At 44.7% G+C, this 72,089-nt stretch overlaps 3 protein-coding genes and 1 non-coding gene across 4 annotated transcripts; 2 read left to right on the plus strand and 2 right to left on the minus strand.

Moving 5' to 3' along the window:
• Positions 1–19,259: 19,259 nt before the first annotated feature.
• LOC119302583 (7-deoxyloganetin glucosyltransferase-like) lies at positions 19,260–21,262 on the minus strand. The gene is made up of 2 exons (XM_037579618.1): positions 20,526–21,262; positions 19,260–20,423 (listed from the first exon to the last, which is right to left on the minus strand). Exons 1-2 carry the CDS (start codon positions 21,034–21,036, stop codon positions 19,477–19,479), a joined length of 1,458 nt encoding a protein of 485 aa, XP_037435515.1. The 5' UTR covers positions 21,037–21,262; the 3' UTR covers positions 19,260–19,476.
• A 2,449-nt stretch (positions 21,263–23,711) lies between these two features.
• LOC119302584 (dolichol-phosphate mannosyltransferase subunit 1-like) lies at positions 23,712–26,819 on the plus strand. The gene is made up of 8 exons (XM_037579619.1): positions 23,712–24,063; positions 24,831–24,930; positions 25,037–25,070; positions 25,150–25,226; positions 25,333–25,358; positions 26,034–26,198; positions 26,274–26,388; positions 26,474–26,819. The coding sequence occupies exons 1-8, from the start codon at positions 23,948–23,950 to the stop codon at positions 26,576–26,578; spliced, it is 738 nt and encodes a 245-aa protein (XP_037435516.1). The 5' UTR covers positions 23,712–23,947; the 3' UTR covers positions 26,579–26,819.
• Positions 25,559–25,694, plus strand: LOC119304739. The gene has a single exon (XR_005148452.1). It is a non-coding gene; the product is annotated as a small nucleolar RNA snoR113 (small nucleolar RNA).
• Positions 26,820–28,630: 1,811 nt separating the features above from the next.
• LOC119299892 (NEDD8-activating enzyme E1 regulatory subunit AXL-like) lies at positions 28,631–36,404 on the minus strand (the record flags this gene model as incomplete). Its single annotated transcript, XM_037577016.1, has 14 exons — positions 28,631–29,020; positions 29,117–29,297; positions 29,392–29,475; positions 30,345–30,430; positions 30,948–31,110; positions 31,214–31,287; positions 31,843–31,931; positions 32,860–32,953; positions 33,033–33,183; positions 33,284–33,363; positions 33,618–33,728; positions 34,896–35,059; positions 35,154–35,326; positions 36,178–36,404. Coding segments are annotated over 14 exons (1,761 nt in total), but the record flags the coding sequence as incomplete, so codon positions are not given.
• Positions 36,405–72,089: the final 35,685 nt, after the last annotated feature.

A 72,089-nucleotide genomic window follows, 5' to 3' on the forward strand; every position in this document is an offset into this window, starting at 1 on the left:
TTGGATTGCTGGCTTGTCACGATGGCTCTACCTAGATTTGGTGATCTTCACCTTAAAAGGTTAGAAGAGATCAAAAGCAACGTCAGGAGTTTTATGACTTTACAATTTGAGCATAATAATTTCTTTAGGAATGAGATTAAGGAACAAAAAGGCTTTATGGGTTATATGAATAAAGATCTTGATGATATGTCTAAATAATTTTATGGTTTGAAATCTCAGATTGCTCATCTCGAAAAATTAATTGCTGAAGTTTAGGATAAGCAGGCCACCTTAGTTAATAAGATGGCCGCTAAGCCAGAATTTTTTTATGAAAATAAAGATGAAGATCTAAAAGTTATTGATGTGTCTCCTATTAAGTCTTTGTTTTGCAATATGAATCTTGATAATGATGGGACTGAAGATGAGCCACCTTTACCTAGAAGGCGTTCCAAAAATTCGGAGTTTTTAGATCTTGATGCAAAAATTGGTAAAAGTGGGATTGAAGAGGTCAAAAATTTAGATATCAATGAACCCACTATCTTTGATTTCAAGGAATTTAATTATGATAATTGCTCTTTGATAGATTGTATTTCCTTGTTGCAATCCGTGCTAAATTCTCCTCATGCTTATAGTCAAAATAAAGCTTTTACTAAACATATCGTTGATGCTTTGATGCAATCTTATGAAGAAAAACATGAGTTGGAAGTTTCTATCCCTAGAAAACTTTATGATGAGTGGGAACCTACAATAAAAATTAAAATTAAAGATCATGAGTGATATGCTTTGTGTGATTTGGGTGCTAGTGTTTCCACGATTCCAAAAACTTTGTGTGATTTGATAGTTTTCCGTGATTTTGATAATTGTTCTTTAAACTTGCACCTTGCGGATTCCACTATTAAGAAACCTATGGGAAGAATTAATGATGTTCTTATTGTTGCAAATAGGAACTATGTGCCCATAGATTTCATCGTTCTTGACATAGATTGCAATCTTTCATGTCCTATTATTCTTGGTAGACCTTTCCTTAGAACGATTGGTGCAATTATTGATATGAAGGAAGGGAATATTAGATTCCAATTTCCATTAAGTAAAGGCATGGAACACTTCCCTAAAAGGAAAATTAAATTACCATATGAATCTATTATGAGAGCCACTTATGGATTGCCTACCAAAGATGGCGATACCAAGATCTATCCTTGCTTTTATGCCTAGCTAGGGGCGTTAAACGATAGCGCTTGTTGGGAGGCAACCCAATTTTATTTTTGTTCCTTGCTTTTTTATCCTATTTAGTAATAAATAATTTATCTAGCCTCTGTTTTGGTTGTGTTTTTTGTGTTTAATTAGTGTTTGTGCCAAGTAGAACCGTTGGGAAGACTTGGGGAAGTCTTTTTGATTTTGTTGTAAAAAACAGAAACTTTAGCGCTCGTGAGAATTGCTGCCATTTTTATTTGGAAAGTGATATTTAGTTAATCATATATGCAGATGATTAATATATAAATTCCTAACGTCCAGCAATTTATTTTAGAATTTTTGGGGTTCCAGAAGTTTGTGTTAGCTACAGATTACTACATACTATTCTGTTTTTGACAGATTCGGTTTTTCGTGTGTTGTTTGCTTATTTTGATGAATCTATGGCTAGTAAAAGAGTTTATAAACCTTAGAGAAGTTGGAATACAGTAAGTTTAACACCAATATACAGGTTTCAAGCCCATCTCTGCCATCCCGATGAGGACTTCAAGCCTACGTCGATCGCGGGCCAAGAAGCCACGCCTCCCTGTGCCGGAGCCGAACGAAGATGGAGTTGCGCTTCCACCTCCGACGCCTATCCCTACTCTGCAGTTGCTGGGTGAGGCGCTGCAAATCCCTCCTGAAGATCTTACGGTGGCCAAGCTTATGGCGGGCCCGGAGTTTGATGAATCGACCAAGCCTCCCAATGATGATTGATCTTGTTTATTTCGGATGGGGATGGGTTTAGAGACCTTGTTTCTTTTGGGTCGTTATTATTCTGGACTTATGTGTGTTGGGTCTATCTGTCGTTTGGGTGAACTTTGTTATGCTCTGCTACTCATTCTGTTATGCAGTTATGAGTTTACTATGCTTTTATTACTGCGTTTATGGATCATACATCTTATCGTAATTGGCGAGTGTTGTGCTGGAATGTGCGTGGCCTGAACTCTGAGGACAGGCAACGGGATGTCAGGGCTAAAATTGAAGAGAGCAAATGTTCTATCATATGTCTGCAAGAAACTAAGGTCGAGCATTTTGATCTGAGATCGATACGTGCTTTTTGTCCGCGTAGTTTCGACCGCTTTGCGTTTTCCCCTCCTGTGGGAGCCTCAGGTGGTATACTGGTTATTTGGAATTCAGCAATTTTTAGTGGCACTCTGGTTGAGGTACAATGCTTTGGCCTAGTTATATCTTTCAAGTCTGTGCATAATTCTGAAACTTGGACTTTGGTGTCTGTCTATGGCCCATGCCATGGGCCACAATGGGATGATTTTGTTCAATGGTTGTATAACCTTCCAATACCTCTGGATCAAAACTGGCTCTTACTTGAAGATTTCAATTTTATCCGTTCATTGGATAATAGGAATAGGCCTGGGGAGATGTTAATGATATTTTTTTGTTCAATGAGATCATCGGCCATCTAGGTTTGCTTGAGTTACCACTGAAAGGCGGAGCCTACACCTAGTCTAATATGCAGGAACAGCCTCTTTTGGAGCAGCTGGATTGGTTTTTTACTACTGCTGACTGAATATCTGCTTATTCGAATACAATAGTATTTCCTTTGGCTAAAACCTCCTCCGATCATGTGCCTTGTGTTGTGTCAATCGATACCACTATTCCGAAGTCGAAGATCTTCCGCTTTGAGAATTTTTGGGTGGAAATGCCAGGTTTTCTTGACTATGTTAAGACCTCTTGGGAGGAGCCCGTTGCTGTGGGCTTATCTGCACCTGCCACTTTGTCTGTTAAATTCAAGAGGTTGAGACTTGCACTCAAGAAGTGGAGCACTAATCTTTCCTCCTTAAAAAGGTTGGCCACTAAATGTTCATAGGTGGTTTTGTATTTTGATAACCTTGAGGAACTCAGACCCCTGACCAGGCCTGAGTTCAACTTCAGGAAAAGGGTCAAGCTTCAGTATGAACGCATACTGAAACCGCATCATATATATTGGAAGTAGAGGTGCACCATCAAATATATCATGGTGGGGGACGAAAACTCCAAGTTCTTTCATGCTATGGCCTCGGAGAGGCTTAGACGAAACACGATCTCCTCGTTGCAGAGAGAGGATGACTCTGTTGTCAGTGATCATGACCAAATGGCAGGAATTTTATGGAACTCCTTTAAGTCTAGAATGGGCCAAGCATAGGGTATCTCCATGGGTTTTGATCTCTCCTCTCTGATTGCCCCTGTCTTGGGCCTTGAGGAATTGGACGCTCCCTTTTCTGATGACGAGATTTCTGCGGTACTTAAAGATCTGCCTACTGATCGGGCACCTGGACCTGATGGGTTTAACGGTATGTTTGTCAAGAAATGTTGGACTATTATTGAGACAGATTTCAGAAAGTTAGTTAAGGACTTTTTTGAGGGGAGGATCAGCTTGCAGAATATCAATTCTTCCTTCATCACCCTCATCCCCAAAATGTTGGCACCAATGGGACCTAATGATTTCAGGCCTATTTCCTTAACTAATACCTGCCTCAAATTCCTCACCAAACTGTTGGCCAATCGACTGCAAAAGGTAATCCTCAAGTGCATACACAAGAACCAATATGGTTTTTTGAAACATCGGTCTATTCAGGATTGTTTGGCATGGGCGTTTCAGTACATCTATCAGTGTAAGCAATCAAAGAAACCAATCATTCTCTTAAAGTTGGATTTTGCTAAGGCTTTTGATACTATTGAGCATGAGGCCATTCTGGCTCTGCTTATGGCAAAAGGTTTTCCCCCAAATGGATTGGTTGGGTCAAGGAAATTTTGTCCTCTCGTGACTCTCAGGTCCTTCTTAATGGCATCCCCGGCAATCACTTTAAGTGTAAGCATGGGGTTAGGCAAGGGGACCCTTTTTCTCCATTGCTTTTTGTTTTGGCAGCAGACCTATTGCAGTCGGTTGTTAACAAGATGTTGCTGGATGGTACTCTCTCTCTGCCGATTGATTGCAATGACAAGGATTTTCCAATAATCCAGTATGCTGATGATACTATCATGCTACTCCCTGCGGATGAAGCCCAGCTCGTAGCCCTCAGAGCTATGTTGCAGGTTTTTGCTGAATCTACTGGTCTCAGAGTAAACTTTGCTAAATCCATGATGGTACCTATTAATATCCCTGAAGCTGAGGCTCTTCGGCTTTCTCAGGTCTTTCAATGTACTCTAGGATCACTGCCATTCACCTATCTTGGCCTCCCCTTGGGAACGACCAAGCCCACGATCCTTGATCTGATGCCTTTGGTGGATTCACTTGAGAGGCATTTGACTGCAAGTTCATCTATGTTGAACCAAGGTTGCAGACTCCAGTTGCTGAGATCGGTTCTTTCGTCCATGCTTATATACTTCCTCTGCTCCCTATCCATTCCACCTGGCATCATCAAGCAATTAGAGCGGATTATGCGCCAATGTCTTTGGAGAGGAAACTCTGATACACCGAGGCAATCCCTTGCAGCGTGGGATATGGTTTGTAGACCCAAGGAAAAAGGAGGATTGGGGGTCATCAACTTGCAGCTTCAAAACCAAGGGCTCCTCATTAAACACTTACATAAATTCTACAATAAAGCGGATATACCCTGGGTATCCTTGTTGTGGGATTCATACTATGATGGAGTTGTCCCTCATGCCACTGTTCTTTGTGGCTCCTTTTGGTGGAAGGATATTTTTAAGTTAGCTGATAATTACAAAGTTGTTGCCTCTGTTTCAGTTAACAAAGGGAACTCGGTTTTGTTCTGGTCTGATGCTTGGAATTTGGGTGGTTGAACCTGAAGGAAATATGCCCTAGAGGCAATAATAAAGTTATTATTTATTTCCTTATATCATGATAAATGTTTATTATTCATGCTAGAATTGTATTAACCGGAAACACAATACATGTGTGAATACATAGACAAACAGAGTGTCACTAGTATGCCTCTACTTGACTAGCTCGTTAATCAAAGATGGTTATGTTTCCTAACCATGGACAAAGAGTTGTTATTTGATTAATGGGGTCACATCATTAGTTGAATGATTTGATTGACTTGACCCATTCCGTTAGCTTAGCACTTGATCGTTTAAGTATGTTGCTATTGCTTTCTTCATGACTTATACATGTTCCTGTAACTATGAGATTATGCAACTCCCGTTTACCGGAGGAACACTTTGGGTGCTACCAAATGTCACAACGTAACTGGGTGATTATAAAGGAGTACTACAAGTGTCTCCAAAGGTACATGTTGGGTTGGCGTATTTCGAGATTAGGTTTTGTCACTCCGATTGTCGGAGAGGTATCTCTGGGCCCTCTCGGTAATGCACATCACTTAAGCCTTGCAAGCATTGCGACTAATGAGTTAGTTGCGGGATGATGTATTACAGAACGAGTAAAGAGACTTGCCAGTAACGAGATTGAACTAGGTATGGGATACCGACGATCGAATCTCGGGCAAGTAACATACCGATGACAAAGGGAACAACGTATGTTGTTATGCGGTCTGACCAATAAAGATCTTCGTAGAATATGTAGGAGCCAATATGGGCATCCAGGTCCCGCTATTGGTTATTGACCGGAGACGTGTCTCGGTCATGTCTACATTGTTCTCGAACCCGTAGGGTCCGCACGCTTAAGGTTTCGATGTCAGTTATATTACGAGTTTATGAGTTTTGATGTACCGAAGGAGTTCGGAGTCCCGGATGAGATCGGGGACATGACGAGGAGTCTCGAAATGGTCGAGACGTAAAGATCGATATATTGGACGACTATATTCGGACATCGGAAAGGTTCCGAGTGATTCGGGTATTTTTCGGAGTACCGGGTAGTTACGGGAGAAGCAATGGGCCTTGATGGGCTTTAGTGGGAAGAGGAGAAAGGGCCAAGGGGCTGTTGCGCCCCCCCTCCCCTCTAGTCCGAATTGGACTAGGGAAAAGGGGGCCGGCCACCTCTCCTTCTCCTCCACTTCCTTCTCCCTTCCTCCCCTCTTGGTGGACTCCTACTAGGACTTGGAGTCCTAGTAGGACTCCACATCCTGGCCGCACCAAGCCTTGGCCGGCCTCCTCCTCCTCCATCCTTTATATACTGAGGCAAGGGGCACCCCATGGACACACAAGTTGATCTTCGTGATCGTTCATTAGCCGTGTGCGATGCCCCCCTCCACCATATTCCACCTCGGTCATATTGTAGCGGTGCTTAGGCGAAGCCCTGTGACGATAGAACATCAAGATCGTCACCACGCCGTCGTGCTGACGGAACTCCTCCCGATGCTTTGCTGGATCGGAGCCCGGGGATCGTCATCGAGCTGAACGTGTGCTAGAACTCGGAGGTGCCGTAGTTTCGGTGCTTGATCGGTCGGGCCGTGGAGACGTACGACTACATCAACCAAGTTAACGCTTCCGTTGTCGATCTACAAGGGTACGTAGATCACACTCTCCCCCTCTCATTGCTATGCATCACCATGATCTTGCGTGTGCGTAGGAATTTTTTTGAAATTACTATGTTCCCCAACAGAACCATGCCTTTGAGACATAGATTGCCTCGGTTGTTCTCTTATGCTTTCGATGATAAGATTTCTGTGGCAAATTTCATTGACAGTCACGATAGGGCCTCTTTCTTTCAGTTGCCTATTTCCCAGCAGGCTGCTATTGAACTTGATTCGCTCACTGTCTGGGTGAACAATTTGGATAGGGACCCGTTGGCTAATGATGTTTGGTCTTGGGTAGGACCCACGGGAGCTTACACATCAAAGAGCTACTACACCATCATGCACTCTCATATGGTCACCATTCAGCCTTGCAAATGGTTATGGAGTAGTCGATGTATGCTGAAAATCAAGGTTTTTGCTTGGCTCCTATTCTTTGACAGACTCAACACCAAGGACCTGCTGGTGAGGAGGCACTGGCGGGCTGGGGATGCTGATAATCTTTGTGTGTTGTGCCACCAGCATATTTATGAGGATCGTCAACACCTGTTTTTTTCCTATAACTTCAGTATGAGGATCTGGACTTATTTGCAGATTGACTGGTCTGGTGGTTCTAATGTCCATCAATGCATTTCTTTGGCCAGACAAAGATTTGCTAAATGCTTTTTCTTTGAGCTGGTGTTCACAGCAGCTTGGAACATTTGGATTCTTCGGAATGGAAGGACTTTCAGAGGGGAACGACCTACGTTTAGTGCTTGGCGTTGTAAATTTGTACATGACCTAACTTTGCTTTCTCATAGAGTTAAGGCTCATGTTAGACCCCTCCTCCTAGCCTGGTTGGAAGGGTTACCTTGAGTTCTCCTTTGTATAGGTAGGTTTAGGTAAGTTTGCCTCCCTTGGCTCTCTTTTGTTTCTTTCTGTATATAGTTAACTTGTACTGGACTATTGCTCCATTTGGAATAAAAGACTATGAGGCTGTGCCATGCAGTAGTTAGTCAAAAAAATATAAATAAAGAATGAGTTCATTACATGTAACGCCCTCAATGTGGTTATATCTCCCACGTGTGGAAGCACGACTTAGAGGCATAACCGCATTGAAAGCAATGTCGCAAGTGAGGTAATCTTCACACAACCCATGTAATACATAAGGGAAAGAGATACATAGTTGGCTTACAATCGCCACTTCACACAATACATGAATAAAGCATTACATTCATGCAAATACACTCAAGGTCCGACTACGGAACCAAAATTAAAAGAAGACTACCCCAAATGCTACACAGATCCCCGATCATCCCAACTGGGCTCCACTACTGATCACTGGAAACGGAACAACATAAAGGACACGAACTTCATCGAGCTCCGCCTTGAGCTCGGTTGCGTCACCTGCATGGTTTCATCGGCACCTGCAAACTGGTTTTGGAAGTATCTGTGAGTCACGGGGACTCGGCAATCTTACACCCTTGCGGTCAAGACTATTTAAGCTTATAGGTAGGGTAAAAAGGTATGATGTGGAGCTGCAGCAAGCGACTAGCATATATGGTGGCTAACATATGCAAAAGAGAGCGAGAAGAGAAGGCAAAGCACGGTCGAGAAACTACGATCAAGAAGTGATCCTAGAACAACCTACGTCAAACATAACTCCAACACCGTGTTCACTTCCCGAACTCCGCCGGAAAGAGACCATCACGGTTACACACGCGGTTGATGTATTTTAATTAAGATCAACTTTAGGTTTTCTACAACCGGACATTAACAAATTCCCATCTGCCCATAACCACGGGCACGGCTTTCGGAAGTTCAAATCCCTGCAGGGGTGTCCCAACTTAGCCCATCACAAGCTCTCACGGTCAACGAAGGATATTCCTTCTCCCAAGACAATCCGATCAGACTCAGCATCCCGGTTACAAGACATCCTCGACAATGGTAAAACAAGTCCAGCAACACCACCCAAGTGTGCTGACAAATCCCGATAGGAGCTGCACATATCTCGTTCTCAGGGCACATCGGATAAGCAATCCGTACAACTAAAACCAACCCTCGAGTTTCCCCGAGGTGGCGCTGCAAGGGGCTCTAGTTTGGACCAACACTCAGAGGAGCACTGGCCCGGGTTTTTTAATAAAGATGACCCTTGAGTCCGCGGAACCCAAGGGAAAAAGAGGCTAGGTGGCGAATGGTAAAACCAATGTTGGGCATTGCTAGAGGAGTTTTATTCAAGGCAAACTGTCAAGGGGTTCCCATTATAACCCAACCGTGTAAGGAACGCAAAATCCGGGAACATAACACCGATATGACGGAAACTAGGGCGGCAAGAGTGGAACAAAACACCAGGCATAAGGCCGAGCCTTCCACCCTTTACCAAGTATATAGATGCATTAATATAAATAAGAGATATTGCGATATCCCAACAAAATGTCCATGTTCCAACATGGAACAAACTCCAAACTTCACCTGCAACTAAAAACGCTATAAGAGGGGCTGAGCAAAGCGGTAACATGGCCAAACAACGGTTTGCTAGGGCAAGGTGGGTTAGAGGCTTGGCTTAACAATATGGGAGGCATGATAAGCAAGTGGTAGGTATCGCAGCATAGGCATAGCAAAAGAGCGAGCATCTAGCAAGCAAAGATAGAAGTGATTTCGAGGGTATGGTCATCTTGCCTGAGATCCCGCAAGAAAGAAGAACGAGTCCATGAAGAAGACAAACAGACGCAGTCGAACGGGTCCTCACAAACGCGACGTTATCGGAACCAACCCGAAGAAGCAACACCGGAAAGAAGCATACAACATAGTAAACAACCAACACATGAACATGGCATGATATGCGGGATGCGGTATGTGATGCATATGCATGATTTGGAAAGGAATGATTGAACCTGGCCTCAACTTGGAAATCCAAGAGTGCCACTGGAAAGGGGAGTTGATTTCGGTCGAAATCGATATAAAGATCACCGGAATCGGATGCACGGTTTGGAAATGACAAGCAAAACAAATATGGCACCGGTCTGCGATGAACAGCAAGTAGCCTCCTAAATGCATCAAGATAAATAAGCTACTGCACTCAAACATGGCAACAAAATACATGGCAGGGATGCACTCATGATGCTTGACAAAAGATGAACACTGAGCTACGGCTAATTCACTCATTAACAGGTTCAAACAAGCATGGCAAAAGTGCAAAAGATAACAGGTTTCAGACTTGGTGAAATTAACAGCATGTCAGGAATTTATCATCAGGAAGCAATGTTTAGAGCATGATACCTACATGCTACAGGAACATAACATGGCAAAGCAAGGCATGGCATGAAGCTAATCAAAGCATATAACAAAAGTCCCTTACTGACCTTGAGCCAAAAGGGATCATAAAATACAATTGCAAGCATGTGAACATAGCAAAAACATAAACAGATTCAGACTAAGTGAAAAACTGGAGCATGCAAAACAGACATCAAGTAGGCATGTTTACGAGCTCGATGCACTCACTACAAAGCATGGCATGATAATCTAAGCATACACCCAGCAAGTAGACATGGCATAGAAGCTAGACATGGCGAGAACAACAACATAGCATGCATGGATCAATAACAACAAGCTCGGCAAAATCGCTAAACATGTTAACAATCTGCCAGGAACATTTTATAGCAAAAGTAGAGCTCGATTGAGTCAAGCTAGGGTGCTCCATAATTGCAAACAAAGACATGGATGGATAGGGCACAACATCATCTACAAAACATCCTTACTGATCATGCTCAAAAGAGGCACGGATCACTCGGAAACAACATGAACATATGGCATAAAAATAATGACAGGGCAAGGACTTAGTGAAATTCGAAGTCCCTGAAATCAGCATCATTGAGTAAGCTACTTTACATGCTTGTGCTAGTCACCACAAATATCACAAAAATACATGGCATACACCCCTATAAAGATGGCATGGCATACTTCAAAACACATGTAGAGCTCAGGAACATAGCATGCACACATTAATCATGGCAAAAATGGTAAAAGTGCATTTGCTGAAACAGATCTGAAACTATCATCACATAGCCCTCTTCCAACAGCATTTCGGGCATCAAGATGAGCTCAAATGAAAATGATGCAATGAGATGAAATGATGTACTCGTCGAGACGAACATTTTGATATGCTACATGCACAAATCAGAGCAACGGTGATGAAGTTATGATGCGATGAAAATGCATAAAATTACTGGGTGGAATTTCAGGAAAAAGGGTGAGCGCAGGATAGCTACGGGGCGCACTGGGCGAAGGATAGCGGGCTTGCTCACCCTGGGCTTGGCCCACGCGAAGAGGAGGTACGCGGGGCAGGCCGGCGCTGGGTCGCGGCTTGCTGGAGGAACAGTAGCGGGCTGCGGCCCATGCACGTGTCCGCGCGCGGGGACGAGCGGGACGGAGAGCGACTGGAGCTCGGCGACGGCAGGCGGAGGTACGGCGGCGCAGGGGCGGAGAATGGCCAGAGACGGGGCCGGGGTGGCCGGATTGGGGCTGGAGCGGCCGGATCTGGTCATCGGCGGGGAGGACGAGGTGCTGTGGCGGCGCTCCAGCGCGGGAGGTCAGCCGGCGGGGAGTCGCAGCGAGCTCCCGTGGCCAACCATGGCGGGGCGGCGACGTCGTCGTTCTTCGGCGAGGAGCGATGCCGGTGGAGGAAGGGAGGCGGCTCGGACGCCAGGGGCGCGCAGGCGGGAGACGCCTGGTGGCGGGGAAGCGCAGACGGGGGGCGGCGCGGTCGGGCTCGCGCGGGCCCGCTATGGGCTCGGCGGGCCGCGCGGTGGAGTAGGGTGGCGGCGACACATGGCGGCACGCGAGTGGAGGAGGGCGGCGGCGGTGCTGAGGTGGCGGCTCCGGATTGGCCGGAGTGATGTGGCGGCGGGGTGGACGCGTCCGGCGGCGGAGTGGACATGTCCGGCGGCGACGGAGGAGGAGGTTAGGGTATCATCTGCGCGAGAATTTCGGAGGGAGGCGCATATTTATAGGTAGAGGGAGCTAGGAGAGTCCAAAAGAGGTGCGATTTTCGGCCACGCGATCGTGATCGAACGACCGAGAGGATGGAGGGGGTTTAGGTGGGTTTTGGGCCACTTTGAAGGGGTGTTGGGCTGCAACACACACGAGGCATTTTTGGTCCCTCGGTTAACCGTTGGAGTATCAAACGAAGTCCAAATGGCACGAAACTTGACAGGCGGTCTACCGGTAGTAAACCAAGGCCGCATGGCAAGTCTCGGTCCAATCCGAGAACGTTTAACACCCGCACACGAAAAGAGGTAGAAGGGGACACCGGGTGACATAGGAGCGCCGGATTGCAAAACGGACAACGGGAAAATGCTCGGATGCATGAGACGAACATGTATGCAAATGCAATGCACATGATGACATGATATGAGATGCATGACATGCAAGCAAATGACAAGGCAACAACAGCGAATAACTGGAAGACACCTGGCACATCGGTCTCGGGGCGTCACATTACAGTACCTTGAAGTGGTGTTTTCTTTTCTTTTGCTAACGGAGCTCACGAGATTTTCTATTTTGAGTTTTGTGTTGTGAAGTTTTCAAGTTTTGGGTAAAGATTTGATGGATTATGGAACAAGGAGTGTCAAGAGCCTAAGCTTGGGTATGACCATGGCACCCCAAGGTAAAACTCAAGGACACCAAAAAGCCTAAGCTAGAGGATGCCCCGGAAGGCATCCCCTCTTTCGTCTTCGTCTATCGGTAACTTTACTTGGAGCTATATTTTTATTCACCACATAATATGTGTTTTTCTTGGAGCGTCTTGTATGATTTGAGTCTTTGCTTTTTAGTTTACCACAATCATCCTTGATGTACACACCTTTTGAGAGAGACTCACATGATTTGAAATTTATTAGAATACTCTATGTGCTTCACTTATATCTTTTGAGCTATATAGTTTTTGCTCTAGCGCTTCACTTATATCTTTTAGAGCATGGTGGTGGTTTTATTTTATAGAAATAATTGATCTCTCATGCTTCACTTATATTATTTTGAGAGTCCTTTAGAACAACATGGAAATTTGCTTTTGGGAATAATATAAAAACTTTCATAGAAGTGCATTGAATACTATGAGAAGTTTGATACTTGATAATTGTTTTGAGATATGGAGATGGTGATATTAGAGTCATGCTAGTTGAGTAGTTGTGAATTTGAGAAATGCTTGTGTTGAAGTTTGTGATTCCCGTAGCATGCACGTATGATGAACCGTTATGGTAAGAAGTCGGAGCATGATGTATTTATTGATTGTCCTCCTTATGAGTGGCGGTCGGGGACGAGCGATGGTCTTTTCCTACCAATATATCCCCCTAGAAGCATGCGCGTAGTAATTTGCTTCGATAACTAATAGATTTTTGCAATAAGTATGTGAGTTCTTTATGACTAATGTTGAGTCCATGGATTATACGCACTCTCACCCTTCCACCATTGCTAACCTCTCTAGTATCGCGCAACTTTCGCCGGTACCTTAAACCCACCATATACCTTCCTCAAAACAGCCACCATACCTACCTATTATGGCATTTCCATAGCCATCCTGAGATATATTGCCATGCAACTTTCCACCGTTCCATTATTATGACACGCTTCATCATTGTCATATTGCTTGCGTGATCATGTAGTTGACATCGTATTTGTGGCAAAGCCACCGTTCATAGTTTTTCATACATGCCACTCATGCATCATTGCACATCCCGGTACACCGCCGGAGGCATTCACATAGAGTCATATTTTGTTCTAAGTATCGAGTTGTAATTCTTGAGTTGTAAGTAAATTAAAGTGTGATGATCATCATTATTAGAGCATTGTCCCAAGTGAAGAAAGGATGATGGAGACTATGATTCCCCCACAAGTCAGGATGAGACTCCGGATGAAAAAAGAAGAAAAAAAAGAAGGCCCAAATAAAAAAATGAAATGAGAGAAAAAGAGAGAAGGGACAATGCTACTATCCTTTTTCCACACTTGCGCTTCAAAGTAGCACCATGATCCTCATGATAGAGAGTCTCCTATGATATCACTTTCATATACTAGTGGGAATTTTTCATTATAGAACTTGGCTTGTATATTCCAATGATGGGCTTCCTCAAAATGCCCTAGGTCTTCGTGAGCAAGCAAGTTGGATGCACACCCACTTAGTTTATTTTGTTGAGTTTTCATATACTTATAGCTCTAGTGCATCCGTTGCATGGCAATCCCTACTCACTCACATTGATATCTATTGATAGGCATCTCCATATTCCGTTGATACGCCTAGTTGATGTGAGACTATCTTATCCTTTTTGTCCTCTCCACAACCACCATTCTATTCCACATGTAGTGCTATATCCATGGCTCACGCTCATGTATTGCGTGAAGATTGAAAAAGTTTGAGAACATCAAAAGTATGAAACAATTGCTTGGCTTGTCATCGGGGTTGTGCATGATTTAAATAGTTTGTGTGGTGAAGATGGAGCATAGCCAGACTATATGATTTTGTAGGGATAACTTTCTTTGGCCATGTTATTTTGAGAAGACATAATTGCTTAGTTAGTATGCTTGAAGTATTACTATTTTTATGTCAATCTTAAACTTTTATCTTGAATCTTTCGGATCTGAACATTCATGCCACAATAAAGAAAAAATACATTGACAAATATGTTAGAAAGCATTCCACATCAAAAATTCTTTTTTATCACTTACCTACTCGAGGACGAGCAGGAATTAAGCTTGGGGATGCTTGATACGTCTCCAATGTATCTATAATTCTTGATTGCTCCATGCTATTATATTATCTATTTTGGATGTTAATGGGCTTTATTTTACACTTTTATATCATTTTTGGGACTAACTTACTAACCGGAGGCCCAGCCCAAATTGTTGTTTTTTGCCTATTTTAGAGTTTTGCCGAAAAGGAATATCAAACAGAGCCCAAACGGAATGATACCTTCGGGACATGATTTTCTCAACAAACATGATCTAGGAAACTTGGAGTGGGCGTCAAGAAACGATCGAGGAGGGCACGAGGCAGGGGGCGCGCCCTCCACCCTCATGGGCCCCTCGTTGCTCCACCGACCTACTTCTTCCTCCTATATAAGTCCACGTACCCCCCCCCAAACATCCAAGAGCACCACAAAAACCTAATTCCACCGCCGCAACCTTCTGTACCCGAGAGATCCCATCTTGGGGCCTTTTCCGGAGCTCCGCCGGTGGGGGCATCGATCATGGAGGGCCTCTACATCAACTCCATGGCCTCTCCGGTGATGTGTGAGTAGTTTACTTCAGACCTACGGGTCCATAGTTATTAGCTAGATGGCTTCTTCTCTCTCTTTGGATCTCAATACAAAGTTCTCCTCGATCTTCTTGGAGATCTATTCGATGTAATCTTCTTTTGCGGTGTGTTTGTCAAGATCCGATGAATTGTGGGTTTATGATCAAGTTTATCTATGAACAATATTTGAATCTCCTCTGAATTCTTTTATGTATGATTGGTTTATCTTTGCAAGTCTCTTAGAATTATCAGTTTGGTTTGGCCTACTAGATTGATCTTTCTTGCAATGGGAGAAGTGCTTAGCTTTGGGTTCAATCTTGCGGTGTCCTTTCCCAGTGACAGCAGAGGCAGCAAGGCATGTATTGTATTGTTGCCATCGAGGATAAAAGGATGGGGTTTATATCATATTGCATGAATTTATCCCTCTATATCATGTCATCTTGCTTAAGGCATTACTCTGTTCTTATGAACTCAATACTCTAGATGCATGCTAGATAGCGGTCGATGTGTGGAGTAATAGTAGTAGATGCAGAATCGTTTCAGTCTGCTTGTCACGGACGTGATGCCTATATACATGATCATACCTAGATATTCTCATAACTATGCTCAATTCTATCAATTGCTCGACAGTAATTTGTTTACCCACCGTAATACTTATGCTCTTGAGAGAAGCCACTAGTGAAACCTATGGCCCCCGGGTCTATCTTCCATCATATTAATCTTCCAACACTTAGTTATTTCTATTACCGTTTATTTTACTTTGCATCTTTATTTCTCTTTATCATAAAAATACCAAAAATATTATCTTATCATATCTATCGGATCTCACTCTCGTAAGTGACCGTGAAGGGATTGACAACCCCTTTATCGCGTTGGTTGCGAGGTTCTTATTTGTTTGTGTAGGTGCGTGGGACTCGAGCGTGATCTCCTACTGGATTGATACCTTGGTTCTCAAAAACTGAGGGAAATACTTACGCTACTTTACTGCATCACCCTTTGCTCTTCAAGGGAAAACCAACGCAGTGCTCAAGAGGTAGCAATTTTTATCGGTTAAACCGCATAACAACATACGTTGTTCCCTTTGTCATCGGTATGTTACTTGCCCGAGATTCGATCATCGATATCTCAATACCTAGTTCAATATCGTTACCGGCAAGTCTCTTTACTCGTTCTGTAATACATCATCCCGCAACTAACTCATTAGTGGCATTGCTTGCAAGGCTTATAGTGATGTGCATTACCGAGAGGGCCCAGAGATACCTCTCCGACAATCAGAGTTACAAATCCTAATCTCGATCTATGCCAACTCAACAAACACCATCGGAGACACCTGTAGAGCACATTTATAATCACCTAGTTACGTTGTGACGTTTGGTAGCACACAAAGTGTTCCTCCGGTATTCAGGAGTTGTATGATCTCATAGTCATAGGAACATGTATAAGTTATGGAGAAAGCAATAGCAACAAACTAAACGATCATCGAGCTAAGCTAACGGATGGGTCAAGTCAACCACATCTGTGATCCCGTTAATCAAATGACAACTCATGTCTATGGTTAGGAAACATAACCATCATTGATTCAATGAGCTAGTCAAGTAGAGGCAAACTAGTGACACTCTGTTTGTCTATGTATTCACACATGTACTAAGTTTCCGGTTAATACAATTCTAGCATGAATAATAAACATTTATCATGATATAAGGAAATATAAACAACAATTTTATTATTGCCTCTAGGGCATATTTCCTTCAGGAGCTTCAAAGGAAAAAGTTGTGCGGGCTGGCGAGACAAAGGCAGATCACAATATTTTTTGAACGAAGCACATGCAATAGTATATGATACAAGGTTATAAGATGGAGCGATCAAATATGTATTTATTAATATAATTTTTAGAATGTTCTCCTTTTCTTTCGAAAACCAAGTCAATTCTTCCGTGAGTGTCAGTAGCTTTGCTGCCCATTGATTATGGCTACCAAATATATATTTTCATCTATAAAACGTAAAGAATAATTGAGTGCAAAAGGCGGGCTATCTAATGAAGCAATTGTAGGAAAATTAGTTGTGCAGTCTATTACTATTTTCGTCTAGTTCGTTTCCCCAATCGAATGGACCAACCTTGATATCTAACCATGACTTTACGGTGGACAGATATGCATATGAGAAATTTGTATCTAACTCCATCGCTGAACTCGTTGATTACTTGTGATCTCTTGCTGACCCGCAATCTGGGTGCCCGTACAGCAAGTCGGAGGGCGAGAGCGGGGTGGAGCTGTCTACCTGCCCAACTGGCCCCTGGATGTGCGACGCTAGATCTACGTTGTCGGCCGATGCTAGGCCTAGGTACAAGTGTTGAGTGCCCCTGCTGGCTGCGGCCAGGAGAAGCTCCAGAGCTGCTACATGCTCGTGCCAGCTACATGCTCTCGCGTGGCAAGTTGGCGACTGCGAGCGAGACGCGAAGTGCTTTAGATCGACCATGTACTTAGTGGGTTGCAGATTGGTTGTGCTCCGATGCATAGGTAAAATAAAAAGTGCAAAAAACCTGGGCGGGCCATGGTCCAGTTTGGCCCCAACAGAGCTCCGCCCCTGCATGTAGGCATGTGTAACATGTTGAGGGTTTGTCTTGCAGCCCATGGCGAACCCGGCGATCTGATGTCCATAATTGGTATTGTGAAGCTAGCCATGCGAAGATCTTGCATTTTGGAGTTGCCCAACTCCTCTAGATGCACGTAGTAGTGCTCGAGCGTGCCATGCCTTGCCACAAGTGGTTGTACATCGATTTAGCTGTGTACGAACCAAAATCCTCACATGCCAGCTGAAACTGTCCACCTCCCTTGTGTTTCTAGGCACATTGGCAATGACATGCTGCGGGCGCATGAGTTGTATTTGAGCTGTGAAGGATATGTCTCCCTGATATCATGCAACCATGCATCATCCAGCAGCGCTTGTTGCACAGTCCTACAATTTTTGATGTGCGTGTCCACTTCAACCACAAGCGTTAGTGCGATATCACCAATAGCAAAGCCCTGAAGCCACCGATTGGTGCAGAAGAGCACTCTATCTTCTACAACCATAGTGACGACCACCGTGCTAGCAAAGACTGCTCTAGCCTTGCCATCAATCATAAATGTCAGCCCCTACCATGGTTGATCTTTGTCCATCCTTCTCAGCCATTCCCACCATACTCGAAGGGAGAGAGCTTGCAGTTTCAAGTTCTTCACACCCAGATCTTCAAACTGAGTTGGCCTACATATTGTGTTCCATGCAACCAAGCATTGCCCTCCATTTGTGGGCTCTTTTCCGGCCCAAAAGAAGGACCTCATCCAAGCATCTATCTCCTCAAAAACCCACTGTGGTGCATCTAACACTAGCAAGTGATGCGACGGTCTTGCCGCAATAACGCTCTTTACCAGTATCAATCTTCCCAGTCTCTATATAAGGCCACCCCGCCAGGATGGTACGAAGTTCTTAAGCAAGGGAAGGCTCCAAATTGACATTGTAGGTACTGTCCAACTCCATCTCTGTCATCTTGATCTCCCCTTATGAGTATAGCAGATGTCTTTGTGTAGTTGACTCTCAATCCCGTGGCCTCTCCAAAGACAATGAGCACACATCTGACGCATGAGAGATCGATAGCGGAGGGGGCGTACAAAAAGAGCTACATCATCGGCGTAAATGGATTGCCTCTGTGTTGTTGTTATTCCCGGGGTAAGAGGAAAGAGGACCCTCAAATGTAGCCTTGGTGATTAGTGTCGTGAGCACATCCATCGCTATGACCAAGAGCGGCCGGGAGACGGGATCTCCTAAGCCGTTGGCATGTGAGAAATTTATCCTTGTACAGCCATTAATAATCACCTTCGTGCTCGCAGTTTGTAGCAGAATTTGCACCCATCGAGTGAAATTTTGTCCAAAACCTTTGGCTCGCAATAACTCAAAGAGGAAAAGCCACGGTAGTGAGTCAAAAGTCCTTGAAATATCAATCTTCAGAAACACTCCAGGGGTTCTCCGCGCATGAATCCTTCTAGCCACATGTCTCACCAGCAAAAAGTTATCATGTAAATTTCTACCCTAAATGAATGCAGATTGGTTGGCATTCACCAGTTCTTTCATTCTTCTCTGATCTTTCATTCTTCTTCGAGCCCTTGTATCAAGTAAACCAATAGCTAATACTAGTACACATTGACGTTCCAAACAATCCCATTATCACCTCTTGTAAAACTGATCTTTATCTATCTTTTGAATAGAGGGACCACACGGCCCGGTTTTCGTTAAGAAAATGTGGTTCACTACAACAGCTACGGAAACCATTAGGCCATGTTCGGTTGACAGGGTTGTGGAGGGATTTTGACAGGGATTAAGGTAGATTAAATCCTCTACAGGTCAAATCCCCAAATTCTCTCCAATCCTCTTAGGGCAGGGTGTAACCGAACAAAGCCTTAGCGAATCCCATTTCGATACATCCATCCATCCAATTTGTTAGGAGCGTGCAAACCCGAAAATGCATAGGAGTCCCGTGCACCTTATATGAATAGTGAAATTAAAAATAGATACTAGGAAAAATAAAAAAATTCTAAAATTTTGGTGTCCCGATCATGTTTGCGCGGTCAGTGGTCGATCGAGCTGGAAAGAAAAGAGAAGCTAACCATTCTTGCCAGATAGCAACACACCATGGATGAGCGAATCAAGATAGGTCAACGATCTCGCCGTGGACCGGACAGCCGCCTCCCTCCACTCGGTCGCTCTCTTCCTCATCTCCCCGCCCTTCTCCCCGCCCACCGCCTCCTCGATCCTCCGCTGGACCACCTCCCGCCGCACGTTGTCGCCGATCTCCATCGCCACCCCCCACTCGGCGCATTTGTACCGGCAGTTGGTCTGCTGATCCGCGAAGAAGGGCCAGCACAGCATCGGCACGCCGCCGCAGAGGGCCTCCACCGTCGAGTTCCACCCGCTGTGCGTCAGGAACGCGCACACGGCGTCGTGCCGCAGCACCGCCTCCTGGTCGCACCAGCTTGCCACGAGGCCCCTGTCCCTGGTCGCCTCCAGGAACCCGGGGGGCAGCGCGGCGCCGGCGGCCTCGCTGCTCTTCACGACGTCCGGCCTGACGATCCAGAGGAACTCCTGGCCGCTGTTGGCCAGCCCCCACGCGAACTCCGCCAGCTCGTGGCTGCTCATCACGGTCACGCTCCCGAAGTTCACGTACACCACGGAGCGGGCCCTCTTGCCGTCGAGCCACTGCAGGCAGACGTCGTCCTCTTTCCAGAGGCTGGAGCTCACCGTGCGCAGCGGGTCCCCGCGGGGGACGATTTGGTCGGCGAGGGAGTTGAGCGGGCCGATGGTGTAGATGGCCGGTATGATGGCGCGCATGGCGTCCAGCGCCGGCTGCTCGAGCTCGTCCATGGTGTTGATGATGACGGCGTCGGCCGCCTCGGCGCGCTCCACTTGGTGTAGCTGGAAGGTCAGCAGGGTGTCGTCGCGGTCCGTCGTGCGGAGGAAGGTCGGGAAGTCCTTGAGCCGCATGTGCTTGCTCAGCCCGGGCGCCCAGTCCACCGCCATGTCCATGAACCCGTTGGTCAGCTGCTCTTCGTCTGTACGGTCTCCACGCAAAATCAATTCGTTGTTGAGATACTGAAGAAGATTTAGGCAAAGTCAAAATTTTGAAGGAAGAAGATGAGGAACTCATAGCTAGCCTTTGAGGGGAATGATGCCCCGGTCGATGAGAGGGCGGAAGTTGCGGTAGCCCATGTAGCCGCAGGCGCTGGCCGTCCAAAAGAGCGCGCACGGCACGCCGAGCTCCCTCGCGGCGTCCACGGCGAAGCTCATGAGGCCGTCCGCCACGACGCACGTGACCGGCGGCACCCCGGACGCGCTGCCGTTGAGGCCAGCGAGCAGGTTCTTGAAGTGGGGGAGGCAGGTGGTCATGGTGGAGTAGGAGAGCGACGCCGGGTCCTGCGTGGCGTCGGCGTCCGACGAGGGCAGGCCGTCGGGGATGGTGGCGAAGACGAAGCCGGGGAGGCCCGCGGCGGCGCTCGGGCCGCGGGAGCGGACGAGGCGGCGGTGGTTGTACTCGGTGCTGACGAAGGTGACGTGGAAGCCCCTGCAGTGGAGGACCTTGGCCAGCTTCATCATCGGCGTGATGTGCCCCTGCGCCGGGAACGGCAGGCACACGGCGTGCGGCTTCTCGCCGGCGGCGGGATCCATGTCTAGCAGTGGGGCGAGTGGTTCGTGGATGGAGCTTTCTTGATTGTCACCAGATCGAATAAGAAACCCAGCGGGCGAAGACCGGAAACCAGGAGATAGCTGATGATACAATATGCAGCGGCGCCTACCCCGTTTGACTTGGGAATTTCCATGTCCCCTGCTTTTTTTTTTAATTTGCGCGCGCGCGTGATGCGTTGCTATCTTGTACTCTGTGCGGCTGTGAATTCGTAGAGATGTGACACGAATGATGAGATGCACTGGTGATCCTATTGGCAGATCAGAATGGCATGCAGATGCAGGGCCCATGCATCCCAGGAGCAGATTGAGTGTCGGATTATGTCGGTCTCCACTTTCTGTCCTTTCTTGCACTGATGCCACTCTGTTTCTTTCTTTTTTTTCTCTCCCATTGCACCCGGGGCTCGAAGCTTCATAGCCTTAAGCGCGGCGTTGATCTCGGAATCTATGAAAAACAGAGAGAGGGTCTTGTTGTCGGCTAGGGAGACCGGGGGTTATCCTCCTTTTTGGTTTTTTTAATGGATTTAGAGCACACAAGTTTTTAGCCATTTTTTTTTCTTTGCGAAATCAGTTTTACTTATTTTTTATACGAATAATCAGTTTATAGAAAAAGTCGTTTGGAGTTGGGAAGTGTAAAACTTCCTTGTTTGGAGGATTCCATCCTACCGTCACGAACAAAGTTGTCGTTACCCCCAAATAGGTCATGGCATACACATCGGTGAATTCACCTGCAGTCACTGGGCTCATCCTCAAAATTCAGTTCGGTCACTACTCAGGAATACCCGGAGTACAGTCATGAACGTTACACTAGTGAACAGAGATGGTCATCAGTACACTTTGCCTATGTATTCCGTTGATGTGGTGTATGGTCTGACCGACTGACCGACAACATGGCAAAAGCGAGGGTGTTTTTGAAAATGTGATGTCGGCCCGCCCTTACATTTTGCACGAATTTCTCCAGCTCTATCTGTCTCTCATTTGTGCCTAATCAGTGCACTCAGGATGAGGAGAGGATGAGTCAGGAGGCGGTAGAGAAGCTGATCAACCGCCACAGGCCGTGGTGATCGGTGACATGATTTCCCGCCTGGAAGAAGGCTTGGGGAGAGGTTATTCGTGAGAGAAGGCATGTTCACGACAGATTTGGTTTGCGATGACTCATGTTCGTCGCACGGAGCATGCACCACCGCCCCAATATGGTAAGTGCTCAACAATCCTTCCTGTTATGCTCCAAATCATGTTCTATCTTAGATATTTCATGTTGCATTTCTGCCACTTTTGTAGTTTGAGCATGTACCGGGGCGAAATCTTGGCTCGATGCTATTGTTTGGATCGGGGTTTTGGGGAGGGGATAAAATTTTGAGGTTTTAATCTCCAAATCATGTTAGTTTGTTGATATTTGGTGTAGCATTGGTGTATTTTTCCTAGTTCCAACTATAACATGGCAAAAACAGGTTCTACCCTAGGGTTTAGACTGGTGGTTTCTGTATGGTTTAATTTTTGGGCCTTTTTTCTTCAGTAGATGAGAGCATGTATGTACGGATGTTGTACTGGTGGAGTCCATGTTTACTGTGCAGATTAGAAAGCCCATATTTCTCGGTTTAGATATTTCATGGGGGATTTTACATGGGCCATGCTCGAAGTTAGAAATATTATTTCGGATAGAGTATTTGGTTTGATCACATTGACAAGTTCAGTTGGTCACCTTCATCTAATGATGATATCATAGAGGAGACGAGTTATGAGAAGAAGGGAATAATGAAAGTTTGTTATTGTATGCCTGGTCTGCAAGTGAGCACCAATGGACTTGTAGAGAGATAAATGGATCCTAGGGCTAAACTTGATGGGTTTGCTAATGCACTCACTACACTAGTTGTGTCCAAAGTGTAGAATATTCTGCTTATTTCATTGATGTTCGTGATAAGATCTCTGGAACTTGTGATAAATACAAACCAAAGTATGTGAGAGTTCGCATGCAACGACCTCCATCAGCACCAACTGTAGGAAAAAAGAAAGGAGTGTAGAGTAATATATTTGGTTCTTCCTCATGTGCCCCAAACTCTTCAATAGGAGCATCAACACTTGTGCTTGCGGGTGGTAGGGAGTTAGCGGAACACCCCAACAATGACAATGTGAGCTTCAATGAAGAGGACGAGGAAGACTTTAATGAGAACACTAATGACTATGAAAGATGGGAACTAGCCAGAAGAAGAGCCCAACACATTACAAAAAAAACAAAGAACTAGAAAAACATTGCCATTCACGAAGAGGAAAAGGGAGATTTTTTCATTTTCTTTTGTAGTATTCTTATCCTTTTGTAATTTTCTTTTCTCTTGTAACCTAGAGCGTGGCTTTGTACTCTTTTTTTGTCTTTTAAAGGATTGAATGTTTTAATGAGGCAGTCACTAGTAAAGCTCAAAATTTATACCACATGACACTTTGCCTCTTTTTTATTCCTTTTTCTGCATTTTTCAGTTTTTCCTATAAAAAATCGAAGTATTTGGGCCATAATGGCCCTGAGGGCACGGGCCCGCTCACTTATAAACATGACTAGGCGGGCCGTGCCGTGCCTGCCATGTTTACGCGTGTGCCAGGCCGTGCCGGCCCAATTGGTCAGGTTTGGGTGTGCTGTTTCGCTAGCCCGCTCGACTGCTCCTCTGCCGACCCCTAAAAAAAAGACTGCTCCTCTGCCGCCGGACCTCCACTCTCCCGCCAGGCGCCCGCCGGTCGTCCTCCGCCTTCCTCCCTGCACTTCCTCCACCGCGCGATCCCGACCCGCCTTCTCCGCCCCGCACCGCCGCCCGCTCGACCCGAGCTCTCCCCTGTCTGCGAAGGCGACAACCAGCAGCCGCGGCCCGAATCCAGGGTGGGAGGGAGATCTGCCGCGCTGCTCTGCTCGATGGAGACTGGAGCGGAGGCGGGCGGCGGCAGGCCGGAGTACAGCATCATCGTTCCCACCTACAACGAGCGCCTCAACGTAGCACTCATCGTCTACCTCATCTTCAAGCACCTCCCGTAACCCCCTGCCTTTACCCACCTGTTTTGCTTGCCCATGCTCATCCTCTTCTACTTCTCCCGGTAGGTACTAGTTGAGATCGTTATCTCTGTAGGGCGGAGGGCGTTCGTGATCCAGAATTCCAGATAGATTTAGAGCCGTCTCAGATTTTCCGGTTTGCAGATAAACTTGGTCGTTGACAGCAATCGAAATCTTTGTTTACAATTGACTGCTAATGGCTCTGGGATTCTCCAATTCTCCACTTCCACAGTGCAAATGTATAACACGCCTTTGGAACTAGTTATTACGTTGGATTTAGGCCATGAGATATGATCGCTGTCGCATCTCATCATGTGTAGCTGCCAAGTGCTAGTGGTGCCGTCAGCCGTGCTCAGCTGAATTCAGTCCCTGTTGTCCGCTTGATCTTGTGACAAGATCTCTCAAAGGACATAGATCAAGCAAGGCGACCGTGTCATATGGATATTTCGAAACTAGTTTCCGGTTCATGTTATTTCTCCAAGACTAGGCAGTTTTCCAGAGTTATCCAAAGTATGTGTGGTCCTGTCAGTGTGTGCAGCTGGTTTCAGTTACGTAGCACTTAGCGCCGTTTATACCCTAGATGACCTTCATCATAGTGCATCCTTGGCTAGTTTTGGGCGGTCAGCATTACAACCTGTTTTGTTGCTTCTGTGTACTCATATTATCTCGTCAGCTTAATTTTGGTGTATTTCAAATGGCAAGGCTGTTGCATATGTTTTACTAAACTTGCTGCAACTTTCTACTGTAGTGATTCCAAGTTCGAAATCATTATTGTCGATGATGGAAGCCCTGATGGCACTCAAGACGTTGTAAAGCAGTTGCAGCAATTATATGGCGAAGATCGTGTTGTAAGTAATTTAACAAACATGCTGATGTATGAGTTTATATGTATATATATGTGGTCCGGGTTTCGGTTATTTATGACTTACCTCGATATCTTTTATCTAATACCAGCTACTGCGAGCTAGACCAAGGAAGCTAGGACTTGGTGAGCTTAGCTGCCCATTTCGACATATGGTGAATGTTATGCTTGATGTTCGTGTTAACAAACTTCTATAAACATTTAGGTACTGCATATATGCATGGATTAAGGCATGCATCAGGGGAGTTCGTTGTTATAATGGATGCAGATCTATCTCATCATGTATGATTCTTCACATTTTCTTCTCTCTGTTATTTGGCATAGTTAAACTATTTAAATAGTTCTGTTCCTTTTAGTTACTGATGATTCCTTTTTCTATTCTGAACAGCCAAAATATTTGCCAAGCTTCATCAGGTCAGAATCATATACTCAGTGATGCTTTTGAATTTATCCAGAAAGAAAGATTGGATTTACAGCTTTGTATTTTGTTTTACTGAGGAAACTGGAAGGAGCTCTGCCTATTCTCTGCTGCTGCACCTCCTTCTTTCTTGGATCCTCTATCGACGTGTGTTCTCGTGTGCTTTGTTTCTAGATAGATACCGGTTATAATTGTGTGGCAGTGATGAGAAATTGAAAGGCTGGTCTTATGGCTGCCTCCGAGACACGAATATTCGAGATCTTCTCGTCGTCGTTCCGGGATGGTAGTAGCATGATGTGATATGATTCGGCGAAAGGTTTTCTCTGAGCCATTTCCCCCAGGTCTTTACAGAGGCTGACATGGGCACTGACACTGCCCTACTGTATGCTTTGAAATATTGTGTACATTTAATCTGTTCTGTTTTGATTGGTCTGTTCTCTTTGGCAAAATATGTCTTAGTTAACCAGTTTGCTCTTGTCAGGTCTAGAAATGGAATCTTGGCTAACCAAGTCATAGATATGTACTTGTGTGATAGTTGTTTGATTTAATGGCTGAAACTACTCCAGCGAGGTTTGGTGTAGCTAAGCTCTCCGAGCCCATGGGAAAAAAGTAATTAGGAGTTAGAAGAACCTATATAGCTTTTCTTTTAATCATGTTCCATCAATGACCAGGAAGCAAAAGGAAACCGGTGCTGACATTGTAACTGGCACCCGTTATGTTAGCAACGGTGGTGTCCATGGTTGGAATCTTATGCGTAAGGTGACTAGCAGGGGAGCGAATGTTCTAGCACAGACGTTGCTACAGCCCGGAGCTTCTGATCTGACTGGATCGTTTAGGTGTGTCTCATTTCTATACGAATAGAACAAGCCCCTTATAATTTCTATTGTTTGACACTTTTGCCGGTTTCCTAGGCTATATAAGCGAAGTGTTTTGGAGGATGTCATCTCCTGCTGCGTCAGCAAGGGCTATGTATTCCAAATGGAGATGATTGTCAGGGCTACTAGGAAAGGTTATCACATCGAAGAGGTAATCGGTTCCATTTTCATTTGTGTAAGGCTGGGTTTAAAATATCTTGGCTTTGATAGTTGTAAACTTTGCTTGTCATGTCTAGGTCCCAATAACTTTCGTCGACAGGGTTTTCGGAATCTCAAAGCTCGGTGGATCTGAAATTATTGGATATTTGAAAGGCCTTGTGTATCTGTTGCTCACAACATAGGGGAGACGCATGGTAGATTCTTGTTAGTGTTTTTTTCCTTATGTTACCACAGCTTGAGTTACATGAATTTGCTAACATTCTCAGACTTAGTTGAATTATGTACACAAGTTTTTGTCTATGAGTATCCTTATGAATCGTGTGGCATCTTGTGTTCCATGACTTGTAATTACTCAACTGCTTGCTACCTTGGGAGAACTTGTGTACATAAGAGGAAAATAAACATAAGAGCATTCCTTTTGCAGTTATCATGCAAGTAAAATACTCCCTCCATTCCTAAATATAAGTCTTTGTAGATATTTTACTATGCATCACATACGGATGTATGTAGATGCATTTTAGAGTGTAGATTCACTCATTTTGCTCCGTATGTAGTCCATAGTGAAATATCTACAAAGACTTATATTTAGGAACGGAGGGAGTACATAAACAATAGGAAAGGAAACATAAGAAAATTTCTTAATTCTTATGTTTAATTTGAGTGTAGAATACTCCGGGGAGAACAGCCATATATTACATCAAAGGAACTACCTGGAAATTCTCTTTTTCTAACTTCTGTGAAGCACCCAAAAGAAGTTAGAATGCACTTCAGACTTTAGAAGAAGTTGCACAATGACAATACAACAAGTACCAGAGAGCAAACTGGCCTAGAAATTCTGAGATGCACAAGTTGCTGCCGACCCACAGATGACTAAGTTAAGCCCACAGTTAAAAGAATATTGAAGTCAGCCCCTAGGACTTGATTTGTTAAAAAGGGTGAAGAGAATTGCTTGGTTAATATGCGGAAGTCTGGACGAAAACCATTACAACACTCCCACAAAACAAGGCACCCCGGTCTACCTGGCTACCCACAAGATCCACGCACACCGCCAAGGAGAGAAACGCCGTTGAGATTGTCTATGATATGTCATTGTGATCACTTCTTCAATAAGCAGTCATCATCATCACTTCTCCAACAAGCAACTCCGACTTCACCATGGACAACCAAAGAGCCTCAAAACAAATGTTGCACAAGAAACCTGCCGGCATACGCCAAAAAGTCCACCAGCCGCGTCGAGGACTAGGCAGCTCCGACTTCAGTAACAAGCCTTGTAGGAGTATCAAGCCTTGTAGGAGAAAGAAGCGCCCCTTGCACCAACATAGCCCGACCTGGTCATTGCATGGCATTGTTGCCAGTTGCCACCACGTCATGCCGAGACAAAACAAACAGTCGACGACGAATGATATGCCACGACCCAACCCCACTCTTCTTGCACATCGTTGTCACACGAGTCACAACACCAACCAGCCACACCGTCGGTCAGGCACGTAACCACCACGATGGCATACACATCCAGCACCAATGATGTGCAAGATGGATCAAGATTTTCAAGACGGCCAGAATCCACAAGAAGAGCTTGCTCTGGAAGTTCCGGATCCACAACTATTGCCTACAATTCCTCTATCTGAAGCTGCATTTTATCGTCAGCAGGTACTCCGATCATACCATTCTCAGAGCATTACTAGTAGAGCCCTCAAACGCTCAAACACCTAAAAATAACTGTTTTTTTTACAGGTTTCGTCGAAAAAAAACCGTAGACTAGAACCCCTTAATCCTCAAACCCTTAAATTTTTTTAAAGGTCCAACCCTCAAACCCTCTCCCAATTCTCAAAAGTAAGGGTTGGGGAGCAAAACCTACCCCAACTCTCATTTGGCGGTTATAATCGCGCGGGAGGAAAAAATCCTCCCAACTCCCGCGCCCACGCCCACGCCAGCGACCGCCGCTGCTAGTCGCCCCCGTCGCCGGCGGCAGCCCCGTCGACCTCCCGCGCGCAACGACAACGTCATTCATGGGGAATATTCTGTTATAAGGGTTGGGTTTGAGGGTTCTACTAGTAATGCTCTCAGCCGGTAATGAATGCTGTAACCCCCAAATATAGGTTTCTACTTTTGGGGGCCAGATACATCAAGAAGAGTCAAGGTTTCGTACCCATCCTTTATAACCTTTATTTATTATTAGTTAAGACCATTTTTAGTCTGTTGGGTATAAAGATGTTTCAACACAAATGATCGAATTTGAGCTTGGTCATTAAGCAAAGATTTTCTTAGCCAAGATGATTTATAGTTGCCAGTAGGAACTAAGCATCCCACATTCCACTGCCAACAAGTATCAACGGCAAAAGAGGGGGGAAGGGGCCCCATGAATTCGTATAGAGCTGATCTGCAGCCGCTGTGCGAATTACACTACCTCAGTACCAAGGTACATAAATGGACAGAATGATTTTCATTGCATGCACCGAGGCCGTGACGCAGAATCTAGCTAGGTTTACTACCCAATTGGATGACCGTTCCAAAGCACTCTACAAGATAACCAAGCCATGTCATAAGGCCAGAACTTGAGACTTGAGGTCGATTCCGTTGAATATGAATGTTCCATTCAGCGGCACAAACTGCTTGGTCACCAGCTGGACAAGGAGCGAAACAACTTGTTAGTAAGAGACAACAACATAATCCTCCTGGTTATAGCTAGCTCGATAAGGTCGGCGAAGAGAGGAGCATACCTTGATAACTTCCTGGGAGGCCACTCCGCCTATGAAGGCAGCGACAGGGTGAATCTCTGCACCCGCAAACCGGCACACTTCAGCAATCAGGTCTTCGGACAAGGATGATCCCTTCAAACCCATGTCACTTAGCACCGAGACAGCAGCCTCCTTCAGCCTAGGAACATCCTCACCAATCTCACTAGTGAATCCAGTGCTTAATCAGTATTATAAAAACATTAAAAGCATGATATCACAATTATCGCCACAAGTGAATGCACATTCTTGTCATGTACCTGTCGAATATTCCAGGTAATCTACTGTAGTTGGCAGCAAGCCTGTCAACAGCCCGTAGCAGAACATAGAAGTTCATTGCGAAGCTGCATCAATAAAATCGCTTGTCATTTGAGAAGCCAATAAATTTAGAACATAAAAGAGGAATGCAAATAAACCAGAGGCTAACAGCTCCAACATAGTCGCACACAATATTCAAAGCGCATAAACCCATGTGTGCACAAAACTTGCAGTGCATTTTGTAATACGGTCAACGATGGCTGAAAGAACATTTACTTCTAACAAGAAAGAAACTCGTGCTGGTAGCCTGATACTGGGAACAAGCAAATGGAAATGTTCTGCTCTAGATACCCACATGAAGGGCCACCATAGTATCTGTATTACAGTAGTTTCACAAAGTGCCTTTGAAAAAAAAAGCTAAATTCTACGCATTTTAGAATTGCCTAGTTCTAGATGCCCTGCATATGATAAATACTACTCCCTCCGTTCCAAATTACTTGTCGTAGAAATTGATGTATCTAGAACTAAAATACATCTAGATACATTCATACCTGCGACAAGTAATTTGGAACGGAGGGGGTACTCCCTCCGTCCCAAAATTCTTGTCTTAGATCTGTCTAGATACGGATGTATGCAATACTAAAACATGACTTGATACATCCGTATTTAGACAAATCTAAGACAAGAATTTTGGGACGGAGGGAGTACCTCTGTTCCGAAATATAAGATGTTTTGGATACAAACTGAAATGAGTGAACAAACACACTAAAACGTGTCTACATACATCTGATTCAGAAAAAGGTTTAAACATCTTACAATTGGGAACGGAGGGAGTAACAATATTGCAGAACATACATAATAGTAATAGCATGAAATGTGAAAAATGTATAATAATTTTCTGTGTTGGTTACAACAGAAGAGATGGAACGAAAACATAAGAATAATAGATGCTGACCAACTGTCTTCGTCGGCGAAGTACTTTTTAACTTCAGATAGGACTGGAGAACTGAACTCCTCCTCCATACTGCGGTATCTACAGACCTAGACAACAGAAATCACTCAACAACGGGAGCACATATAGTTGATCCAAAAGAACAAGAATGGGGAAAGGCAGAAACAAGATAAATAACAGGTTCCAATAAGAATGGTCGACTTTTTGGTCATCTTTTACAATATTTATGTACTTATTATACAATCAAAACTGTTTAAAACTAAAAGCTAACAGTTAGCACATGTAGCAAGAAATTTAAGCCAGAAGTTGCACTGCCAATACAAGACTTGAATGTGCTGTGCAATCTGCTCATTTTGGAGGAGAATCTACAATAGTCCTATCACCTAAAAAAAGATTAACAAATAAGTGAGCAGTAATTGGCACATCATTTCATGGAAATAAACTTTAAAATTCATCATCAAACACGGGAGTGGATAACAGAACACTGAAAGGTATATCCATCATAAAACCAAACTATCTACCACAATCATCAAGGGTTCATGCAATAAGATATTCGATCAGAAAAAGAAGTTACAAATATATAAGCCCCTGAAGATAACATCTTACTTTGAGTTTTCTAGTGTTTTTGCAGAACGTTTTGATACATGCCCTTGAAATAGAATCAGGGTCTCTACCAATTCGCTTCAAAATACTCTTCACGCGATGCTCTATGGCAAGACAATCAGATTCAGCCTTAGCTTGGTAAATCTTTTGTAAGCTTACATAATACCTGCATTGGTCAGAAAACGGATCCTTTATAAAGTTCATGTAATAGAAGATACAGTTATGGCAATAAACTTGAACCTGAGGGATGATAGTTGCAAGAAACCTACTCAGTAAGTGATGTCATATCCGGTATTGTTCCTTCGAGAGGTAGCTCACCATTGCCCTCATTTGCAATAAATTCCTGTAAAACAGAAAGAAGGCAATGCGACTTAAGAAATGGAAAACCATGGTAAGAAAGAAATGATTGCACAAAAAGATGTACAAAAGGAACCCTGTGCCTTCACCAGGTAACAGTTGTGGACAGTTTCTGAATAGTCCATACATTCACTTCCTAAAACAGCTACCTAGCATATAGGTTTATTGCTCTAATGGGGCCTCTCCAGTAATAACTCATATGTGGCTTTAGCTAATAAAAAACAAGTTATGAACCACCTATCATCCACTTCAGCTGAGGCTTCTAGCTAGAACTACTTCATCCTTTGGCTTTAAATAATTGTAGCATAAATGCGGCTGTAAGTATATCGGTATCATAGAGTAAAGTCGCAACCCCGCACCCATCCACACACACATAAGAAACTTTCTGAATTTGTGTCAACAACATCAAAAGGTATCTAGCGAATGGTATTTCACATAACAGTGCAGTGGCAAATGTATTAGCGTTCATCCTCACTATGTTCAGATATTAAGGAATCATGGGCTATCACAACCACTATGATATGAATCATAATGAAGGTACCTTCAAAGAAGCAACTAAAACCCAGAAATCTGAAGAAGATAAATTGACTTCAGAGGAGCTATCATCAATTATCTGACGGATTTCATCACCTAGCAAAAAACATCATGAGTCAGAACTATCAATTCTGCACAGGTGCACTTTATCTATACAAATAAATAACAGAACAAACACATCATCTAGAAATAGGACTACTCAAATTTCAAAGTAAATTCATGAAGCATATATATTTGTGAAAGGAGTAAGTGACAGATTTTTTTTCAACAATACATGTTATAAATCGTTTCAGAGCATGTGGCTGCCATTATTTTCATGACATCTTAGTGCTACCATCAGGTGACATAACATGAATGGTATTGTTTTCCTGTCAAATCTACCATGCACACCAATATTAGCTGACACCAACGCCATGGTACTGTTTAAGGAAAGGATAGAGAACAGCAAAATGAACTGTTATTCATATACAGTTCAAACTGACAAGCATGTGACTGAATAACCTAGCAAATGCTCGCACCAGAAATATAAGGTGACAATGTTATTTTTATAGTATAGCCAGATGGTACTCAGATATTACAGTTGCTGCTCTGCAACAGCACCATACACTGTAACAAAGCAGGTTATCTTTGATCAACCACCACGGATCACTGTAGCAATGCCTGAAACAGATAGGTTCTTATTCTCAAAAATAATAGCTGTGGGGGCATCCCCCACTGTTTTCCCTAAAGAAAAGGCTGAAGCAGATAGCTGAACTCTGATCTAGATAAATCCACAAACTATTCATGTTTAAGACTCAGTAAACTATGTGAAGCCATTACTAATCCGAATGCAGACTATATGTAAAAGTTTAGTGTGAAGAAGTTTTGGGGCTGCCACATAGGTTGCACTTGCACTCATTAAATATGTTGAGCACGGAGTTGAAGTCGCATTAATTCAAGTAGTTTTCATGTATGGTATGAAGAAAAGTAAGCAGCGAATCGTGTTGAAGTTACATTCATAAAAGTAATTGTAGAAGTAACTTACTGATTCCTGGAGTTACTGAAACTTTATATGAAGATTCTACTGCTTCTTTATAATTGTCTTCATCTACGTTAAGCATATGGGCTCGAATTAGGTCCTGGCAAAAACAGTAGCTTAGTCAACGACCAGAGAAATCTGTTCAATTTGTCGGCCAGCAAACCCAAAAGATCATGTACCTTAAATTCCCTTTTCTCTTGCCTGGTCGAAGGTAATTGCCCATCGTGTGCATCAGCCCATTTTTCAGCAAGCCTCACGAGGATAACAATGTATGGAGTATGCTTGTGCACAACAGGATCTTTGTCACATATATCAATTGACTTTGCAAATCTGCAAGTCAATAGAAAATCAGCAACAAATATTTCCTTGAGAATGAGACAATTATCATACAATTTTTTCTGCAAACAATAGAGAAATGAATATCTCTTACTGCTTGAGTTCCGGCCAGGGATTGTGCAACCGTAAGTCATCCAAAGAGTGGTCCGGTTTTGATTCTATAACACAGTGCTCCTAATAATACATTACAAGAAAAAAAAATGGTCAATTTTCTTAACATGATTTGGCCCATAACTTCACCCAAATATGGTTAGATGCTGGTGTATAATGAAGTACTAAACCGGATCAGCCACTCAGGTGGCAATGTATCAAACAAGCAAGAATTTACAATTACCAGTCCTTGCAATTGTGATATAATGACATCATGATAATTTGGTATATGGAGGCACTATACGTATTTTTGGGGTTACGATAGATATATGAAGTACCTTGATGCTGACCCTGACAAGCCCAGTTAGACCATATGAACGCGCAGCAACCAACACAATATTTGCGCTCCTGCAGATACTGTCTAATTTCAATAAAGAACTCTCCGGAAGCTGCAGTAGTGAAAATTTGGTATCAGTAACCTTATTTGAGAGGCGCACTCTGCATATAGATGTTTTTTGCCCAGAAATAGGCTAAAAGACTTCGACAGCAAACTGGAAATTCTTGTGGCATCTACATTCAACAAAGTGCGGGAGATAAAAACTGTAAAACAGGTTTGGCGCTAACAGTGACATGCCAAAAATATGAATCATCGGTCTACTCAATAAACCATCGATTGCAAAGATGGCCAGATAGGCAGTATACGAACCACACCATATCCCTAAACTATGCACCCAGTAATTAGTATATCATTAAGGGAAAATTAAACCAAATTTTAATTTAATGGTAATTCAGATGCCTGTTTTTTTTGTGTGTGTCCGCAATAGATGTATAGTGCAATAAAATTTTGTAGCAAATGAAAATAACTAATTATACCAGTTGGGAGATCTTACATTTTTACTTGTAACAATTTTCGTGCGACCACCGTGTTATGAGTAGTTTACATAAGTAGATGAAATGCCCATGCCAGTTGACCTTAAGTAGTCACTTCATGTCTTATTTGACACTGAATTATGGTGATCCCATTTGGTTGAACAGCTTCCATGACACGACATGGGCATTTCATCAAGTTGCACAAAAATGTAGCATTGCCTTCTAAACATGTTCGATGAAAAGTGAGAGGACAAATATATTTATCTAACTTTAATTAATATATCCCCAAAAGAACAAAAGACTTCTTGCAATTTTTTAAATGGCAGCTTCAAAACACTGCCTAATATCATGTGGTCACAGGCTCAAATCATGTTGTTCTCTGATATGAAACAGGAATTTCAGGTAGTCACCTACCACAATCCAAATGTTTTCCTGCTTAAAAAATGCTATGACAGGTGTTGACCTTTACTATTAATTATACAAAGAGATTCACTTCTTTCCAGGATACAACTATTTGTAATCGAAAGTAAGCTGTATAGGTTATTCAGTTATGACTTATGAATATCTGGTGCATTGCCCTGACCCTACAAACTTCCTAACCCACAACCCAAGATTTTAATCACTCCAATTTTTTGGCTTCACAGAAATCACAAGTATTCGTTCAGCAAAAAAAATCTACATAGGAAGCACCAGCATATTAATCGCTGATTTTGCGGTTTATCTTGGGAGTGTACCAAAACACACACCTGGGTAGCAAGGACAATAGTGAACTGGGAAAAGAATGAAGGATTTGTATCTATCATTGTTGCTGGTGACTCCTCAACATACTTGGCTTTCACAGCATCATTGAGCTCTTGTAGGAATGAACATATAGATTTTGCTCTTGATTGACCCAAGCACCCTTCATCCACTGAAAATAAATATAGACCTCCCAGTAAATATGAGTGTCATCAATTTAGGAAACGAATTCAGGAACAGAAAGGACTGCATAGCTAAGGACTTACACAAAAAATTGTTTCCCAGGTCCGATTGTTCGACTTTGGAGCCATCAACAACAGTAACACTCCCTATTCCTCCAAGCACAAGGTTCTTCAGCGCTTCAGTTCCTGTAGGGCCACAGTTAAGCAAGCATATACTAGCCTTCTCCAGTGCAGCCTGTCCTTGATCACCCCATATCCTGTAATTCACATTTGAAACACCATGTAGCTTTCAATATGTGCATATGTGTGTCCTCAGATTTCATAGGGAGTAACTTACGCGGATAATAATAATAATAAAACATATATCATACTATAGCATAAGACATAATTGGGGGAAAGGTGAAGGCCATACAATAGAATGTGGGCCATATTAAATTTATAAAGTAAAGCATGTGCCATGAATTATAATTTTGATTTACACTAATCAGCACCAAGGATTTGTAACAGGAAATGTTGTTGCTATCCTGGTCTCATGGATAAGCAGGTTTTGATAATGCTGAATTGCTTGTTCCAAATAGATAGCTCGATTACAAAATTTCTCACGCCATTGCTATGGATGTGATAAAGGATCAATCAAAAGGGACAAATCGTCCAGATTAAACAAGGAGGCAGGTTAAACTAACAGCTGCGATGGGCTGACAGGTGACAGACACCAAAACTCATGCGCCTTGACAAAATTTCCAGACCAAGGGTTTAAACATCTCAGCTTTTCAGGTAACTGGGTAGGAAACTTGCAGCTGGCTCAGTCATCAGTACCCAAAAAACGGTTTCAGAAACCCAAACAACAGCAGCTGCCCAGACCCCGCAGCGTCCGAATCTTAGCAGCAGGCCACCCGCTAGCCGAATCACAGCGGAAGCATAAACCCTAGATCAGACGTCGCCCCGTGCCCAACCCGAACCCGACGAGCCCGAGCGTAATTCCATCCGCGGCAGAACCCTAAACCCCTCGAATCGACGGCGAACGCTCGGAATCTACGCGCCAGTCACGCGGAGATATGACCGAGGGTGTGCTGGAGGGAGGGAGGGAGGAAGAGGGCCGACGCGTTACCTGAGCTGGCGATCGTACTTGGTCTTGGGCTCGGCGACGGCGGCGGCCATGGCTGCGGAGGCGGTGGTCTCTCTACTGTGGCTGCGGCCGAGGAGCGGAAGTGGAACCAGGTGGGGAATCGCGACCCCTCCCTCCCTAGCGTGAAGCTGCTCGCGCGATGCGGAGGTGGGTGCAGGCGTTTTGCACCAGCTCGTGCGTGCATCCAGTTCCAAGGAACGGCCGCCGGATCACGCGTATCTCTCAGCCTGTCTCAAAGCAAACCTGGCCTTATGGGCCGTATCGCGCGGGCCGCCCGTGGGCACGGATTTTTGGCACGGCACGCGATCAAAAGGCCCGGCCCGTGTTTGCCTCGCCATGGAACAAGATCCTGAAAGTCAGGCCTTAAGGCCAGGCACGACACGCACGACCTTTGTAAGATTTTTTTTGAGCATCACTACACACATAAGCGTTCATATACACGCGCATATACTCATCCCTATGAATGCACACATGCACACCCTACCCCTATGAGCACCTTCGAGAGACTGAGCCGGCATATCATCTTGAGATTTACGAAGTCACCGTAGGCGCCTCGTCATCGACGGGAACGTCTCCTCCTACTGAAAGCACATCGCCGGAAATCCTGAAATAAATCCAGAAATAATGCGAGCACCAGGATTTGAACCCTGGTGGGTTGGGAATACCACTGTCCACCTAACTATCTCAACCACAGGTTGGTTCGTCACGACCTTTGTAAGATGAATAGTACAAGACGAGGTTAATAGTACAAGACGAGGTTAATAAGTGAACTTTTTCAAATGTTTTCGATGAAGACCCCATATCTGACAAAAAGGGCCTGCAGCTACGGCTCCATTGCACATGGTATTTGAAAATTTTGAAAAACACACCTCCGTTGCTAAAAAAATCTTAAACCAAATACGTGAATACATACACACATGCCTAAAAAGAGAAATTTCTGACATAAATAGCATCCATTTTTTGCTATATACTGTTAGAATTTTGTTTTTTTTCTATAGCCCAAAACAAAACGAGATTTCTACCGAAACTTGCCATGGGTATTTGAAATGTGTATATGTATCCCCGGGAAAAATTTCGCATTTTTTTGAAACTTCAAAAACACAAATTTCAAAATGTTTAAATACATGGAGCAATGGAGCTCGGGTGCTGCAATCCCTCTCTCCCATATCTGGTGGCTTTCCCACACATTTTTTCTAGCATTACTTTCATATTTTCGTTTCCGATGTGACTAGTGCAATTATGGGTGTCGTCAAGGGCATCGAGAGCATTGGTACAATCAAAAACACCATTATGGTCTTAATCCCGAAGGGATCATCCTACTGTTCTCTCCGAGTCTTGCCACATAAGTTTATGTAATGTCACATATAAGATTGCTTTCAAGGTTATCGCAAACCATTTCGAAATCATTTTGCTTGAAGTCATTTCAGAGTGGCAGACGACCTTTGTTCCAAAATGTCTTCTAACAAATAATTTTATGGTGGTATATGTGTGACTTGATTTTATGAGAAGGAGCAAGCCAAGAGCCCACGTGCAGTGTGTGCTAACAGTGGATATGATGAAGACACACGACCAGGTGAAATGGTCGTATCTACAAAAGACAGTGAAAAAATTGGTTTTAACATGCATTGCATTTCGGTTGCTATGGACGCGATTAGCTCATTATCTTTTTTGATCATGTTCAATAGGGAAAAGAGGCATCCATCAAGGAGATTGTATTTCATCCTATCTTCTTTTTACAGCAAGTAGAGTGTCTTTCGTGGAGCGTGAAGTATGGTGCACGGGCACCATGGTGCCCTTTATTTAAAAAAATAAAAAATCATATTTAGAAGTTTTAAAAACAACAATAATTATATGGAAACTTGCATGTGTTCACTACGGATTCATGAATTTTTGTTTTGAAAAAAAAAGTAATTTGTAAGCTTTTTTTTGAACATCACTACACACACAAGCGCTCATATACACGCACATACATTCACCCCTATGAACGCACACACGCACACCCTATCCTTATGAGCATCTTCGAAAGACTGAGCCGGCATATCATCTTGAAATTTACGAAGTCACCGTAGACACCTCGTCGTTGACGGGAACGTCTCCAAAAGAAAATCAGGCCTAAAAACAAAAAAAGAAGACGCCCATTTAAAAATACATATTTATCTTTTCTTTGTACGTCACGTATGAAAGTAAAATGACGTGAAAATTTGACATACATAGTATACATGTGTGCATTTACCAAACAAATCACCTTTTTTTTGCACTGTACTCTCAACGTTTAGATAACTAGAATAGTGATCTAAACGCTCTTATATTAGAGCAACTCTAATGCGCCGACCCGAACGGGTGACGATTTTGTCTGTTTTTTGTCTGTATGGGTCAGTCGCCCATTCGGTGTCCGTTCATTTTTTTCTTTTGGTCGCCCGTGCACAACGCAAGCAACCAATTTCATGTTTGCGTGCAAATTTAAAAGGTCCACGGTCATAGATCATGCCAGCGGGCATGCCGCCGCCCAAAGTTCATACCGACACCATGCCAGCGGCCGGCATACAATGTCAGCCTCTAAAAAGGCCATCACACAGTCTTGTTGGTGCGCTTGCCAGCGGTCGGCACACATGCTAGCACACAAAAAAAGGTCGGGAGTTCGACCACGCCATCTCGGGTGTGGTCATGCAAGCACACTTGCTGACATACACAAAAGGATGGCGCCTGCCGCCATAGATCACTCGCCGTCGAACTTGAGCATGTTGGTCTGCATCTTCTCGAACCATGGCCTCTTCCTCGGTGACACGGTGTTGAGGTCCACCTTCATGATCTCCACCTCCATCATCATGCTAGCGAGAGCTACTTCTTTCGCCTTGGTCTTGGCATTGGCGGCCTCGATCTCGAGCATCCTCACTTGCTTCTCTGCCTCCATCTCAAGCATCCTCGCTTGCTTCTCTGCCTCCATCTCGAGCCTCCTCCTTTGAATCTCCATGAAGGCGTTCATTTGATCTTCCTTGTCTTGTCGGCGCTTCTCCTTCCTTGAGTCCTTCTTGGTCATCATGCCCTCCACGGTAACGATCAAGGTGTTGGACGCCGCATCCCGCTTGTCCTCCTTCTTGGAGTTGGTCTTCCACCGCAGTCGTGCTTCTCGCCCTCCCCAACCTCCTCCATGGCTTTCTTCCCTCCCCCCCCCAAGCGCCATGAGGGCGGCATATTGCGCCTTTGAAAGTGTGTTAAGTCGACTAGAGGGGGGGTGAATAGGCGATTTTTATAAATTCTTCACTGAGGAATTTCAGGGTGAGGAAAATTTTGAGCGAAGAACTACTTGCAGCGGAATAAGTACTCAGATGCAGACATGACATAACATAAGCATGGACATCATGATGAATTTAAAACAAGACACATAGTACAAAAAGCATAAGCACGGGATAAAACAGGATGAAGACAAATAGACTGAAGAAATTGAACTGAGGAAATTGAGAAAGTCTTCAGTCAAAGCCTTCAAACAGATATGAACAAACACACAACATAGTAATGAGGAAATGAAAGGGTTGAGGAAATAGAATCAATAAGCTTGGTGAAGACAATGATTTGGTAGACCAGTTCTAATTGTTGTGACAGTTGTACGTCTGGTTAGGGCGGCTAGGTATTCAAACCCGAGGACACACAGTCCCGGACACCCAGTCCTGAACACACAGTTCAGGACACTTAGTCCTCACCGTATTCCCCTTGAGCTAAAGTCACACAGACCTCGCCCAATCACTCGTGGTAAGTCTTCAAGTGACTTCCAAACCTTCACAAACTTGGTCACCTGGCGATCCACAATTTCCTCTTGGATGCTCTAGACCATACAAAATATTCCTACAAAATAAGTTATCCCTACAAAATCATATAGTCTGGCTATGCTTCATCTTCACCACACAAAATATTCACATCATGCACAACCCCGATGACAAGCCAAGCAATTGTTTCATACTTTTGACGTTTCTCAAACATTTTCAACTTTCACGCAATACATGAGCGTGAGCCATGGACATAGCATTATAGGTGGGATAGAATGGTGGTTGTGGAGAAGACAAAAAGGAGAAGATAGTCTCACATCAACTAGGCGTATGAACGGGCTATGGAGATGTCCATCAATAAATATCAATGTGAGTGAGTAGGGATTGCCATGCAACGGATGCACTAGAGCTATAAGTGTATGAAAGCTCGAACTGAAACTAAGTGGGTGTGCATCCAACTTGCTTGCTCATGAAGACCTCAGGCGTTTGAGGAAGCCCATCATCGGAATATACAAGCCAAGTTCTATAATGAAAATTCCCACTAGTATATGAAAGTGATGACTCAATAGACTCTCTATATGAAGAACATGGTGCTACTTTGAAGCACAAGTGTGGTAAAATGATAGTAAACATTTCCCCTTCTCTCTTTTTCTCTCATTTTTTATTTTTTATTTTTTGGGGCCTTCTCTTTTTTTGGCCTTTCTCTCTTTTTTTCGTCCGGAGTCTCATCCCGACTTGTGGGGGAATCATATTCTCCATCATCCTTTCCTCACTGGGGCAATGCTCTAATAATGATGATCATCACACTTTCATTTACTTACAACTCAATATTACAACTCGGTAATAGAACAAAGATATGATTCTATATGAATGCCTCCGGCGCTGTATCGGGATGTGCAATGATCTAGCATAGCAATGACATCAAAAAATGGACAAGCCATGAAAACATCATGCTAGCTATCTTACGATCATGCAAAGCAATATGACAATGAATGCTCAAGTCATGTATATGATGATGATGGAAGTTGCATGGCAATATATCTCGGAATGGCTATGGAAATGCAATGATAGGTAGGTATGGTGGCTGTTTTGAGGAAGGTATATGGTGGGTTTAAGGTACCGACGAAAGTTGTCCGATACTAGAGAGGCTAGCAATGATGGAAGGGTGAGAGTGTGTATAATCCATGGACTCAACATTAGTCATAAAGAACTCACATACTTATTGCAAAAATCTATTAGTCATCTAAACAAAGTACTACGTGCATGCTCCTAGGGGGATAGATTGGTAGGAAAAGACCATCGCTCGTCCCCGACCGCCACTCATAAGGAAGACAATCAATAAATAAATCATACTCCGACTTCATCACATAACGGTTCACCATACGTGCATGCTACGGGAATCACAAACATCAACACAAGTATTTCTACTAATCCACAACTACCCACTAGCATGACTCTAATATCACCATCTTTATATCGCAAAACTATTGCAAGGAATCAAACATATCATATTCAGTGATCTACAAGTTTTATGTAGGATTTTATGACTAACCACGTGAATGACCAATTCATGTCATCTCTCTAAACAGATATAAGTGAAGCAAGAGAGTTTAATTCTTTCTACAAAAGATATGCCCATGCTCTAACAAATTTAAGTTAAGCAAAAGAGCATTCTACAAATGGCGGTTTTCTATGTAAGGAGAAACAGGCAATCCAAACTTCAAATGATATAAGTGAAGCACATGAAGCATTCTATAAAGCCATACTCAAAAGATATAAGTGAAGTGCATAGAGCATTCTATAAATCAACCAAGGACTATCTCATACCAGCATGGTGCATAAAAGAAAAGTGAAAACTAAATGCAAAAGACGCTCCAAGATTGCACATATCGCATGAACGAAACGAATCCGAAAATATACCGATACTTGTTGAAGAAAGAGGGGATGCCTTCCGGGGCATCCCCAAGCTTAGGCGCTTGAGTCTCCTTGAATATTTACTTGGGGTGCCTCAGGCATCCCCAAGCTTGAGCTCTTGCCTCTCTTTCTTCTTCTCACATCGAGACCTTCTCGATCATCGAACACTTCATCCACACAAAACTTCAACAGAAAACTCGGTCAGATCCGTTAGTATAATAAAGCAAATCACTACTCTAAGTACTGTTGCAAACCAATTCATATTTTGGTTTTGCATTGTAGCTATTTTAATATAACTTTTCCGTGGCTGAATCCACTGATATAAATTGATAGTTTCATCAAAACAAGCAAACTATGCATCAAAAACAGAATCTGTCTAAAACAAAACAGTCTGTAATAATCTGAACATTCACCATACTTATGATACTTGAAGAATTCTTCCAAAATTAGGAAAAATAAAAAAATGTATAGAAAGATAGTGCAAAAAGAATCAGAACCATTTGATGTTCTGGTAAAAAACGAAAAATTGCGCACTACATCCAAAGTTTCTGTCCTGCACCATACAAACCAACAAGCACTGTAAACATCCTAAAGGAAAACCTTGGCACATTATTTTTATAATACAATGGAATTGTACAAGGGGATAATTATTTTTTTGAAAAGTTTCTGTAATCAAGATTCACAAAGTTTCTGTGAGCATGAACAAAGTTCAAGGCTAGCTCCCACTTCAACAATGCTTGTCTCTCTCACTTTCACTTTCCTTTTTGAAAAAGTTTTGGGTTCCCCTCTTTATTTTTGTTGTTTTTAAACTATATGAAAGCACTCAACAGAAATAAATGACTCTCTAAAACTTCCGGTTTGTCTCCCTGGCAACGCTTTCTTTAAAGCCATTAAGCTAGGCATATAGTGCTCAAGTAGTGAATCCACCCGGATCCCAAGGTATATCAAAGCCAATTTTAATTAGCAATGATTTGTAATTTAGCAGTGAGCACAAAGAAACATATATCATGTAATGACGAAGTCTAACTCTCTTCCTATGCATCGGTATGTCATAAAAGAACAATTTATGCACACATAGTAAAGGCCAATGCATAGTATAAACAGTTTCTTGCAATTTTATCGTGTGGGAAACATAGAGAGGTGGAGATATAGTTCCTCTCTCATAATAATTGCAAGTAGGAGAAGCAAGCACATGCATATTATACTCATCAAAATCATCATGTGTAGTAGTAAAAGGCAACCCATCAATATAATCCTTAATAAGCACAAACTTCTCCGATATAGTGTAGTTTGGAGAATTCAAAAAGATAACAGGATTATCATGTGTGGGTGCAATAGCAACAATTTCATGTTTAACATAAGGAACTATAGCAAGTTAATCTCCATAAGCATAATTCATATTGGCATCTTGGCCACAAGCATAGCAAGCATCATCAAAAAGGGATATTTCAAAAGAACCAACGGGATCATAGCAATTATCATAACATTCATCCTTCGGTAAGCATGAAGGGAAATTAAACAATGTATGAGTTGAAGAGTTACTCTCATTAGAAGGTGGGCATGGGTGATCAATCTGCTCTTCCTCCTTTCGTTCTTCGCTCTCCTCCTCATCTTTTTCATCCAATGAGCTCACAGTTTCATCAATTTCTTCTTCCATATATTCTTGCAAAATATTAGTCTCTTCTGGGACATCGGAGACTTTCTCAATAAACGCATCAATATCGGAATTGTATTCATAATTCTCATAACAGTATTTAAGGATAGCTAAATTTTCAGGTTTGTAGACAACATCATAAAGATTTTCATATTCTTTGAACATAGATTCAATTTCATAAGCACCCATAAAAGCAACAAATTCTTCTATTTGTTCCACATCATAATAGTCATATATACCTCTAGCATAAGAAGCCAAAGTTTCATTATCATTAAATTTGCATAAAAAGGGAAGGTGTGGAGCCTTCATCCTAGAGCAACAAGTATAATCATATCTCAAGCATAGTTGCCTAACATACCATTTCAACATATAAATTTGATCCCATAATAGTTTCCCTTTTTGAGTCAAGCGATAATCCCTAAAGTATGCACGTTGATCCAACGTGTCTCCCATTACCAAATTGAATGGGGTTTTCTCTGGATTATCAAAGTAGTACATAATATCTGTCACATAACGAGCATCGAGGGTTTTAGGAGGTTCCTCATCTCCATGAGCAGCAAGTACACCTTTTTTTTTGGTATTTTGTGTTCCATATCCATAACTAAAGATAAAGAACAACTAAGAATAGCAAATAAAAATTACTTAGTGATAAAGCAAACAAGCACACACGAGAATATTCACCCCACGCTATTGCTCCCCGGCAACGGTGCCAGAAAAAGGTCTTGATAACCCACAAGTATAGGGGATCACAATAGTTTTCGATAAGTAAGAGTGTCGAACCCAACAAGGAGCTAAAGGTAGAACAAATATTCCCTCAAGTTCTATCGACCACCGATACAACTCTACGCACGATTGACATTCGCTTTACCTAGAACAAGTATGAAACTAGAAGTATTATGTAGGTGTTTTTGGATAGGTTTGCAAGATAATAAAGAGCACGTAAATAAAAAGTAGGGACTGTTTAGATAAAGACACAACTAAGTCAGGTTTAGTAGAGAGCTTTTTGTTACGACTTATGAGAAAGTTATTTGTCCCTAGGCAATCGATAACTAGACCGGTAATCATTATTGCAATTTTATATGAGGAAGAGGCATAGGCTAACATACTTTCTCTACTTGGATCATATGCACTTATGATTGGAACTCTAGCAAGCATCCGCAACTACTAAAGATCATTAAGGTAAAACCCAACCATAGCATTAAAGTATCAAGTCCTCTTTATCCCATACGCAAACAACCTACTTACTCGGGTTTGTGCTTCTGTCACTCACGCCACCCACCATAAGAAAATCATGAACATATTGCAAACCCTACAATGAGGATCCCTCACGCTTGCGCGACACGGAGAGCACCATAGGACAACACCGATAATAAAACATGCAACTCAAACCAATCACGATCATCAAATAACCCATAGGACAAAACGGATCTACTCAAACATCATAGGATAGCCATACATAATTGGGAAATAATATATAGCGTTGAGCACCATGTTTAAGTAGAGATTACAGCGGGTAAGAGAGAGGTTACACCACTGCATAGAGGGGGAAGAGTTGTTGATTATGGCGGTGAAGTTGTTGGTGAAGATTGCAGTGATGATGATGGCCACGGCAGCGTTTCGGCGCCACCGGAAGAGAAGGGGAGAGGGGGCCCCTTCGTCTTCTTCTTCCTTGACCTCCTCCCTAGATGGGAGAAGGGTTTCCCCTCTGGTCCTTGGCCTCCATGGCGTGGGAGGGGCGAGAGCCCCTCCGAGATTGGATCTGTCTCTCTGTCTCTCTCTGTTTCCGCGTTCTCAAATTCTACCCTTTCACCGTTTCTTTTATTCCCGGAGATCCGTAACTCCGATTGGGCTGAAATTTTAGCACGATCTCTATCCAGATATTAGCTTTCTTGCGGTGAAAGAAGGGCATCAACCGCCTTACGGGGTGGCCACGAGGGTCAGGGGCGCACCCCCTGCCTCGTGGCCCCCTCGGGCATCGTCTCGCGTGGATTTTTTTCCCAAAAATCACATATATTCCAAAAAAATCTCTGTTAGTTTTTATCCTGTTTGGACTCAGTTTGATATGGATTTTCTGCGAAACAAAAAACATGCAATAAACAGGAACTGGCACTAGGCACTGGATCAATATGTTAGTCCCAAAAAAATTATAAAAAGTTACCAAAAGTATATGAAAGTTGTATAATATTGGCATGTAACAATCAAAAATTATAGATACAACGGAGACGTATCAGCCGACAACAGGATGAACAAAGCTCATGTCTTAAATGAAAGAGTGGAAGAACATAGATTCCCGACGACCAAGAAGGAGCTACAAATCTTGGGGTGGAGCGTCTGCACTCATAATATTTTATATTATTCAGCGATATAAAATCAACCAAATATCCCCAGATTCCTCTACCATTCTATAGTACTATGAGAATAACTTTGAACGTAAGCCATTGATTCACTCTATCCAATGGTCATAGTTGGAAAATACAAACAAAACCAAGCATTGAATCAACTCTTTTTTCGAGATCAACTCTTTTAGCACTTAGATTGTTGCCGCCTGCCCACCTAGCCCACCTATATATCCGCTCACGTGTGATGACCACAGGAGCTATCCACTCAGATTGCATGTTAAAAAATAAAGGTCGATAACTAATGCGGCACCTCGGGCCAACGCGGCTAGATCGCATTTTGCACGAGAAATTACACTCCATGTTTCGTTGACATGTGGTTCCGTTCCAACATGTCAGTGAGACGATGGTGAGTCCTTTTGTACAATTTCCGAAAGGACGTGTAGGCCGGGGCGCCTCTTCGTGTACCGTGGCAAACTGGGAACCGTCCACCGACTCTTCACCTTTCCCTCTCGATTTGGAACTGTTATCACACGCTCTTCCTCCCTCCTCCATTTGCCTTCACCCTTCCTTCTGCCATTGTTCGATCGTCTTCTCCATGGAGGGAACAAGCTAGAAATGACCTTGTTATACTTGCCCCAATCTGAAAGATGACGTGGTGGGGGAACTCATTGATCGGTGCAACGTCATCACCTCGGCTAGCATGGCAGGTTCGTTCAAGCCCATTCTTGACTCAACTAATAACATCATTACAAGGAACACAAGGGTCCAGGAGCGGTTTGATCTCCCCTATCTTGTTTGCCGTGACCCTTCTGACTGGCGCGGGGACGAGGGAAGCCTCGCCTTGTGCAAGTTGATGTCGCTTGATAATGATATGTATGATGTTAAGATGCCATCGCTTGAGGGCAAGGCTTGGGCAGGCACAAATGGAGATTGGGTTGTTTATATTGGGTACAATTGCGAGTGGGAACTTGTGAATGTGTACACTCGCGTCAGCGGATTCCACTTCCAAAAATCTCCGAGTGCCCTGAGGTTGAGCACACAGATGATCTACGTACGTTCAAATATGATCATGGTGACTGTCGTCTACAGAAGATAGCAATTTCTCGAGTTCCAACCGCTCTTGGGATTACAAGAACTATCAAGTTGTTGCTATCTTTGACAAGTTTGTTGCCGTACGTCGTGGTTCGACTAGATGGATATTGCTCAAAAATCAGTTTCTATACACGGATGTGTACTGTGATGCAATTGAATACGAGGGTCTTGTGTTTGCTGCCACCACTCGTGGCACTGTTTTTGCATCGGATCCTCATAGTTTCGGTACGTTTTTCTTCTACCGTAATTATAATTGTTTCATCCACATGCATGCGAGTTAGCAAGTTTCCCTTCTCTACTAATTAACCTTCTTCTTGTGTTTCCAAGGTCCTGTGGACATTCCACCACCTATACTTGAAAAAATTTATAACCAAGGGGGAGATGAGGACGAGGAGGGACGATATACTCAGTGGCGCCTGGCAACTTCCAATGGATCACTCCTTCTTGTCTGTATACAACCCACTACTGATGTTACTACTAAGGAAGCATGTGTTGTCTCCCATGGTCGCACTCTCCGGACCTATTCCAACAATCATTGTATGGTATTCGGGATGGATACTACTGCGCTAGCGCCAACACCTTCTCCCTGGTACCGTATTGATAATTTTGGAGCAAACTCGCTCTTCCTTGGACAAAACTATCCAATGATGGTGAAAGGCGATCCAACTGTTGTTGACACAATGTTACTACCATTTATGAGAAGCAATTGTATCTATATGTCGGACATTACAGTGGTTCCCTACCCTGGTCGTGATAAAGTAGGTCGCTTCAGTCTGGATGATCAGTCATGCGTTGGTCTCGAGATTGATGGTAGTTGGCCATGAAAACTTTAGTATTTATAATTTATCCTCGTTGTCGTTGTGGGTTGATGACCTGTTGTATGTAATAAAATGATATGCCTGTGATCAATTTACTAAATTTATGAATGACTTTCGAGTCGCTTCTCTGAGTGGGTGCTGCGAGGAGGCAAAAAAATATTTTCTGAATAAATAATTGTACATGCATTGCAACAGGTTATCGGATGAGGCCAATCAACAATAGTACACTATTTGTACTAGCTTCACATGCTGCACTATCTCTATGTCTACGTACGTAATACAACAAGTTTTAAACTTGAGACCAGCCACCCATCCTCACAAATAACACTTTTTAACCTAGCACAGACTCCAGGAAATTTGGCCACAGTATGAGGTGGGCCATATGTTAATGTGTTCGCTGTACGTAACCAGCACCTCAAATCCTCGATACTACTACTATAAGTAGTAGGAGTAGTAGGGTGGCATGGGCCAGAACAAGCATTCATGTCCAGGAGTACAGCACACGCCACCAGCACGACTTCCATCTGACACCATATTTGTTGGAGTCCGTGCTACAACAATCTCTTCAACCTTGTCGTTTCTCTAACTCAGCCATCGCGCAGCGGGCGAGGTGGGGGTTTGCCGATAGTTGGTTTCCTCAACTGCGGTCCCACTTGTAAGGCCAACTCCAACACACGACCCCAAACAGACCTCCGTTTTGCCCGGATTCTGTCCGTTTGGGTAGGGCAATAGGGTCGTGTCTGGGCCATTTCTCGGATGCAGTGGCCGTGCGCCGAACGCGCGGACGCATCCCGGCCGCGTACATTTTTCTTTGCAAACACATATCTTTTTTCATCATTGATTTTTGGTACATGGAAATACATCACCAAAATTTTGACTAGAAAAACAAGAACCACAAGAATACATTTTAGAAGATATCCAACTTCCATAACTGCTCCTCTAAGTTGGATTAGTGCCTTCTCGATGCATTCATTGTTGATCTGCGGAGGCTCGATCCCGCGTGCTTCTTTCTTCTTCGAGTGTAAAGAAGTAGACGTGTCTAGCCTCTATTCTATCAACAAGTGCACTAGTCTCATCTCTAAGCCTCTATGCTAGCTAAAAGTGCTAGAACATCTACTAAATTGCGCTCTATCAATATATCGTTGTACTCTTCTTCCCAATACCAAAACTTGCATCCATTCTACACAATAAAATTTTAAGTTAGCACAACCGAAGATTTGGTCGAGTTCTTCCTCCTTATGCCGACACGTGGGACATCCAGCATCCATGTCATGTCATGCAAGATAATAGAGTGGTAGGTGAAGCCACGTGATGTGCATCTTGGGTTAAACTGTAAATAGAATCTTACTACTCTTGAGTAACTCCAAAAGCGGCCACCGAAGATCTTTATTGGATTTGTTTTTCATCACCAGCACGTCGAGGTGAAAGATGTGCAGGTTCAGTGGGTCCTCTTGCGTTTTCACTGACATGTGGGACCGCATATGAGCAAACAGACGATGGGCTCTGCACGTCTGCTGGCTGTCTAAGAAGAGAGATAGAGGAGGCCTGAGCATGGACTCCAGGAAATTTGTTCTACATAACCAGCACCTCGATATAGTGGGGTGGCATGGGCCATAACTAGCATTCATGTCTAGCAGTACAACACACGCCACCCACATGAGTCCCATCCGACACCAATTTTCTTGTAGTCCGTGCTAGCTACAGCCATCTCTTCTCCCTCCTGTTTTCTCAGCCATCGTGCGGTGGGCGGGGAGGGGGTTTGCCGATAGTCGGTTTGCTTAACTGCGGTCCCACTTGTAAGTGAAAATGCAACACAGCACGCATTCCCCCTTGAGCGGCGTGCCAGACAAACCATGTGGGGGTGTGACGCGAACACGGCAGGCTTTTCCTTTTGAACTTGTAACTTGTAAAATTTGGTTCTGCTCCATGGGGGATCGATAGATAGAAATAATGATTTTCCCTAGAGTAATGAGAAGTTTGGTTCTGGCACGGTTCATACATGGAGTACGTAGGAAAATTATGAAGTTGATGCGAAAGGTAAGATAATTACTAGTAGTACCATATACTACTACATGGATTTGACGGAAAGATAAAGATACATATGGATCCATCAACGACATCCTCACGCACTAGTGCACCGGGTCACAACCAACGTGTGAGGAGCAGCGGCGTTGGCGGAAAGCTCAACGTGCTTCTGAACAATGCCGTCCAAGGTTGCCCTGCGGTCCAAGAAGTCCAGCGTCCTATCGTTCTCCTCTTGCATGTAGTAGTCCTTGTGGATGATTTGCGCATAGACGTGGGTGATTATGTTGATGGTGTCTTGCTGCGCCAGGCTCTGCGCGGCGAGCGCGACCTCAAGGTGGACATTCTCCGGCGTGACGGCGGGCAGTCGCAGGGCCACCAGTGCATCGAAGAGGTTGTCACCATAGAGGCCGTTGAGGGTGGCAAGCATCGCAGAGCCTGGGCACGTGGGCTGGAGGCGTACTTTAATGTCGTCCGCGAGCTTCTTGACGATGGTGAACTTGTCGAGGAAGCCGACGAGGACATCATCGAAAAAGGAGATGAAGCTGTCGTCCAAGCGGCCCCTCGCCCTGGTGGCCTAAAGCACTACCTGGAGACGTTCCTCGGTGCCGGGCCGCAGTCCGGCGTCGTGGACCATCTGGCACAGCCGGCTGATGCTCACGCTCGTCGCCTCAATGGGTCTAGCTTCTAGTCAACCAATCTTGCGATTGGAGTGATCACTCTTGCCCTTGGGTGCGTAGGTGCGTAGGATTTCGTAGATTGGACTGGCGGGAGCCTTTATATGTGAAGTGCAGACTGCGTTGAATTCACGTGCGTGTTGGCCATCTACTCCTCGCCCCTCTACTACACCTGCCTTTGGCTGCATGACAGGTTGGCCAGCCACCCATTGGGCCCACGTGTCATACACCCAAAGGCAGGTGCAGTAAGTCAATGAAGTTGCGTCCCCCTCCGTGCTCGTGCATGCTTTCAATGACTTGAGACTACCAAACATCACATGCAGTGGTTAGTTCATTGCATGTAATCCTATTAAGCAGCAAAAAGACATTAAGTGGAATAAAACAACACACCATGTATTTATTTACAGAGGGAGTAGTACATTTTTTGTGACATGCATTACTAGATATTGCTAGTCAAATACTAAATCCAGATGGACGTGGTAGTACTACTAAATCCAGACGGTGGTGCTAGTACTAGTAGTAGTAGTAGTACTACCAATGCAGTAGCACTGTACTACCTGTTGGTCAAATTATTATGTGCTGCTCCTCACAGTGAAGTGACAAGACCCTACGCCGAAGATGACACCTGAGTATAGGCGCCGTGTTCGGCGTACCATAGTCAGCCTCACCGTCTGCAGTCACTATCATCATGGTTGTAGACCTAGCCTGCTTACAACTAGCCGTGTTCGACATAATTTCCCGTGCGTAGATGCCCGTGCATTGCACGGAAAAGATTGGGGGGTGGACGACGCCGGCAGTGGCCATCGCGCCAGATTTTTCCATGGCCTTCTAGATATGGTGGGGAGGAGATAAGGCTGATTGTGAGATACAAGGAGTTGTTTGTAAATAGGGAACAAGTGCGGGCATCTTTTTGCAAAACTGGAGAAGTTTGGTTTGTATGCGTCAGATCTAGATCCGATAGCTATTGGTGAAAGATGGCAGGCACAACATCATCACCAACTCAGGACCTGTTTGATTCGTAGGATTTTGAAAACACAGGAATAGGACACGACAATATTACAAGTTTCAAACTGATATTACAAATGTTAGGAGTAATGCTGCACCTACGAAGAGGGAATTACTATGAAGTTTACGTAAGAACTTTCGTTACTTTAGGTGGATGCAGCATTATCGTACAAACTAAATCCACCTCCCTGACAAGTCACTAATGGGAAAATAAGTTTTCGAGTATCTGGCCACTTGATGTTTCAAAAACAAATTCAGCTTCTGCGGGGACTTTGTCATTTAGGCTTAGACGCTTGCGGTGATCAGCACGGCATTCATTGTTGCGCCAGAGAACGCCAAACCTCATTACCTTGAGCACACTTGCCTCCAGAACAAAGAACCTGGTCAATTTAATCTCAGATGTGCTGCCTCGGTAGTCGATCAAATCAATTTCTGTAAGATGGAGATCAAGGCATTCGATGAGATTGTTATAGTGCAGCACATTTTTCACTTTCGGGTCTTTTTTTATCTACAAAAGAAGAGACCATATTAGAGCAGCTGGCTGTATAAGATTGTCGTGTCATCAAGAGGTACCAATATCATTCGCTCATACGATAGGGTTGGCTGGCTAGTGATATTTTTTCACTCTCTCTCTTTCTCTTTCCTCTCATTTACCTAGGAGTACGTGAAGAGCTTGGGCATTTGTTGCCTTCCACTATGTGGCCGATGCCATAATACACATCGATGTCAAATCAAAAGATTTTGGCACCGCTCTCGCGATGTGAGAGAGTTGGCACCACTGTGCACATAGACCCACATGTATAAACAAATCAATCAAACCAACTATACCAGCCTCTCACTCTCCCAAACAAGTGTTTTTTATTGCCTCAGTCCTCTCTCTCTCCCACGTAAGTGTTTTTCATTGTGTGAATTAATTTGGCACCAGAGCAAAGTAGGTGATCCAGATTGGGGCACCAGGTGAGCAATGGAGGGGCATCGATGCCAAATGCATCACAAGTGAATTTGGCACGTGTTTTGGCCTACATAGTGGAGGGTCGTTATAGCCCACTTTTGTAATACCTCTTATTTAGTATAAAATTTTGACCATATATTTATGTAAGAAAATGCCAATGCATGTCACTAAAACTTACACCATTTGAAATTATGTTCAAATACGAATCCAACGATATAGTTCTTAGTGACATGCATTAACATTTTGTCAGTTAAATCTATGGTCAAATTTTAATACTACAAAATAGGAAGAGTAAACCAGGACGGAGGTAGTACTTGCTCTTAGGGTAACCATAGAGTTACTGGAGTAGTCTAAGTTACTTTCCACTATGACTAGCCTAGGCTACTATAGTAGTACAACGAAAAAACGATGCAGGTGATCAGGTGAGAAAAAATACTAAAAACATTTCTTTTGGTGTAGTGCGTAGATGCAGTTTTGAACACTACACTTGTCATCGTAATTTGGGAAAATTACGAAAAATTTGAGCTATGTTGTGATTACCGTTTACTAATAGGAAAGAATTTTCACCTCGATGAGTTGCTTCTCCGTGCACGGAGAGCATGTAAGGAATCCAACAACTTGATCTAGATTGGGGCCGATAGGTTTTATGAAGATCTTCACTGTGCGCATAGATTGGGTCAAGCTTGTGGGAATCATTTTCTGGAAGACGGTCGTAAATACATCAAGAAGAAATTTAAAAATGTGAATTTCAAGAAGACGGAGAAGAAGATGAGTGCTGTACTTGAACGATTACGAATCCAATAAAGAGTTCGGAGAATTTGGCAGACGAGTGCACCAACAATGTCAATTTCGGTGCGTCAAATGACCCTGATTTTTGTTGGACCTTCTAGATCTGATACAAGCAATCTCTCAAGGAAAGGCACATTCTCAATGACCATAACATGGAACAGTTGGAGTGATCTCTTCCCAATTTATGTCTTGTTGCGGGGCCAGCAAGACACATAAATCCATTGGAGATTCGTCGAGGCGATGTGGAGGCTAATGAACCAGTGGATCTGATCAAGACGAAGGTACTTGTCGGGGATATACCCCGCGGTGTAAACCGGCCGGAAGTTAACCCGGCCGGACTTGGCGGTTTATCTGAAGACCCCGCTGACACTTGGCGAGTTACTGGCGACCCGCCCTGACCTGGCGATTTACAAGCAACCCACCAGGTCATTAGGACTCATTGGTGATCTGGCGTGCGGGATCGACGGATGACAAGGCCCAAAGCCCAGAAGGTCGGTTCACGTTTAACGGTGGGCCGGTTTAAGAGGAAAGGCATGAGGAACATTATCTTACAAGGAGCTAAGACCTGGACTTGTATCCGATTTGTATTAGAGATAGACTAGTCCTAATCCTAATAGGACTCCACATGTAAACCGCCCCTTCAACATATATAAGGAGGGGCAGGGCTCCCCAAAAGGGACAAGATTGACAAGTTTCACAAGTCGGACAAGTTAGGTTTAGACAATAGCTCTCAAGTTAGAGCACTCTTGTAACCGTGATCATCATCATCAATATCAATGAAGCAGGATGTAGGCTTTTACCTCCACAGTGAGGGGCCAAACCTGGGTAAAACATCGCGTCTCTCGTCCCGCTCAACCCCTCTCAAGCTACCACATAGATGCGTTGGCCTCGCGACTAAGTCCTGACACTAAGGACATCTGCCGTGACAATTCCACGACAGTTGGCGCCCACCGTGGGGCCTGCGCACGATGGTGTTGAGTTCTTGAAGGGATCTTTTTAGGGTTTGAGAAGTTCGTAAGTTTCCACATGAAGAAAGCCGGTTTGAGCAGCGCGAACAATATTGAGGCGAGAGTTCGGGTTATGCATATGTACGCTGCCGCAAGTCGTCAAGATAATGGAAGTTTTCGCTGCAGATTCGACCCAAAAAGCTGCTACTCGTATCCGGGTCAGAGGCCGAGCCATCTATCCAAGTCGTCGAATCCGATATGAGTATGTACGCGTCGTCCTATGCGCGGGCGCTGCTGCTGCTTCTATTCCAAACCGGAACACGTGGGGTGGCGTCAAAGTCTAAGGCAACTGTTTGATTCTTTGGCCGTAATTGCAGATGTGACCGGTCATTGATTCCTTCTCAGGGAGACCAAAAACAAATCATCAACTACTATGCCGCTATCCACTATGACGTATGGAGGCACTAGTACAGAGTTAGTCCGGCCTTTGTTTTTACCATCGGATGCCACGTCCACCGAGACATATTACTGGTTGCCAAGGTTGTTATACATAACAAGCTGATCTAAGCCGGACTGCTTAGCGTAAAAAAAGAAAGAAATAAAGAAAGAGAGAGATCTGATAGGAAAAGGAGCAGCCGCCGCATGATTTTTCGCATCTATAGTCCACACCAATGGATGATGATAATCCATCAAATCAACATGGTGCTAAGTATTGCTAATACGCAAGTGGTTAATGGTCAAATACCAGAGTCAACAAAAAGGAAAGGGAACAATTCCATCGGAATAAGAGAAGAAAGAAGTCAGACTCGATCTCTGAGCTGCCCCCATGCAGACCTCGCGTCGCTTTGCTGTTCCTCGATACCAGTAGCCATTCCGCCCATGCACCCGCCTCTGATTCACTTTGCGCCGGCCCCGTCGGGCTGCGTCAAACCGGCCTCTGAACCGCCAAGTGCCGTGTTGAAGTCATTGTCGGTTTACCTCACTACGTTCCTTCGAGTTACCCCCGCCGACGGTCCGTCCCCTCTGTGGCTGATGCCACCTCGTTGCACCATGTTTTGATCAGGAGAAGGTCACGTGGAGACATCAGACATTTGATATGTTTTTATCCCAGTATCCACGTTCATCTGACAAAAAAAATCAGGTGACATCCATCTAAGTTTATTTATTAGTGCATATTGTTTTTGTCAAAGAACAATTACTTTGATCTGTATATTTTTGTATACAGGATAATTATTCACTACAAATGTGGTCTATACCACGGTATGGAGCACGGGCTGATAATGCTCCACCTGGTGATAGTCCGTGACATATTACCCAATGAATGGACGCGCACAAGTCATCGCCCTTGCGGCCCGGTTTACATCGACTTGCCGAGATCGCGTTTGATTGCTTTCAATGGACGTGCACAAAGCTGCCGCCTCTGCGGACTCGGTCTACATTAATTCGTCTGTCCGTGCCGGTTTGCAACACCGGTACCGATTTCTCCCGTCTGCGCCGGTCTACAACATGGAGGACAATTTGCTCATCCGCGCCGGTTTACAACACCGGGCCGGCTCATCTGCTTAGCTCCCGCGGCCGACTCACCTGCGGGTAATTTTAGCTTCACCCAGTGATCATCAACTCCGCGGTGATAATCTCTGACCTGACGCATCAGGTGAAATCCATCCGGTATATTTTTATATTATATATTGCTTTCTTTTAAAAAAGAGGAGCCATTACTTTGTCTTGCAAGTTCTTCAATGTAGGACAAATTAAATCACAGAGCTTTGAAGCTCTCAATATCCGGTTTAACATCCGGTTCAAGAAGAATTTATCTCTTGCAAAAAGTTAAAAATTGCCAAAGAGGACCTGCTGCCATGATGCGCGGTTTAAACATGGGTATCCCGCCTTACTGGCCTGACATATTATTGATCATATGGGGGCTTCTGCTTCATAAAGCGGGGTCTCTGGTCTTTTACATCATGTGTGGTTACACGGAGTTGTTCTAAAGCGGCCTCCGGTTTACCCCTTGAGTTTGCTTTTTAAAAGCATTGTGTTATATCACTTGGAGGATTGGTCGTGTCCGAACCAATACCATACCTCTTGATAGGCGAGAGCCACCAGATCACTTGGGGACTTGGTCATGTCTGAACCACTCATGCCTCTTGATCGGCCTAAGGCCACAGAATCACTTGGGGGCTTGGTCTAACCCGAACCATGACCATGCCACTTGATCGGCATAAATGCCACGGTTTCATTTGGGGACCTGGCTGACTAGAACCATAGTTACACCTAACGGGAGCTTGGTCGTGTTCGGCCATGGTAACACCATCTGATCATCTCAAATAAACCTTTTTTGCAACGTTTTGTCATTGCACTTGATTTATACTTTTCTTTGAAGTTTTTTTTGCTTTTTATTACGTTTTTAAAACCGACAAAGTTTTCAACCAATCAATTGACGGAACACAGTTCACGTCAATCCGGAGACTATTTGCCCGGTTTGATCCTTGTTGTTAACATCCTCTTATGGAGTAACACGGTGTTTATCACAACCCGGCACGGTTTTATCATAAACCGGCACAATATGGAAGGAGTTATCAATACTCAAGATTGGGGTTATCACCTTTACTACAAAAAGTTGGTAAAACCAACAATGTGATTCAATGCCACAGGTATGATCTATTTCATATTTGAATATTCTTAAGTGCAGCCTTGGTTATAAAACCAGGTTATATGTTGGGCATTATGACCCGTCCGGCGGTAAACCGCGAGGACACTTTAAACTTGTTGTATGCAGAAACAGGTTTGTTAAAACCGGCCTGGCTTTTGACTATAAGTTGCCAGTATGATGAGAAATTATCCGGTGTTTGTTAAACCGGCCTGGTTTTGGACTATAAGTCGCCAGTATATATATATATATATATATATATATATATATATATATATATATATATATATATATATATATATATATATATATATTTGGATTGCGCCGTCAGAATTATGCGCTTATAAATCATTGGGTTATATTATTCAAATAGCTAAACTTGGCTGGATTTTCATTATGATATTGAATGAATAAGGTTTTCATACCGGATTATATTATCTTGAATAGCCAACATGGCTAGATTTTTATGGTTATTAATAACCGGTATTATTGAGTTTTCAAAGTCGCTTTAGCGCAACGGTTATTATTTTATCAAAGGATATGATTTATTCTACAATGGAAGGAATAGTCCCGAGTCGCTACAGGCTCACGACCCGGCACTTGGGGGCTAGATTATTCAAATTGAGATTACATGCAAGTCTCATGTCGCTGCAAGCATGCACCATGACACTTGGGGGCTAATGCAAAGTCATTTTTACTAGTCTTATTGAAGACCCGACTCATCATATTGTAATGAGCCGGCCCTTGGGGGCTACCAATTGCTCCAGTCAAAAATTCAAGGTACACAAGTTTTCCTCCATAATATTGAAGGATTCATTGCTCAGTTGGTAAAGCACAAAACTCTTAACCTTGTGGACGTGGGTTCAAGCCCTATGATGGAAGCTACATTATAAGGCGTTATTTTCATTGAAGTATATATCAAGTCCCGGTTCAGTATTATTTTACTAAGCCGGCCCTTGGGGGCTACACATCACTGCTCAAGTCTACATGATTATATTTATAAAGTCCCTGCTAATTATTGCATAATGACCCGGCCCTTGGGGCTACACCGATTGAAGTTTTTATAAGCAATTACAAGTCCCAAGTTGCTGCAAGCATGACAACCCGGCACTTGGGGGCTACATATATGGAGTATTCAGTTTATATCATTGAGATGAACAAACCGGATTTCTTCAAGGTTGAAACACTTATTGGAGCAAATCTTAAGTTATCACTATGTTCTCCTCTTAAGACTTGGGGGCTACAGACCCATATTTCTTAAACCGGCGGAGCTGAGTCAAAGGAGTTATTCTTCACAATATTTCTCGGTGACAAGCCAATGTCGGCAAATTGATTACAAAGCTGGTCTGTTGACCCGGATTTCCCAGAAGGAGGAAATAACAAGGACTTAAGGATGATCAGGTACCGGTTTACAAAAATTCTTAACCCGGAGCATAACCCGTCAAATTTGTTCTTGTGTTTATTTTGCAGCATAAGTTTACCATGAATAAATCCAAGCTAAACTTGGGGGCTAATGTCGGGGATATACCCTGCGGTGTAAACCGGCCGGAAGTTAAGCCGGCCGGACTTGGCGGTTTATCTGAAGACCCCGCTGACACTTGGCGAGTTACTGGCAACCCGCCCTGACCTAGCGGTTTACAAGCAACCCACCTGGTCATTAGGACTCACTGGTGATCCGGCGTGCGGGATTGACGGATGACAAGGCTCAAAGCCCAGAAGGCCGGTTCACGTTTAACGGTGGGCCGGTTTAAGAGGAAAGGCATGAGGAACATTATCTTACAAGGAGCTAAGACCTGGACTTGTATCCGGTTTGTATTAGAGATAGACTAGTCCTAATCCTAATAGGACTCCACATGTAAACCGCCCCTTCAACATATATAAGGAGGGGCAGGGCTCCCCAAAAGGGACAAGATTGACAAGTTTCACAAGTCGGACAAGTTAGGTTTAGACAATAGCTCTCAAGTTAGAGCACTCTTGTAACCGTGATCATCATCATCAATATCAATGAAGCAGGATGTAGGCTTTTACCTCCACCGTGAGGGGCCGAACCTGGGTAAAACATCGCGTCTCTCATCCCGCTCAACCCCTCTCAAGCTACCACATAGATGCGTTGGCCTCGCGACTAAGTCCTGACACTAAGGACATCTACAGTGACAATTCCACGACAGTACTCGAGCGCAGTACAACTGTGGAGTAGGTGCTCCATAGCCTTCTTCGAGATGACAACGTCGAAGAGGTCGAGCTGCTTGAGTTGAGGGAGAAGAAGGGCGGGCGCGGCATTAATCTGGGGAAGATAGCAGGAGCTGAAGCTGGCGCGGCACAGCGTTGGCGCGAGGCGGAGTGCGGACAGCGGCAGAGAGCGACATCGTCCAGCTTCAAAGCTGAGCTCCTCGAGCTGATCTAGGGCGGGGGATAAGAACCACTCGTCGAACTTGGGTTGGACCTTGTAGTTGGTACTGACCATGCGGATGTCAAGGCGTCTGGCTAGCCCAGTGTGCGATGAAAGGATCTTGGAGACTGCGGCCATGCGTTTGCAATCCCCGTCGCAGAGGTAGTTGTCGACGGTGAGGTTGAGGGGGACACGGCGCCAGAGGGGGCGCCACCGCCGAGAGAGCAGGGCGGTCCACACGGCAGATTTGGTGGGGAGGAGGCCGATGATGACGAGCAGCATGTCGTCGGGGAGGCTGCTGATGAAGTCCAGGCTCGCCGGATGCAGTTTTGGCTCGATCCGCCTCCGCTTGTTGGCTGCCTCGCCGTCCATCTCAACCGGCGGTGACACTGGTGTACATGTGTGCTGGGTGTGCATGAGTGCGTCCTTCTGTGCATGCCACCGCGCAGTGGTGAATTGTGCGTGAGTGCGTCCTCCACACGGAAGAAGTGTGCCCTCAATGCGCCCTCAATTTACTAGCGTGCATGGTGCTACCCCGAGTGGTTTCAACTTTGTTTACTTCACCGCGTGTCAGATGGGCCTCTAGTTTACTTATTTTCACCCACTGCCACATGGGCCAGCACACGAAGATACAGAACACGAGCTGACAAAGCAGCATGTGGACTGGTTGACCGGTCAACTAAACAATATATGGAGCTATACGCTGACACAGTGAGCGTATAATCCATCGGTATAGAGTGTTCGTGTGAGAGGGGAGGCCCGTGAGAGATAGCAGAGAGAGAGAAAGAGCTAATCTCTCCGTTCGATAATGTAGTTCCAACATTTTTTTAAAATCAAACTTTTGAAACTTTGACCAAGTTTATAAAGAAATTACTTATATCTACAATACCAAAGATAAATGATAATATGAAGTAAGTACATGTTGTGATGAATCTAATGATCTTTCCAGATGTAAATGTTTTTCTCCACATATACCTGGTCAAACTTTTCTAAGGTTTGACTTTTCAAAACATCCATATGCTTATGGACGTGAGAGAGTCCCTAACTATAGAAAGAGAGAGTGAAATAGAAAGAGTGAGTGAAAAAAGTGTGTGTGCGTGTGTGAAAGAGACATGGACAACACTCGATAAAAGTCGAGAAAAAATGTGTGTGTCTTATGCAAACATATCACACATGCATCTTCGACAACAGAAGCAAGGTGAGGAGATAGTGCGTGGTTGTTTGCAACCGAGAGAGCAAGACCCCTAGCACGTGGCCAAGAGGGGTCTGACAAACAAGGGAGAGAGGTCGAGAGAGACGTACGGATAAAATGCAGACATGGGGAGGAGAGAGTGTATGTTTGTCATAGAGAGATCCCCTAGAGATCGTGATGGGACTACATGGGTGGGAGATCGAGTGACAAGGTGTGTGTGCGATATAAGATACCATGAGAGATATCGAGATAGACGTATGGATGGAAGGAGACAATACGTGTGTTCCTAATGGCTAGTGAGAGATAATCATACTTAGGGGGGTGGAGTGCTTGCGCCTATGATGGAGTGAGGGATTATGGTACTTATTAGGGGGGTGCGTGTCACATAGAGAGAGAACAAGGGTGGGGAGTGTTGGATGGGTCTATATGTATAGCGCGAGCGAGACATGTGTATGTGTGAACCAGGGAGATATAAAGTTTGAGAGAGATTGGGGAGCCCCGATAAGGCTGAGTGGTGCGTCAGATAGCTGAGAGGGGGAAAGAGATATTCCATCCGCTCGATAATGCAGTGCATGTAATTTTTTTAGAAGTCAAACTTTGGAAACTTTGATCAGGTTTACACAAACGTTATTTATATCTTCAATACCAAATATACATCATACGAAACTACATCTCATGGTGAATCTAATGGTATATGTTTGTCGTTCCATATGTAATTGTTTTTCTCCACGTACATGGTCAAACTTTGTGATGTTTGACTTTTCAATAAATCAATATGCTATGGATCGATGAGAGTGCCTAAGTCGAGAGGGATCAAGTGCGTGTGAAGGAGAATGAGTAAGTGTGCAAAAAGAGTATGTGTGTGAAAGAGAAAGTGACAACAAAAAATAAATTAGAGAGAGAGTGTGTGTGTTTTCGTTTCTTAGGCGAACATATCACGCATGCATCTCCGAGATAGAAAATCGAGGCGAGGAGATACATGAAGATAGCTATGTGTGATTGTTTGCAACGAAGAGAGACACCCCTATAGCACATGTCCAATAGAGGTCTGGCCAACAAGGAACAAAGGTCAAGAGGGACACATGGAGAACATGGACACATGGGGAGGGAGAGAGGGTGTGTTTGTGATAGAGAGACCCCCTCGAGATCGCGAGGGGACTATATGGGTGGGAGATCGAGGGCGGTGCGTGCGCGATAGAAAGATGCCCCGAGAGAAATCGAGATAGACCATGCACATGTTTGTGATGGATACTAAGATTAGATAGTCATATACATATAGGGGGGACTGAGTGTGCCTACAATTGAGTGAGAGACCATCATACTTGGCTAGCTAGGCATGAGATTGTGTGTGTGTGCGTGTGAGATGGAGAGAGAACGAGGGAGAGAGATAGAGTTTTAGATGGGCCTATCGAGTGCGAGTGAGATATTCATGTGTATGTGTGACCCTGATAGATGGAGAGTTTGAGAGAGGGGGGAAGAGCTCCGAGACGACAGAGTGGTGCGTGAGAGAGTTACGGGTAACGAGCCAAGGAATTTGTCTGCGTACGATGAGTGCACCCAAGATATCTAGGTTGGACTAGAGAATCATACATAGTGTGCGGGAGAGACCTATAGATGGAGTATATATGCATGCGAACTAGAAAGACCCCCCCCACGCACACACACACAAAGAGGGAGAGAGATGGAGAGAAAGAGAGAGGACCAACAAGGTTTGTGTGTTGGATGCGTGCGACAGAATTGAAGATTGCGGAGAGAGAGAGAGAGAGAGCAGGAGTCCGGGAGAGGGGGAGGTCGCATTTTATGCATCAAAGATTGATATAAACCATGCTTCGATATAAACTTGCATTCAAATATTTAAATAGGAGAACATGTTGTCTGCAATCCACACATGAACGGATATATGCGTATATCAAACAAGTTCATTAATTTGACTTTCAACATGTTTATGGAGTACTATAATACTGTACAACATGCTATTCGATTGAGGTGTTCAATTTTGGATTTAGTTCACTATTTTGACCTGGTGAACGAGCTATTTCATTGAATCGAGATATTTCATTTTGGGTTTGATTCCCATTTTTTAGTGGGTCAACTATTTGTCATATAGTAAATCGCTAGCAACGAGCATGTAAAAACACATTACTCCCGAGCATCATCTCTCCATCTAAAAAAGAAGTGGCAAGCTAATATTTCTAAATTTGATTCTAATCGACTTGGTAAGGTAGACGTGGATCCTCGTTCTCCCAAATTTTGAACGAACCGTTAAACATCCTCTTCTCTATGGAATTCGCCCGAGCAAATAAATGGGAGACGCGAAATTACCGTCCTGTGGGAGACGCATTAATTGGCCCGTTGTGCATCGAGGGTAGGTTCGTAACTTCATCCAAGCGCGCCATCTCCTCGGCCGAAATGACATGTGCCGAATAATTCATAAACCATGGTCGGCAAAACACGCTCTCCTCGCCCAAAATAGCTCGCGCCCACTTTTTCAAAACACGCTCTCCTCGCCCGAAATCGCTCGCGCCCACTATATTTCAAAACACGCCCTCATTGCCCGAAATCGCTCCCGCCCACTATCTGGGGAGAAGCAAAGTTACTCTACTATTCCCGACCCTCAGTACACAGACCCAAGCCGAGAAGCCTAAAGGCAGGGGTAGAACTGTAACTCCCCTCACATTTCAGACAAATGCGTCCGTAAAACATGGTTCCACTCCCCTCCCAATTCCCCCCCCCCATTCATACCTCGTGGGCGCCAAATCACCTTCTCCCCGGAAGCTCCCTTCTCCCGAGCCGCGAAACCTCAGCCCCTCCTCCATGGCGCTCCCACCGCACCAATTTCACAGTCGCCCTCCTCCCTAATGTCGAAGGCGCTGTCCATTTGCCGTCGTGCACTTGGCCGTGTGACTCTTACTCCGTGCTGCTGGAGCTGCCTCGACGACGGCCGCGGGAACCGTACCGGAGCCGATTCACCCCCGCCGTTGTTCACGGCACCGGAGCGGCTCCAACTTCTGATCCGTACAGGGTCCCGGCGCTGCTTCCCCGTAGCCGTCGACCGTCGTGACATCGCTGTTTCCCTACCGCCGGTGGCCACCGCAACCGCGCCGGCCTCACCGACTCGACAGCTGGACCTGCCTACTTCACCATGCCGCCAGATAGGTCGCACCCTCATCTCAAATCACTTTATTTAGGCGTCAGTTGTCTGAATTTTTATTCCGGGCCAATCGATTCCCAATGGGAAGCAGCACCCCTCGAGGCGGTGGAGCTCCTAGGCTGCCGGTTGGCTGGTGTCTAACATAAGGGTGCGGGGCCGCAAGTTCGCCGCGGTAGCAGCGCTTAGACGGCTATCTTAGATTTGCGTGGGTTCAAGGTACTGCCGTCGCCGGATCTGGATGACGGGGAGTCTTTATGGATTGGCCCGTGGTGGTGCAACCACGGCAGTGCGATGGGGCGGGGAGCTGGGTTTTGGCCGGGGCCCTAGACGGCGGAGGCAAGCTGCTCTTCCGTTGGTCGCTGGCTCTTCGTGGAAGATTCCTAACAGTGTCAGCCGGGAGGCACAAGACGGCCATCAAGCCATCCGGCGTAGATCGGACAGTACCAGAATAAAATAAAACTGTGTGAGCCCAATTTAGTCTCAGTCAATAGACATGTGACCACTCTTGTACCTTGCTGTTGATCTCTTAGTGTATTTCTTCAGATCAAAGAGATGTGTCATTCTTAACATTATGCGTTATCTGCATCTTCAGCCACACCGTCTTCCGACTCACCGCAGCTACTCCAACAAGGGAAGCATACACTAGAAGGGAGCTATAGTCCCCACTCAACAGTTCCCTACATCGAATACGCGTGCCCGACATGGACAGCCACAACAACTGCAGGGCCATCGACAAGTCAGCACATGATGCTCACTCCAATGGATGGCGGCCAGATAGGTTGTACCCTCATCTTACTTGTGTGCAACAGTTATGGCTTTGTTGTTCATCTAAGCATGGAAAATAGATTATCACATTTCACTGTATATTCATGCTGATCTCTTACGGGTCTTGTTCATGAGTTAACACTGTTCCATAGTTCAGCTAAGATACTTGTTATTTAGGTAACGCAGTTCCATAGTTATCGTCCATCAGCCAATGCTATCCCACAGGCTGGTGATTATAGTATTATACCACTTCTAGTATTACCTATGTTGTTCTTTAATACTTTTGTGTGCCATCTAGTTAATCTCGAGTACAAACGATACATATTCTGTAGCTTTCATCTGTGTTCTCCCTTTAGTTTTTGAGACCTGCTGCTGCTAGTTAACCCCAGTCCTACTATTTATGTCATCTCCTACAGGCACTCATTACATAAATCTAACTACTAGTTGTCTTCCATGCATGTTAGATATAATTGCACACACTGATATATCCACAAGAACTTCACGGAGCAATGTAAAAGGCTAATAAACTTGATGTCAATGATACCCAATATGATGGAACATGTAAAGGCAGTTCTTCAGAAGACTTGCAGAAAGATGTTGAATCCTCTTCACCCCACAAGGTCCTTGCTCTAACTTGGCCCGTGATATGGGTACAACATGCATATAATGTCCTGAAGTGTATCTACTCTGTTGCAATGCCATGTGCTTAGCATGCTGATCATGCATGTAAATATGTCATGCCTTCCTGTTTTTCAGTACCTATTCCATTCATGATAACATGTTTTCAAATTCAAGTACTGTCATTCTACTCTATCGCAATGCCATCTGCTTAACTTGGACATCATGCTTCTGAATATCTTATGCATTGTTATTCATCAGTACGTACTTCATCTGTCTACCATACCATGTTTTTTTTACATTGAAGTGTTGTTCTAGTGCTTTGTTGCAATGCCATCTTAGTTTCCCAATCATGCACATGTATGCTGCCTTAGTTTTTTCTGTACGTATTCCGCTAGCATATAGTTTTACATTCAACTAGTGTTTTTTTACCGTGTTGTTCTGCCGTATCCCTAGCTCTTACACCATACTCCCTCCGTCCGGATTACATGTTGCCGAAATGGATAAAAAAGGATGTATCTAGAACTGAAATACGCCTAGACCCATCCATTTTTTTCTGGACGGAGGGAATACATATCAATATGTCATGCCTTTCTATTCTTCAGTACCTATTACATCTCTCTGCTGTAGCATGTTTTATAACTGAAGCACCATTCTTCTATACAAGGCATGCAAGGGGAAGACGACTATGTTAGAATCTGAAGGGTTACAAACCAGGTCTTTGCAAAAGATCCAAATGCCAGGACATAATAAACCAACTCCAGTTTTTATAGATACTACTCCAGCACAAAGAAACCCAACTCCTACTGATAATAAGCAGATTCCAGTGGCCAAAGAACTAGTCCGCTCCAGTCCAGCAAAAATATGTCAACTCCATTCTAAGAAGCGTGTGCGTATCCTTGCATCATGAAATTTTATAGCATGCTGATCATATCCTATATACCTAAGAGATTCATCCCCACTATAGGATTTATCTCAACATGCAGGATATCCACGTCATCACGGTGCCACCTCATCGTTTTCTGCCGCTCCCCCCAGCATGACGGAGACGAGTAGCTGACACGACCCAATCCTCCCCAATTAACTCCCCCACCCATCTCCCAGTTAACTCCCCCGCCCATTGATTTCCAAGATCCTATTCATCTTCCCCGCGTAATTGCACGAGTACATAACAAATGGAGCGATTCTACCCTTTAAGTTTCCATCTTCATCAGATTTATTCTTCCCTTTAAGCTTCTGTCCACAGCACATCAATCTTAGGTAATCAGGTTTCGCCCTTACCATGCTGGAGACGACAAATTTTGAGTCCCGACGATCCATGCTCGTCGCCTGCTGGTAAATATCGAGGAGGAGGTGGAGTGTGGAGACTTCTGGGACCAGTTGGTCGTCGATAGAAGACAACCGCCTCTGTCGCGCAACCACCGCCACGCGGTGTCGCCTTCCTTTTCCTACCTGACTGTGTTCGACAACTGTCCGCTCATCATCATCGTTCTCTGTTCGCCATGGCCAGTCCATCAAGATCTTCACTTCAGCACACGGTACGCCTCACCTGCCCTACCTTGGCATCTGCGGCCGGCTGGACCTGATACATGTGTGGTTAGGTTGATACGATCCCTTGGCGCCACGAGCAGTGGAAGAAACTCATGCACTCACGCTGCAACTCCCCACATAATTGACTACCTAAGTGGCCGCTCCTAAAGCCACGAGTAAGAGTACATTATGCCGTTCATGTAATGTTTGGGTATTGTATTGCACTACAAAAAAATACACTTCCGTGATGATACGTGTTTGTCACAGTAGGTCACTTTTTTTGTCATGCATGTACATCCATGACAAATTTATGACAGAATCAAGATAGTCATACCTGTGATGTCGTAGAAGTGTTCCATGACATCACCAAAATTATCATCACGGAAGTGTCCACTTCCATGACGATAAATCGCGCGTCACAGAAGTGCTTTCGTCAAGGGTGACCGACACGTGGCATCCACCATAACGGAACGCCGTTAAGCTATCGGGTCGGGTTTTGGATCCGATAACCCGTTAACAGCCCTGACCAATGGGGATTTTCCACATGTAAAATCATCATTGGCTAGAGGAAACACGTGTTGGCTCATCGTCGGGACAGATGTCATCCACTCACTGGACAGAAGGCGCCTATGATACGTCGACACGTGGCACGACCCAACAAGTTTAAATGGGCCGGCCCAACTAAAGGCCCACAAGATTTTGCGGACCATAATGGGCCGGCCCAGCTAAACGCCCATGAGATTTTGTGGACCATAATGGGCTGGCCCAGCTAAAGGCCCACAAGATTTCGCGGGCCATAATGGGCCGGCCCAGGTAAAGGCCCATGAGGGAGTCCTGGATTAGGGGGTGTCCGAAGGGCCGGACTATACCTTCAGCAGGACTCCTGGACTATGAAGATACAAGATTGAAGACTTCGTCCCGTGTCCGGAAGGGACTTTCCTTGGCGTGGAAGGCAAGCTTGGCGATACGGATATGTAGATCTCCTACCATTGTAACCGACTTTGTGTAACCCTAACCCTCTCTGGTGTCTATATAAACCGGAGGGTTTTAGTCCTTAGGACAACATAGACAACAACAATCATACCATAGGCTAGCTTCTAGGGTTTAGCCTCTCTGATCTCGTGGTAGATCTACTCTTGTACTACCCATATCATCAATATTAATCGAGCAAGACGTAGGGTTTTACCTCCATCGAGAGGCCCCGAACCTGAGTAAAACTTCGTGTTCCTTGCCTCCTGTTACCATCCGGCCTAGACGCACAGTTCAGGACCCCCTACCCGAGATCCGCCGGTTTTGACACCGACATTGGTGCTTTCATTCAGAGTTCCTCTGTGTCGTCGCCGTCAGGCTTGATGGCTCCTATGATCACCAATAACGATGCAATCCAGGGTGAGACCTTCCTCCCCGGACAGATCTTCGTCTTCGGCGGCTTTGCACTGTGGGCCAATTCACTTGGCCATCTAAAGCAGATCGAAAGCTATGCCCCTGGCCGTCAGGTCAGATTTGGAAGTTTAAACTACACGGCTGACATCCGCAGGGATTTGATCTTCGACGGATTCGAGCCACTGTCGAGCGCGCCGCACTGTCCCGATGAGCATGATCTAGCTCTGCCGCCGAACAATGCCCTGGAGGCCGCACCCGCATCAGCTTCGACCCTTAATTCAGAGCCAACTGCGTCGATCGAGGATGGGCGGTTGGACGCCGCCTCGGAGGCTACGATCCCAACGGCGATCGAGCCGAACACCAGCCCTGCACTCCGTGAGACTCGTGACTCCAAGGAGCCGGACTCCTCTCCGGACTTCGAACCATTCGCGCCTCTGCCGATCGAATCCAATTGGGCGCCGATCATGGAGTTTACTGTCGCGGACATCTTTCAGCACTCGCCCTTCGGCGATATTATGAAATCACTAAAGTCTCTCTCTTTATCAGGAGAGCCTTGGCCGGACTACGGTCAGCAAGATTGGGATACAGACGATGAAGAAATTCAAAGCCCACCCACCACCCACTTTGTAGCCACTGTCGACGATTTAACCGACATGCTCGACTTCGACTCCGAAGACATCGACGGTATGGACGCCGATGAAGGAGACGACAAAGAACCAGCGCCTATTGGGCCCTGGAATGCCACCTCGTCATATGACGTATACATGGTGGATGCACCAAAAGACGACGACGAGGAGCGGAAGGACGCACCAAAAGACGACGACGAGGAGCGGAAGGACGCACCGAAAGCTTGTTCCCTCGAAAAGCAGTCAAAGCGGCGACGCAAGTGCCGCCCCAAATCCCGCCTCGACAGAAATAGCGATCACACAGACCCAGCGCCGGAGCAGGGTGAACCGTTGCCGGACAACAGCAATCCGGATAATCAAACCGAACAAACAAATTCTATCAAGGATATTAGTCCGGACGACATAACGCCGGACAGGCACCCGGAGCAGCAGAATGCCCGTAAAAGGCTTGTTGCCACCGCGAGGAGTCTTAAAAAGCAGAAGCAAAGGCTCAAGGCCGCGCAAGACACACTCCAAATAAGATGGAGTAAAATACTCAACACTGCAGCAAGGTAAGGCGACAATCGCCCCTCCAAGAGCTACCCAAAGCGGAAGCTGCTACCCGAATTCGATGAGGAGGCCTCAGACCCCCCACAACCAAATATCAAAGCAGCCACCTGGTCGGATAGACGACCCCTCTACCAACACAGAGCGGCATACAACGCCGCTCATAATACAACACGCGACCCATGCGAGGGCTCTCACCCAAAGGACGGCGCAACAAGATCCATCTATGGACAACGCAAGCATGCCCCAGCATACAATGCAACACAACAAACATCCGAACAACGCGGTACACCCAGCTACAGGGGTGCCGCACACCCCCTATGTTTCACCGATGAGGTGCTGGACCATGAATTTCCAGAGGGATTCAAGCCCGTAAACATAGAGGCATACGATGGAACAACAAACCCTGGGGTCTGGATTGAGGACTACATCCTTCATATCCATATGGCTTGAGGAGATGATCTCCACGCCATCAAGTACTTACCCCTCAAGCTCAAAGGGCCAGCTTGTCACTGGCTCAAAGGCCTCCCCTAAAGCTCCATTGGAAGTTGGGAAGAGCTCGAAGACGCCTTTCGGGCAAATTTTCAAGGGACTTATGTCCGACCTCCGGATGCGGACGATTTGAGTCATATAACTCAACAGCTCGGAGAGTCAGCCCGAAAGCTTTGGAACATGTTTCTTACTAAAAAGAACCAGATTGTCGACTGTCCGGACACCGAAGCCTTGGTAGCTTTCAAGCATAGCGTCCGTGACGAATGGCTCGCCATACACCTCGGCCAAAATAAACCGAGAACGATGGCCGCATTAACAAACCTCATTACCCACTTTTGTGCGGGTGAGGACAGCTGGCTAGCCATATGCAGCACCAGCGACCCCAGTATATCTGAAGTTAGAGATGGAAACGGGAAATCACGGCGCAACAGTAATAACAAACGCCGGAATAAAGAAGACAGCACGAAGGGCACGATAGTAAGTGCCAGATTCAAAAGCTCTCGGCCAGGTCAAAAGCCGCCCCTTAAAGGCACCAGGGATGAACTGTCCAGCCTTAACAAAATTCTGGACCAAGTATGTTAGATCCATAGTACCCCTGGTAAACCTGCTAATCATACCCACAGAGAATGTTGGGTCTTCAAGCAGTCCGGCAAACTCAACGCCGTACACAGGGGGGAGGATACACCAAGTGAAGACGAGGACGAGCCCCCAAGCAAGACACGGGGGAACAAAAGAAATTTCCACCAGAAGTCAAAACAGTAAACGTGTTACACGTGATCAAGGGGAAAAACAACGCGGCACTCCCAGAAAAATATACCCAAGTGCCTGTCACCGCCAAGTCCTACCACTGGTCGTCTCAACCGATCACTTTCGACCATCGTGATTACTCAGCAAGTATGTGACACGCAGGATGGGCTGCCCTGGTATTAGACCCAGTAATTGGCGGATATCACTTCACACGAGTCTTGATGGATGGCGGCAGTAGCCTAAACCTAATATATCAGGATACAATCCGCGGGATGGGGTTAGACCCAACACAAATTCGCCATAGCAATACTACCTTTAAAGGAGTAACGCCAGGCCCAGGGGCTCGTTGTACGGGCTCCCTCCTACTACAAGTTATATTCGGCTCCCCCGATAACTTCCGTCGCGAGCATTTAACTTTCCACATCGCTCCGTTTCAAAGTGGCTATCAAGCACTGCTCGGACGCGAAGCTTTCGCTCGCTTTAATGCAATACCACACTATGCCTCCCTCACACTCAAGATGCCCGGTCCACGTGGCATCATTACAGTGCACGGAAATATCAAGCGATCTCTGTGCGCCGAAGAGAGTGAGGCCGCCTTGGCAGCCGCACACTAAAGGCGCCCGGACCAGCGAAAGCATCCAATAGGTCGTCAAGACCTCAGACACAACTAATCAAGTTCGGCGCCGCTACTTATACCGCATAAATGGTCACACCCCTATTTGTCAATACAAGGGGCTCAACACGCGCAGACAAGTGGCAATTTCTTCTCATCTTGAATTATACATGGTTTCTTTAAAAAACTATCTTTTTGCATGACAACTTTTTCACCTAAATTCCTCTCTTTTAAAGACGATCATCGTGCTACATCCGTCCAGGATACGGCACAATGGAGACACAGGCGTAGACGTGCAGCAGGGACCCGCTCCAAGGATTCTTTTTAGATTAAGACCCTGCGTAAACCTTTTTTACTGTCTCTTGTCGATACATATCCACCGTTGAGAAGGATGCTGACGTCTTGGCATGTGGCCACGCCAGAACAATGCACGTACCTGGACACAAGGGGCTTCTTACAAAGGCCATTATTTAGGCCCGGTTTATACCACAAAGACCGAATACCTTAGGGAGTGTTCGGCGTCGCGAGTTTGGCCCTATATGCATCAGCTCCGAATCATTGTCTTTGGTCAAGTGTTGGGTTTGCCCGGTTCCTGTGTTTTGGTGCCTTACGTTCCGCTTTACCGGCTAAGGTAGCACCAGGAGAACTACTGTGATTGTGCCCTGGTTCATCCGGACGAGCACCTCAGTAGAGAAAGCCGAAAACTGACTGTCATGATATAGCGTGAGACTGGTCAACCACTTGATGACCTGTGGGAATGTTAGAATTCCTCCACCTTAACGAACGGCCGCTTTCCGGCCAGGCATGTACGCACCCTGAGATTGGGAGAGTGGGGAGCCACCAGGGGCTATCTAGTAGACCCACTGTCAAACTCCTATGGCTAAGTGAAAGTGCTAAAGCATTATAGTCCGGTTGCCTCCCTCGCTCCGCTATCACCTCCTTAATAGGACCAAGACGTTGGGTTAAGTGTGAACGCGTGTTTTTGCGAGCACCTCCACATTATATGCGTGGAGGTTGAAGCCGACGACTGCAATCTTTCAGGTTATACACATGTATACATAAACGGCCGCCCAGGAGGCATCATATTACTTTCAGGCAAAAGTATAAAAATAGCCTTATGAAAATTTATAAAAGCATTTCGCTTACAATGAGATTACATATCATTCAAACATAATATTTTTTGAGCACTGGGTCTCTATCAGACGAGCACCCTCAAGAACTTCTT

This window comes from Triticum dicoccoides, chromosome 5A (assembly GCF_002162155.2).
Source record: "Triticum dicoccoides isolate Atlit2015 ecotype Zavitan chromosome 5A, WEW_v2.0, whole genome shotgun sequence".
Lineage (NCBI taxonomy): Eukaryota > Viridiplantae > Streptophyta > Magnoliopsida > Poales > Poaceae > Triticum > Triticum dicoccoides.

What these genes read in the sequence shown, in the direction of transcription:
- LOC119302583 (XM_037579618.1), bottom strand. Translation starts at nt 21,036, where the DNA reads ATGGATCCCGCCGCCGGCGAGAAGCCGCACGCCGTGTGCCTGCCGTTC. An exon ending in GGGCATCATTCCCCTCAAAG is followed by an intron (nt 20,424 to 20,525) that starts GCTAGCTATGAG and finishes GAGACCGTACAG; the next exon opens with ACGAAGAGCAGCTGACCAAC.
- LOC119302584 (XM_037579619.1), top strand. Translation starts at nt 23,948, where the DNA reads ATGGAGACTGGAGCGGAGGCGGGCGGCGGCAGGCCGGAGTACAGCATC. An exon ending in ACCAAGGAAGCTAGGACTTG is followed by an intron (nt 25,071 to 25,149) that starts GTGAGCTTAGCT and finishes ATAAACATTTAG; the next exon opens with GTACTGCATATATGCATGGA. An exon ending in ATGCAGATCTATCTCATCAT is followed by an intron (nt 25,227 to 25,332) that starts GTATGATTCTTC and finishes TATTCTGAACAG; the next exon opens with CCAAAATATTTGCCAAGCTT.